Source organism: Tiliqua scincoides, chromosome 3 (assembly GCF_035046505.1).
Source record: "Tiliqua scincoides isolate rTilSci1 chromosome 3, rTilSci1.hap2, whole genome shotgun sequence".
Classification (NCBI taxonomy): Eukaryota; Metazoa; Chordata; class Lepidosauria; order Squamata; family Scincidae; genus Tiliqua; species Tiliqua scincoides.
This window is the reverse complement of record NC_089823.1, coordinates 140353654-140425119: the sequence shown is the minus strand read 5'-3', so window position 1 is coordinate 140425119 and position 71466 is coordinate 140353654. Positions and strand designations below refer to the sequence as shown.

At 44.5% G+C, this 71466-nt stretch overlaps 2 protein-coding genes and 1 pseudogene across 2 annotated transcripts; 2 read left to right on the top strand and 1 right to left on the bottom strand.

Moving 5' to 3' along the window:
- The first annotated feature begins 7135 nt into the window (after positions 1 to 7135).
- LOC136645140 (DPY30 domain-containing protein 1-like) lies at positions 7136 to 17307 on the top strand. The gene is made up of 6 exons (XM_066621385.1): positions 7136 to 7282; positions 7762 to 7884; positions 11065 to 11160; positions 14072 to 14192; positions 15429 to 15601; positions 17260 to 17307. Exons 1-6 carry the CDS (start codon positions 7136 to 7138, stop codon positions 17305 to 17307), a joined length of 708 nt encoding a protein of 235 aa, XP_066477482.1.
- A 16057-nt stretch (positions 17308 to 33364) lies between these two features.
- Positions 33365 to 65601, top strand: MAT1A (methionine adenosyltransferase 1A). Its single transcript, XM_066621169.1, has 9 exons — positions 33365 to 33583; positions 46957 to 47034; positions 48200 to 48322; positions 49268 to 49380; positions 50281 to 50424; positions 54557 to 54775; positions 56803 to 56985; positions 58637 to 58770; positions 60270 to 65601. Exons 1-9 carry the CDS (start codon positions 33490 to 33492, stop codon positions 60370 to 60372), a joined length of 1191 nt encoding a protein of 396 aa, XP_066477266.1. The 5' UTR covers positions 33365 to 33489; the 3' UTR covers positions 60373 to 65601.
- Positions 57221 to 57337, bottom strand: LOC136646253 (5S ribosomal RNA; annotated as a pseudogene).
- Positions 65602 to 71466: the final 5865 nt, after the last annotated feature.

Here is a 71466-nt window from a genome sequence, read left to right as displayed (position 1 = left end):
CTACTGCTATTGCGTCACAATAGGTGAGGAATGACCGAGGGAGGCGCGCGCTCCTCCGGCACTGTGATTGGCTCAAATGGTCTCGTTGCAGCCTCTTTTCATCCATCGGCTTTACAGACAGGCAGGTCCCTCTGCTCTAGCGAGCCTGTTCGTTTTTCAGACGTGACAGGAGGCGGTGTTATTTTCCTCCTATCAGCTAACAGCCCAGTCCTATCCACGCTTTCCTGGGAGTAAGCCTTGTCGACTCTAATGGGACTTACTGGCTGCAATCCTATCCATGCTTACCTAGGAGTAAGCCCCATTGATTATAATGGGTCTTACTTCTGAGTAGACATGCATAGGACTGGGCTCTGAGGCTGCAATCCTATCCACACTTACCTAGACATAAGCACCACTGATTATAATGGGATTTACTTCTGAGTAGTCATGCATAGGATTGGGCTGATGGATGTTCCTGTGCATATGATAATACACTATTGTAGTGTTTCCCAAACTTTTTTAGCCCTGGGACCTACTTTTTAAAATGACAATCATCATGACCCGCTAAATAAAAAGAACAACAAAAAAAGTATTTTTTTAAAAATAATTGATAATAATTGGGGACCTGTGCTTCCAAAGCTGCTAAACACCTTATGTATAGCATGTGTGTAGACATTTGCTAGACTACTTAGATATGGAGTTCACGGACTGTTCCCCCAAATCTTTACAGTTACTTCAGGGTACCCAGAAGGCCAAAGATGGATAGCCACTAAAACTGAGTGTTGGGAGAGTTAGGACAGACAAAAGAAAAGATTTCTTTACCCAGCATGTAATTAGGGTCCAATCTTGAACAGTGCTGTAAGGCATGTTTGCAGGCCCTAGTTCTGGGCAAGCCTAGTGCCTAGAGCCTGGCGCTGGGCTACCGCTGGGTGGCCACCAGAGCTCCGCCGCTCTGCGTTTGCACAAACCACCGAGCAGCGGAGAGGTAAGTGGAGGCATGGGGGGAAGGTGGGGAGGAGGTGTTCTGGGGAACGGGGAGGTGGGCTGAGGGTGGGGAGAGGGTAGGGATAAGTTGTTACAGGGAGGGGGGAAGCAGGGAGAGGGCGGGGAGGAGGTGTGCCAGGGGGAGGGAGCAGGGAGGGAGAGAGGTGGGACCAGTGGAGCAAAGCTCCACCAGATCCAGAGCCTTTGTGTTGGCAGTGAGCTCTTGATTCACCACCTGCCTTTGGGTTGGCGGTGAATTGAGTAGCCCCATTGCAGGGCTACTCGGCTTACAGGGGAAGGGATGAAAGTCCCCTTCTCCCGAGGAGCCACCGGCGGCTGTCTGGAGTGTACAGGATGTGGCAACAGCCATTTTCTGCGCCGCTGCAGCCCCGTGCCCCAGTCAGCTCAGGATTGGACTGTGTGTCTGTGGAACTCCTTGTCACAGGATGTGGTGATGGCATCTGACCTAAATGCCTTTAAAAGGGAATTGGACAAATTTCTGGAGGAAAATTTCATCACGGGTTACAAGCCATGATGGGTAAGTGCAACCTCCTGGTTTTAGAAGTAGGCTACTCCAGAATGGCAGATGCAAGGGAGGGCACCAGGATGCAGGTATGTTCCCTGAGGCCTCTGGTCAGCCACTGTGAGATACAGGAAGCTGGATTAGATGGGCCTTTGGCCTGATCCAGCAGAATTCTTCTTATGTTCTTATGATGTGGTTAGGGACTTCAGGCCAGATAAAAGGTTGCAACTGGGTCCACATGTGATCTATAACATACAAATTACTAAAGAAAATCGGAAAATGTGACATTTTAATTTTGGGTTATAAAGACTACCTCATACCACAGGTTAGCTTTCCAGCTAACAAATTTCTTCTGCAAATCGGGTAAGGGTGCTTGCAAATGATTTTTGTTTGTTTCAAAAACTTTTCACAACCCACCATAAATCAGCTTGCAACCCTCTGGTGGGTCCTGACCCACAGTTTGGGAAACACTGCATTGTTGGACTATACTGCTAAGTTATTATAAACTACTCAGCCTATTTTAGCCCCATCTCCAACCTACAATATCAGCATTACAGAGCTGTCACAAGTCACTCAGGGCCCAATCCTAAACAGTGCGCACCAGCTTAATGCCGGCGCACATTGTTGCAAACGTGCTGTAATGAGTGCCGGAGCTAGCCCAGCGCCAGTGGAACACTGGTGCTCCGCCGCTATGCGGTTGCCGGAACCATTGGGCTGCACAGAGGTAAGAGGGGGCGTGGGGGAGATGGCGTTCCAGGGCAGGGGGAGGTGGGGAGGGCAGGGAGAGGGCAGGAAGGAGATATGCCAGGGGGAGGGAGCGGGATGGGAGGGAGGTGGGACCAGTGGAGCTCAGCTCCACCAAATTTTGAGCTCCATTTTGGGCTCAGAGGCCCAACATAGAGGCTCTTGATTCTACGACAGCCCAAGGGCTGCTACAGAATCAAGTAGCCCCATTGCGGGGCCCCTTCCCCAGGGGAAAGGGACAAAAGTCCCCTTCTCCTGAGGAGCCACCAGCTCCTCAAGATGCACACAGGATGTCACGGCAGCCGTTTCAGCGCTGTGGCATTCCCAGCGGAATGGGCAGCTCAGGACTGGGCTGCCCGCCCCCTACCTCACAAACCTGTGATGTGCGGATATCAGCAAGTGTGGACTACACTGTATAGCTGTTGCAGTCTGTGCTGTCAGTCACAGCCTGCAACAAGGGATAATAGCACTATATATTATAATGCAGGGCTATCATAAAATACTTTGCTTCTGCCACGGTGAGCTTCTCCCAACTGACCACTCCATCTGCTTCCACTGCAACATACAGATTCTTTTGTGCATTTGCAGCACAATTTTTGAATGTCTAAAAATTTTTTGAAAAATATTTTAAAAAATATACAGAAGACTTTACTGTAGTTAGGAATGTAACCCCCCCTTGTCTTTCTTGAATGGGGGAGGGGGGGGAGAGAGAGACCAGCTAGGTAATTCCATCTCCAAACAAGAAAACTCTCAGTCTTTTTAAAGTTTAACCCATACAAGATAGAGATGCTGTCGGTTTGGTGTTCAGTTTGTCCTTGACAGGGTTGCACTCCTCTTTAAAGAGCAGGCTTGCAATCTGCAGGTCTGTAGCTTCTCCTGGAGGCCCAGGAACAGGTAGCCTTGGTGATGAGGAGCACCTTTTATCAGCGTCAGCTTATTTGCCAGCTGCAGTCTTTCCTGGAGAGGTCTGATATAGCGGCAGTTATCCATGCTCTGGTCACCTCTTGTTTGGACTCCTGTAATGCACTCCTGTGCATTTCATGTGGGCTGCCCATGAAAAGCATCCAGAAATTTCTGTTGGTACAAAATGTATCAGCCAGGTTGTTAACCAGGGCTGCTTGTTAGGGTGCACATCACCCTAATTCTTTATGAATTGCTTTGATTACCAATTGTTTCCAGGCTCAGGGTATTGGTTATGATCTTTAAAACCCTAAATGGTTTGGGACTTGAAGATCTTAAGGACCATCTTCTCTCATATGTGCTTTCCCATATTATATATCAACTAAGGGTTTGCTTTAAATCTGTGGTTCCCAACATTTAGGAGCAATCAGATCATAGGCAAAAATTGAAATTGTCATGGACCACATGCAACCCCCCCTCGCCCCCTGCACAAAAAAAAAATACAGTTAAATTTGGTAGCCCATGGGGGAGTACCTGGCAAGACCTAGAAGTGCTGGCTCTGGTGGTTGGTTCTTCACCCTATCTGGGGGTCCATTGAAGAGTGCTTGCTTGGCCAGACACTGGAAGTGATAGAAGGTGATCATTTTTTTTTTCCTGAGACCTTGCAGACCACTTCTCAGGGTCTTGTGAATCTTTGGTCCGCCTTGGTGATGAGGAGCACCACAGGTTGGGAACCACTGCTCTAAATGCTCTTGCCCTCAAAGGGTGAATGGGGGAATATCCCAAATAAGTATAAGGTATGTTAGAGTGCAGTTCTATACATGTCTAATCAGAAGCAAGCTCCACTTATTTCTGCCACTTGTGTCTCCTGGGAACCCTCCTCCAATGAAATGAACTAACACCCACTCCCTTCCCTCTATGACCCAGGCTTACTTTCTCCCTCCCATCTACCCACAGCCCTCCCACCTGCACTTGGGGCATTATCCTTATGCCCCTAGCCAATATCTTCAGCCAAACCCGGTGTTTCTTCTCAGCTCAGGTCCTTTGAAAAAAATGTCAAAGGCAGCACCTAAGTGTTCCTTCTGTAGAAAAAGTCACAATACTGTGCTCTACCCCCACAACTCCACAAGTTAAGAATGTGATTGAGGGCACAATCCTAAGCCCTTACATCAGTGCTTTCCAGCACTGGCATAACAATGCCAATGGGACATGCGCTGCACCCTGCAGTTGGGTGTCACTCACGAAGTCCTCCTCAAAGTAAGGGAACGTTTGTCCTCTTACCTCGGAACTTCATTGCCCTTATGTCAGTGCTGGAAAGCGCTGCTGATTGCACCCTGACTGTCTCACCCTGAAATTTTAGTAAATTTTTAGTAAATCTTACACTGGGATTTTAAAGTGCTTAGCTATATTGTTCTTCCCTTTAAAAAAAAATCTAGAAGTTGCTTTGCTAGCTCTATCAGTGCAAACAACAAACTAGAGTATAAATTAAAAATATGCTAAACATGTACTGGGCCCCATGGCTCTCCCCCCCCCCTGCACAATTCTGCATTATATGCTACTGCTATTGGTGCTGCTGAAAGTTAAGGGGTCAACCCAGCTGGGTGGGCCAGTACATGACTGGGCCAACCCTAGAGGTGCCAGGTATGAATGTGACAAGCCATACTGAATCATCTAATAATAATAATAATAATAATAATAATAATAATAATAATAATATTGATTGATTGATTGATTGATTGATTGATTGATTAATACAGGTATTTATATACTGCCTTTCTTGGTCTTTATTCAAGACTTTATTCAAGGCGGTTTACATAGGCAGGCTATTTAAATCCCTGTAGGGATTTTTACAATTGAAAGAAGGTTCTATCTTTCAAGAACCACAACATTCAGATGTTTCTTTCTCATCTGGTTTCACATTCTGGCCTCCATCCTCCCACGCTCAGAGCAGATGGAATAACTCGGCTCAGCTTGTCAGCTGTTTCAAAGTCGCACGGTCGAACTGGCAACCTTGTGGATGTTATCTTCAGGCAAATGGAGGCTCTACCCTCTAGACCAGACCTCCTGCCCAGATCTAGAGGTAAACGTCAATTTTTCACCTTACTCTTTATTTTCTTGTGAAAAAACAGTAGGAGGAAGTTGCTGTATTTGCTTATTAATAGGGGTGGAAGAAAACGGTGATAATGAAATAAAAACACATAACGCTACTTTCTGCACTTCTCATTTTTGTAAAAAACAAAAAATGTGAAAAAATAAACCATTTTAGTTGGTTTTTATTTATTTTTTAATGGGGATGCATGGGTGATGACTGTGGCTGCTGAATCTACTATACCGCCTACCTAGTACATTTTTAAAGCAATTATAATTTATAATTATAATGTAAATTTCAAATAAAAACACAGAACACCTCTTTCTGCACTTCTATGTTTGGAAAACACCAAAATCTGCAAAAGATTAAAAACTTTTCCTCCCATCTCTACTTATTAATGTATACCTTGACCTTCCCAGTATGTTCAGCAGCTAACAAAATCAAAACTGATTAAACAGTTCCTTTAAGGCTGCAATCTTGTGCACACCCATTTTGGAATTAGCCTCATTTAGCAAAATGGGATTTATGGGACTTACTTCTGAGTACATAGGACTGAGCTGCAAATCAAATTTGGAGCAAAAAAATGAGTCTTACAATGAAATATAATCATATGATAGAAAATCAAGGCTGACCCCTCTGACTGACTGAAAGCAACCTATGTCTATGAAAGCCTATGAAACCTATGAGAGCAACTTTGGTCACTCTTTCAGCTGCAGCAGTTTCCTGTACCAGCTGCAGAAACAGCAATGAGAGTCTGCTCACACTGGATGGATGCAAGTGGATTTTAAAGCCATCCTTTATTTCTGTTTGTGTAAGAGATATAGGAGAAAATGAAAAGGTTTTTTTCTCCCTTCCACACATGAACTTAAAGACACAACTAATAAAGGGTGAAATACCCAAGTATCTTATTTCTGAGTCAGAAATTTTCCCTCATTGCATGTGCTGACAAAACTGTTTTAGTGCAAAAATAGTAGGCTTTTAAAAAGGTTTTTAGCCTCTGTTCAGGATATAATAATGAATAGGTATTCATCAGTATTGAACTAGGAGCACAAACCTATACATGTCTATTCAGAAGTAAATCACATTATACTCAATGGAGCTTACTCCCAGGAAAGTGTGCATAGGTCAGTGGCCTAGGAATCAAAACTGGAAATGTCAGGCAAGGTTTTTACCCATAATAACATAGCTGCGACACAGCTTGTTAGATCATTGATACAGTATAAATATTTCAAGTTCTGGGGGATGTAGCTCTGAAGATCCCTCTTCTATTAACAAAACCAAAAAATTGTAGTAATAATATCTATCAAAAGAAGGAGAGAATTACAGCATCTTCAGGGAGATGGCTGCCTATAGAGGTGGTTGTTCAGGGATAGAACACCGGTCCGTTGCTAGGATACCAAAGAAAAGCATCCAAATGTAACTGTTTCTCTCTCTGGAAACCCAGAGAGCTTATGCCTGGAGACAAGACTTTACTGAAAAAATACCATTAAGGTTTTGTTCACCTGTGCATCAGAAATAATTTCTCCTTCCTGCATGAGCGTGAGTTGACTTTAGATAAGTAATGTACTATTTCCATATTCTTAAACAGATCTCATAGTTAAACAGCAGCTGCGTAGCTTCTAAGTTGAACAAGCTTCTCTAGATTCATCCATTTTCGACATGATAAAATTGCTATGGGCTCTATCCATTGGAAAAATCTCTGTGGAAACTCTTCCCCCACCACCACCCCTAAGTTTCAACTATTCATTTCTTGATTTAAATATTTATGCAGCTTTTTGACCAGCAATGGTCCTCAGAAAAGGTGAAAATAATTAAACAAGAACATATTTAATGAACGATTATTTCTCAACAGTTTCCCCCCCCCCATCTTAGATCCATAAGCAGTAATTTCTTCTGAGATACTTTGGGAGCAAGAAATGGAGACTGCGTATCTCAAGAAATGTCTTGGCAGATGTTTAGCAGAGGGCCTTGCGGAGGTCGCGGAGCGTCGGCCAACAGACCCAATACTGTACTTGGCATTCTGGATTTACAAATACAGGAAGAATATAGATGAAGAACTACAGGTGAGACCTCTGCCTTTAAGGTCAGTGTTGCTAGGATCTTCAGCAATTAAATGTTAGATTAATACTTTATAGGAATGATATTGTGCTGAGTCGATAAAAAGATTGCTATCACTGTAGTAGTCGGTTGTGTTACTTTGCTCAACGCATACTGCTAACCAGTCAAGCTGATATTGAAAGAGCCAAGAAGTAAGAAAGGAGGTGTCTTGATGGGCTCCAAGGGTATGTGGATGATTTGGGGGACTGATGTCGCTTTACAAAATATCTGGATATCTTCCAGATCCTTCCTCCTTATCTCAGCTTGTTTCTACATTTGAAAACAACCACATTACAGAAATATTCTATATGTCCAATACTCTATCCTAACAAGAGAGCTGACCCTGTAAAAGACTGCCCCTGCACTTCCGGCTACTCAGGAAAGTAAAGAACATGAAATGAAACTACTGTATATCCCCTCTCTTTCTTCCTTATCACAATACTAGAGGAAATTGGAAAGGGAGGAACTGGAGCGGGAACGTGAGGCGGCCCAAAGAGAAGTCGAAATGTTAGAGAGAATGAAGGAAGAAGAACTTCTGATCCAGCAGAAACTTGAAGAAGAGCTGCAGGTAGGACAAAGCAAAAACAAAAAACAAAAGGGGGTGGAAAGGGGATTATGTGTGCACGAACTTGCTCCCTGTCCTGAATGGAGGAGTCTTCAACTTTCAGTCCAAGTGATATCAAGGAGAATGTTCTTGTGTGTGAACTGTAGGCCCAATCCTACGCAGTAAGTGCCGGCTCACTGCTGGTGCGCACTGTCCAGGGGAGGAGGCGTTCTGTGGGAGGAGGCGCCAGTGGAGCATGTTCCGGGGGGAGGTGGAAGGAGAGCAAAGAGAGGGCAGGAAGGAAGCGTACCAGGAGGAAGGAGTGGGGCAGGACGGATCCTGAGTCCCCATGTCAGGCTGTCCACCTGACATGGAGGCTCTAAATTCTATGCCAACCCTTGCGTTGCTGTAGAATCAAGTAGCCTCATTGCGGGGCTACTTGCCTTACCCGGGGAAAGGGGATGAAAGTCCCCTTCTCCCAAGGAGGCAACAGCAGCTGCATGGGGTGTGCTGGATGCAGCGGCAGCCATTTTCAGTGTCGCTGTAGCCCTGCGCACGAGGCAGCTCAGGATTGGGCTGTCCATCACTACAGATAGCACATGTTTGAGTGTTTGAAGGCACCCCCCCCCCCATAAAATACCTTCATGCACAAACAGAACTAGGGAGGAACATTTTAGCTTAAACCACCACCCCCCCCCCGATAATTCTGAATGTGCAAGGAATATAGGGAAACATTCATCATAATCAGGGAAACTCATCCTGTCAGTGACAATTTTATGAATGCATTAATTCCAACAGAATTACATCTCATCCATAAGTACTTCAAAGTTGGGAAATAACAAGCAGAGGGTCTAGTTGAGATGCAAAGTATACGTCTCACAAATAAAATTAAAAGGTAGAATAGTTGCCCAACAACTACAAGAAGCACATTTGACACACGGTAGCCCTTGCCCCCAAACTTTAAAAGGCCAGAGTAGTCTCAAAAGCAAAGAATCATAGGCTGCTCTGCAGAGTGACAAGGGTGACAGGCCACCAAGCTAGAGTTAATAGCCTAATAGCTGTACTGCTAAAGCAGAGCAATACACTGCAGAGTAAAAGCTATTTGGCTTTAATAAAGAATCATTTTGTGAGTCTGACTAAAAGCTAGCTGAAGCTGGGCTTGAGGCCTCAGAGGTTGTGGATTAAAGCTCAAGAGATAGCAGGTGCCAGGCAGCTACTGAAGAGGAATGAGCTCACGCCTTGGCAAATGTTAAAAGACATTCACTGATTTATGCAGGTATCTACTAGGAAAACTCTGTAACTATACTTTTATACTTTTAGAGCAAAAAGTACACATATGCAATAGTGAGACAAGGTAGCCTGTAACCCACATATAAGAGGACATAATAATCATACAATAATCGTAGAAGCAGGCCATAGGAACCAAAGCTGCTTGATTTTAGTAAAAAGAAGCCTTTGCTTTGCAGAGGTTTGCAGAGGGCCCCACAGTGCTTTACTAACACATAGGAAAGAAATGCAGAAGAGATAAGCCGCTCTAGGCCACTCTAACGAGGGATGATTAAGTTTATAATATTCATGCCAAGAAATGGTTTAATGCAAAAGATAACAGGAGACCAGGCAGCAATATCAGGCCGCACTAACGAGGTGGGCCTGAAGTCCTGCCAAGAAATGTCTTGTCATGTCGGTCTTCACACCTGTCTTTAAGTATTTTGTGTTATATTGCTCTCTGCTGGGTTTTGGAAACTTGGTAATTTAATAGGTTTTAAGGTGAAACCCCACCTGTATGTAAATCATAACCAATCAATTACCTCTTGCCCACCTATTTCCCATCTCTAATGCAAATTGAACCTTATCTGAAACCTATTAGGTGTTTGCCCCATCTCTGATGTAAAATTGTAGCCAATGAAATATCTAGATTTTAAAACAAAGGACTGGGAAAATTGTATAAATGCCCAAATCTCCATTAGGGAGGGGCCCATGCTTTGAGACAAAAGTCCTGTGGGCCCATTGCTTGCAATGAAATAAAGAGCCTGCAAACTTCCACTCCTAGTACTGAGTCTTGCTTTCTTTCAACCTTGCAACACATTTGATATGTTTTCATTAACAAAAAAGCCCAAGTATTACATTACAATTGCTATATTAGAAGGAAAAACAATGAATATGGTTCAGTATTGTTTACATATTTGTCATTCCAGTACATTGGAAAAACTCCAATTTTTCTCAAAAGTATTCTCTAATTTGTGTCCTTCATCTGCTCTGACATGTGTCATTTTCTTATTAATGCCGTTTCTGCACTTTTTTTTTAGAACTACTGAGATATTTTAGGGGCACTTTTTCCCACTTGGAGGCTGCGCCAATTTAGCTGCAGAGGAAAGTCTCAAATTTAATTTTAAATCTGGATTTTGACTTGCTTCTTTATTCTAACAAGACAGCTTAGGGCTCATAAGCAAACAATACAGCATAAGGAAATTGATAGGTTCATGAACTAGTAGAATAGTAAGACTACTGTGACAAAATTCCCTGTGGATAAAAACTAGAACACCAAGGGGAACGTTCTATCCCTGTCTGTGCTAGTTTCCTACTTGCAGGGAATGTTCTGACGTAGGCGAGCATTCATCCTCAGCTCTTCATCCTCTGTCTATTATTTAGAATATTTATACTGTATACTGCTTTTCAACAAAGGAGTTCACAAAGCAGTTTACATAAGAAAGAAAGAAAGAAAGAAAGAAAGAAAGAAAGAAAGAAAGAAAGAAAGAAAGAAAGAACTCACAATCTTAAAATAAACACTGAAATAAAATACAGTAGGAAAACAGCAGCAAACAGCTGCAAAAAAGATGCTATGCTGGAATGAGTAGGGACACTGTTGTTTCTGCCTCCCAAGATTCACCACTTAAAGGGGCCTTTGTGCACATGGTAGAAATTGTAGACAGTCTGCCATCTCATTCCTTCCCCCCCCCCAAATTCTGCTGCATATTTGTGTAGAAAGCTTTAATAATCTTGTAACTTCATTTCAGTTGTCTTTTTTTTTTTTTTTTGCATTTTAGGAGTTCGCCTAATTTCAGTGGTTTGCTCTACTGCAAAACAGAGTAAATACATACACCAAACATCTGTTGCATGAACGCCTTAATTTTGTGTTGCTATGTTTGTGTTGCTCGAGAGTAATATGCTGTTTCACAAACAAATATTTGCATGCTTTCACCGCAGGCGCAAATGGAGCGTGAACGTGAGGAACGAGAGAGGCTCGAAAGAGAGAGAGCAGAAGAGCTCTTACTGGAGCAGAAGCAACAAATGGAGGCAGAGGTATGACAAATAACCTCCAGAGTAATTTGTATTGTTTGGGTCAATAATAATCAAGGAACCATTTCTTAACAGCTCACAGTTGCAATGTGGCAAATTTCAGAACCTCTGCTTTTCATTCTGTTCCACTCCTATTGTTTACATGCTATCTACGTATTGTATTCATACGCCATTCTGTGGAACTCAGGGCAGTGTTCTCTGGTTTATCTGAAAACAACCCTGTGAGGTACGTTAGGCTGGCCCAAACTTTGTGGCTGAAAACAGGTCTCCCTGGCTCAGCACTTGGTTTATTACATCACACTGGCTCCCGATATATTGTATTGAGAACTGGAAGCAATTTCTTTTAAAGTTGAAGCTTGACAACCCAATCCTATCCACACTTTCCTGGGAGTAAGCCCCATTGACCCTAATGGGACTTATTTCTGAGTAGGCATGCATAGGATTGGGCTGTTAATCTTTACAGTTCTAAATCTATGTATACCACAATTCAATCCAATGTTGAATACTATTGGTACATCGAGATGCTGCAGCAATAGCTTGAAGCGACTCACATGCCACCTCTCTGTTGGTTTTTTCCTCTGTGGTAACAATATTACAGGAACATTTTAACATGGTTATGACGAACACTTAAATCCTGACTATGTGTTAGTCATCAAGTAGCTCCACTGTCAGTTTTTCTATTTTGAAAAAGTCTTCATTGTGCATTTGCAACTGCATGTTCTATGACCACATATTGGCTCTCCCCATTTCAGGCAGGGAAAACTAACACCATATTTCCTGTCTCTTGTAACATATGCTTCAGGCTTCATTCTCAATGCTTTCCTGCAAAAGCACGCTTGATCTACTTGTCCAAGAACAGCTGACATCCTTGCTCGAATGCTTGTGGGCAAGGTTGGGTGACCATAACCCTGACTACAGCCTGTGAACAAGCAGGGCAATATTCATCCCAGTCTTGCCATCACTGCCTCCCCATCCCCCTTCCTGGGTGTCTTACAAGCACTTCTCAAATGATTGCATTCCTTGCTTGCAAAGCCTCAAGGATTTGCACGTATTTTCTGGACTGTGTGCAAATCCTTGAGCAGATTCAGGAAAAACAAAAGCAATGACACTATTCCAGAATATGAATTGTCAAACTAGACATGACACAAGCAGCCACATTTGTCATTTGTGCCTGCAATCCTGTACATACTTTCCTGGGCGTAAGCCTCCTACAGTGAAACTTACTTCTGAGTAGACATGTCTAGGATTGTGCTGCGTGTGTGTTTCTTCATGTATAAGCCCATTCACAGCAGATGGAAGAAGGGAGCTTGCCCCTGCCATACCTCCCTTGCTCCCTTCTTCCCTTGCTCCCTTCTTGCCACTGTGCTCCCTTGCTTCAAGCATTTTTCTCCCTCATTGCAAGTGACCAAGTGTGGGGAACAAATTCAGCTCTCCTCTCCCATGTATCTCCATTGATGTTAGAAGAAAGTACAAGCACACACCACTTTATAAGCAAATGGGAAGATATAAATAATCAAACATGGCTGTACTTGTCATATCTAGTCTCATCCCTAGGTCACTGCATTAAAATGCAACACTGGCCCTCTTGGTCAGTGGCCTCTGATTCTAGGAGCTCCTAGGATACTAGGAACAAATTTGTCCCATAACCACAGAACTAGACTGCAGAGGCCATGCTAAGCACTCCAGAATGTTGTATTTTGGGCAGCCCAATCCTAACATGCCCTGGGGTAGGCAGGCCAGCTGACCTGCACTGCATCCAGAGCAGGGTTGGAATGCAACTTGGAGTAAGGGGAATTCATTCCCCTTACCCCATGTCATACAGCAGCTGCCCCATGGGGCTACTCGGATCTTCACCACCTAAAGCGGTGGCGCAGATCTGAGTGGTCCGGTGTAAGACCAGGCTGCTCGGGAGGGGGTCTAAGTCTAGGATCTGGTCTAAGTGAAGGATTCTGTTACCATCCCCCTCCCGGGCCTGGTCCTCTGACTGGCCCATCTGCCCTCCCCATGCCCTGAAATGCCTTCATTCTGCCTTCCCCCTTCCCTCCCAAATCCCCAAGTCAGCTGCCCTCAGCTGGCGCAACTCACTGTCTGAAGTGGCGTGGGGAGGCTGGCACACGTCCAGCTAATTAGTAGGCTTGCCTATACTGTTCACTTTAGGTTCCTGTTTTGTGACCCAATACTAACAGGGCCTTACTAAGGTTCTGGAAGCATAAGGTCCTTTATGGCTGTTGCAAAGCACATAGCTATGTCTGCATGCCAGAGGATAGGGAAGGAGCCCCAGTGTGAGTAATTCAGTATGGGGAAGGGCAGGACGGAGGCAGGGGTGGGTGGAACACAGCAGGCAGGGGAAGGGACAGAAAATGGGGTGGGGAGGCCGGGAAAGGGGGTGGTATTAGTGGTGCCACTGATATCCTATCCCCCTTCCCAGCCTATATAGCTGGCGCAGATCCATTTAGATCCACCTGGGTGGTGAGGGCTTATCCCAGAGCAAGGGATGTTCCCTTACCCCAAGGAGGCTTTTGTGGCCCAAAAGTCCCCCGTGGGATGCAGCACATGCCCCGTTGTCCCAGCTGTATCACTGAGCGGGGAGTTACGTATCACTGCGCAAGATTGGGCTGTCCTTCACATTGGGCAGAATCTGGTACAAAATTCATTTAAGTTTGTGCAGCAAAAATGAAAAGGAACTGCACAAAAGGATTGCTATGCTCTTGCGCAGACCCCATTTATTTCAGCAGCAAGTTTAAATGGAATACTTTCCACTAGATTCTGCCCATCGAGCATGAAGGGATGAAAATAGTTGGGAAATGACGTGCACCTGGACCCAGCACACTCATGCCACTTGGGTTTTGTTCAGCTGATTGCTTGGTAAGCTGGATAATTCATCATGATCTTGAAAATGAACTTTGTATTGTAGGCGAAGACACCAGCTGAAAAGGAGCTCCCATCAAAGACCTTAGCAGAGCTAACTGATAAATATGGTGCTCCCCATCTGACTAGAGTTGATGAGATAGATGAAGTGGAGCAATCTGAGGCAAGTACAACAGATTCAGTTTATACACTAATATGCACATGTGCTGATTTTCCTATGTCCTTTTCAGCACTTCATTGGTACCTCCATTAGCAGTCTTGAACTCAGTGCAAGATCAGTTTCTGAAGCTGGTTTTATCCCGCCAAACCCATTCTTCATAACAGTAACAGGGATCAACAAAGACATAGGGTGCAATCCTAACCAACTTTCCAGCACTGGATAGTTGTGCCAGTGGGGCCTATGCTGCATCCGGCAGTTGGGGAGCAGTCATGGAGGCCTTCTCAAGATAAGGCAATGTTTGTTCCCTTACCTCAGAGTCGCATTGCCCTTATGTCAGGGCTGGAAAATTGGTTAGGATTGCAGCCATAGTGAGTCCCTGCAGTGAAATGAGATAAGGGAGGGTAACGTAAGAAGGTTGCAACAAGATAAACAAGGGAAAAAAAGAATCCCAAACTGTGCAGATCATATTTATAAGAAGCTTCCTTCCTTAGCTCTTCCTCGGGGGAATAGTTTAGAGAGAAGAAACTACATATTTCAACATATCATAAATTATCTTTCTTTGAACTTTTATGAATATGAATTGAGTGCTTATGAATATGAATTAGTACTAATGAGGCAACACCTTGTGCAACAGATACTGCCATTTAAATCAGCATGTGTGAAGAACTGTCTTTTCTTAGACCAGTATCTCTTAGATATTTATTGGTTGGTGCCACTTTGGGCTTCCCTCTTGCTGTCAAGGAGGTAGAGGCAATATAGTGGTGGGGAAGCATCATCAGGTTTTAACCCTGTTTTTCTCCCTCTCACAAAAAGGCACTTGACTCTCAGACATGGAATGTTTCTCCACAAGGAGCATGAATATGAAGTGGGGTTTCCAGGGCAATGGGTGGCACAGGCGATACCTAAATCTAGGCATGGAGGGGATGTTCTCCAGTCCAGAAAACCTGAGGCCAATTGGAGTAGGATATAGAGCTGAAGCTGGCAAAACTGGCAGCTGAATGGCAATGAGCAGATGATTCTGCTCTGTTGGAAGAGGCAAAGGCAGAAAACCAGGCTTCTAGTATTTACACTAGGTCTGGCCCATCCAACGGCTACTGCCTGTCAATCTCAGGGGCACATGCTGTTCATTGTACATTCTTCTATGCCTAGAGAGAATTCTGAGGCACAGTCTCAGGTAGCCTACATTCCCAGCCTCAAGCTATAAGGTTCCTGCTTCTCTGAGACATCCTTTCTGAAACTTTAGAACTCAAACCATATGCTTTAGAAAGTGACGTTGGTCCCTTAGCAACATTCCAGTCAGCAACGGACAGCATGTATGACGGTCTGTTGTTGATCCTACGCTTCCCCAACCCCACTCCACATGCATTCACCCATGGCCTCTACGGGGCTCAGAATGGCTCAAAAGTTACAAAAAAAGTAACTTTAGATTTCTGGAGGGAAACAGGAAGTGATGTTTTTATGCCTTTTAAAGCATTCCGAGGCTTCCCTGGGCCTCAGAATGCCTTATAAGGCATAAAAGGTCACTTCCAGTTTCCTTCTGGAAGCCTGGCAGTTTTTTGGTTGACACAGCCATTCTACAGAGGTTGTGGGGTGGGTGCGCGTGGCCTCTGGGGGCTCAGAAAAGCCTCTGTGCTCCCCTTTGCTCTGGAGCCTTCGAACAGGTAAGTTGCTTATCAACGAGGTCACTTAATGATGGAGATAGGAGAACGCATCACCTCTGTTAAGCAACACTCACCTGTACATAGTCATGCTGATTCAGTAAGCTTAATTCAGACCAATTTACCAAACAGTTGCAACACTCCTCACATCACCTCAGCATATCACCTGTCATAAATGTATATGTTTCTCCAAATAGTGCATAAGGGGTGGGAAACATAAAGAAGTATGTATACGTGCGACATAGTATAACGCATGGCACATTCTGTGCACTGAACTCATTAAATGAATGAATAGCTTGGTGCTACTGACAAGGGGATCACAGGTTCTTTGGTACCAGCAGAATGTTGATGGTTTCATACCCAAACTGAACGAGTAAATGTTGGGACCAAAAGGTATATACCAAAAGATACACAAACACATATCTACACACGCACACATACCAATGCCATATTATAAATACTGTAGTTCTTGAAACTTTCCTTGGTATTGACTCATAAGAACATGGAAGAGTCCTTCTGGATCAGTCCAATTTGCCTCTGAACCTAGAGGTATCATATAGCTACCATAGTTAATAGCTACCAGTAAAAGTAAAGGTTCCCCCCAGCGTTAAGCCTAGTTGTGTCCAACTCTAGTAGCTGTGCTCATCTCAGTTTCCAAGCCGAAGAGCCAGTGTTTGTTTGTAGACAGTTTCTGTGGTCATGTGGCATGTGGTCATGTGGTCTAGGCATGACTAGACACCTAAGCGCCACGTGCCTTAATAGGCATCAATAGATGTCCTGAATTAATGCATCTTATCCTCTTATAAAGCCATTTAAGCTAATGGCCATCACCTTGGGGTACTGAATTCCATAAGTTAATTATGCAATGTGTAAAGAAGTCACTTGCTGTGAAGAATTAAGGGGGTAGCAGGGTTACTGTTCAGAGTCAAAAAATCCAAAGCTACAATTCCTAGTATCCTTTTGAAGAATCCACAGCAGTTAATAAAACCAAAACAGGTGCAGAGATGTCATCAGTTAATATTAGAGGCCCATTTTTATTCTTTATCCATTGGGTATTCATGCCAAAGGCACAAATCCTTTTAATTCAAAGGAAGAAAAAAAAGGAAAGGGGGCCTGTTTATCTTCCACCGCTAACATTTTTATACCTCCTGGAATCAATAGCAAAGAAAAGCAACCACAGATGCTTTAAAATACATGGCTTTTGCAAAATTTAATTTGGTATGTATCCAAGTAAAGACCATTGGACGCTGCAAGATGTCACACACACTGCTCACTGAAATAGAACTCCAGTTTACTGATAAAAACCAAGCTGTTTGAAGGCAAGTCGGTCTCTCTTTTTTTGTTTGTGGTTCACTTAAGAAGTCCCAACAATCACAGCAATGAAATTCTTTCTCCTCTCTCTTTTCCTGGCTTTAGCATACACTAGCTGCTATACCTGAGGCAGAGGAAGAAGACACACAGTGAGAAATGTTTGATTTCTTTGACACAGCAAGAAATCAAGATGGTTCCCACCTGTTGCCATTAGTTCTACAAACTTCCAGGCGTATCAAATTGGTCCACCATCCACGTCAAGGAAACCTGGGGGGGGGGGGTACAGAGCTAAGTTATAGAGGAGAACTTTTTTCGTGAAAATAAAAGCAAATAAAATAAGGTACTTCCTGGTTACTTATTGGAAGTGGTGCTTTCATGAACAGTGTAGCCCAGATACTGAGGGGGATTAAATGGAGGTATGAAATAAAATGAAATGAAATGGAGGTATGAAATACCTCCAAAAGTAGTATAGTACCTGGACCAAGTGATAGTGGGCCTTCTGTTGCTAGCCCGGTACTGACAAGCACGTGTTGTTATGCACCCAGGCTCCTTCCACTGAATCACAAGGTGGAGGACCAAATTACGTGTTATTGTGTGTCATTGGCCCCTATGTGATTATTTTTTTCCTATGTAGAAGCATGGGGGAATCCCATCTAGATCAGGATCTCAGCATGGAGGGCTCTTAGCTTTTGCCCCACCATGGTTCCAATCTGGATCTCGCTCCTGCTGTTCCCTGGGAGGAAAGTGGACATTGATGCCAATGGCAGCTTCCTTTGGGGGACTTAGAGCAGCTCAGGCAATGCCATCTAGGGGAGATATAAACAATAACTCAACCTTGGAAACTTAGGCTCTCTTTTGATTTGATGCTCCATCAACTGTAACAGCTATTGTGGTGTTGTGGCGTTAAGTGTGCGCTTTTGCCATGTTTGAGATCATTAACTGCAATAGGCATTTTTAAATTTTAAACATGAGTCTATCTAGTCTCAGTCCCCTTTTAGTGAAAGGCGGGGGGGGGAACTGTGAGGGGCTTTGAAATGACACAGATCAATTGGCCCCTTTGGCAGTAAGAAAATAGATGGAGTACAAATAGCATAAGCATGAACACACCCCAGCACATTTTTTCCCACCCTTTGGGATTGTTATTGATCCTTAATCAGAGGGGTAAGACAAGGGTCATATGGTGAATTTTTTAAAAAAAGATGTTGGCATTGCTACTGAAAAAAAAATATTTACAGAGACATGCAAGTTTTCTCTCCTTTTCCTCAAATGGTTCATGCAGGTTTATTGAGTTGAACCTGTGACCCAGCATGCAGCCTCTGTGAAAAATGTGTTGATAGTAATATGTCCCTCACAGCTGTTGCCGTTCTACTAGCGCAGAAGGGGGTATAAGGATGAAAACAGATATGTGTTCCAGAATAAAGTTAAGCAATGTAACCAGACAGCCTCCGATCAAAGCCAGAAGCTCATCTATACCATCTAAAATTTATCTTCCAGGAAAATAGAATATTCCTTTTTTCACACAGCAAATCTTAATGACTTGCTGCTCTTTTGCTCAGCAATACACTTTCCAGTCAAGCTTGTATTTTTCATAGCTTAAAGAACACATTCTTTCTTCTCATTAGCAAGAGTAACCCTCACTGTCGATAGGAATTATGCCCATAAACGTCATCAGCTGCACAGTAGAAACTTATGTGGATTGAGCAAACATTTGCCATGACAGTTGTCACCTTCCTTCACTTTTCAGACTTTTGCTTCAGGCTTTTCTCAGCTTGACAGTGAGCTAATCACACACCCTATTCATACAGTGGGCAAAGTGGGTATAAATAATGCAAGAAAAAGCATTGAGGTTATTTCAAGGTCACCTCACTTGTGTGCATTGGAGGCCACATATAACTGATATCCAACATGCATAGGTTTAACAACGTGCAAGCTATCCCGGATCTCAGTTTGGGGCCTATGCACATTGGAGACTATATGCATATAAGTAAGTTTCATCTATGTCATAAAAGTGGGGTGGACAAGTTGAAAGACTTGGCAGGCTGGTAGGATTCTGCTGTACCACTGTGGATTAATTACTGTATATCCACTTTGCCAGAAGTGTACATAGACAGTATAACCACATTCAAGTGAAATTTCAGAGAACAAGCCAAAATATTTGGCTCGCCACAAGCAAGACAAGCACAAATTTCTAGGTGTGTTGAGCTAGTTGTTTCTAGTTTAAGAGTTATTGTCACCAGGAAATGGGACTATAAACCAAATTTATTTCTCAGTGACTGTTAATTTAATTCCCATGGCACATAGAATCACTTCACCTATTACAGGAAAAAAAGGACTTATCCATGCATTTACACAATAGTTCTGATGATATATTTTCTATAATGTTTGAAGGGGAACCTTGGATATCAATATTTGAATCCAGAAATGCTGGGCTGGGCTGGGATGGGGAATCAAAACAGGCAGAGCTGAATTCGAAGCTAGTTGGTCCTGGGAAAGAAGCTAGAAGAACCTGGCAGATCGGGACTAGACCCAGGATTGATTCTGGTGGAATACGGTTGGAGCCTGGCATAATTAGGCAAGTCCCACAGCAGAATCGTTAGTTAATTCATTTTCCAGGCTCCAATTTGAATTACTGGGCAGAACAATTATTGATGGGGTCAGAACCGTACATACTGGACAAAACCTTAGAAATGCACGTTTTTACAACCCATGCTTGCTTGAGGCTCCAGGTTGTGTTTCTCTTACATCTTGAAATACTGTACACATCTCTCCTTCAAATGCTGCAGGAAAACTGTGCTCCATATCCAGGGCAAATGCAAGAACCTGACTTTCCTTGTAATATGACATTCCTTTCAAAAGAAGCAGATTACAAATTACCATGTACCATGTTGGCAACCTTCAGTCTTGAAAGACTATGGTATCGCGCTCCGAAAGGTGGTTCTGGCGCAGCGTCTAGTGTGGCTGAAAAGGCCAATCCCTTCCACACTGGAAGGGAGTGACAATCCCTTCCACACTGGGAGCAAGTGCAGTCTGTCCCTGGTCTGTCTCCCTGGCTATGGGCCTTCCTTCTTTGCCTCTTTGCCTCAGATTGTTGGCCAAGTGTCTCTTCAAACTGGGAAAGGCCATGCTGCACATCATTCCCATATTTCAGATAGGGGTCTGAGGCACTCGTTTAAGGTAATCTTGTGCAACTATGAAGCAGTAGGTACTTGAAAGGAGGCTTTCCAAGCTGGGCAACCAACACTTGACAACTGGTCTAGTACAGTATAACATGAGAGCCACAATGTGTTTTATCATATGATGAATGTGATAGATAGATAGAGAGATAGAGAGTACAGCAGGCTGCTAGAATAGACCTTGGTCACATGAACCATCCCCCCTTGCTTGTAGACCTTTGTATCAAGAAATTAGCTCATATTCCTGACTCTCACATAATCTGCCCCTTGTTATGGTGGATAAACTGCTTGAGCATTGTTTCCAATCACTTTTAAATGTACAGCTTCCAGGGCACATTACACATTTTACACTTGGGGTCACAGCAAGTGAAGGCACACAAGTGCTCTTGCCTCCCAGAATGTATACTCTATATGCTGAGCTAGTCTGTGAACCAGCTCCTATGTGTGATGCTGTTATTGTGAATTTCTACAATATACTGAAGCCTTACCCCTCTGAGGAACAAAGTTATGCAGATCCGTGGTGCCTCATTAACAGACAACCCATGTTCAGTGCAGGAGCCTGAACTGAGAGAGGATCTACATGGGAAGAAACTGCAGGGTCGAAGTGAATCAAGTAGCAAAAGCAGACATGGATCACAGAAAATGAATCACATTCCAATGCCAAACAATTCCAGTTCCCTGCAGCACTGTCTTACAAGAGTCTCTGGGCGTGTGGCAAACAGTAATCCAATCATTTCTCTCTATTTTCATCCCACCTCCCAAGCACCTTCTCCTTCGCAGGCTATTGGCTGCATGACAACATACCTCTTTGATTCATTATTATCTCAAACAATGTTGTTTTTGCCATGAGTGGGTGAATCAGAGAGCGGCAGAGAAAAAAAAATTAGTGGGTGGATTTATTTGTTTAGCTGATAACGCTAAACCTGCAAAGAAACTTCTACTGGTGGTGACCGTTGCTGAGTGATCCTAGTCTGCTTAGCAGAATCTTCATTTGTGACACAAAACATACAAGCTAAGATGAAGGGAAGGATGCTACTGTTGCCCACAGCTAGTGCAGGTGCCTACCTATACATAAAGGAAAAAGCAAACTTTCCAGAACAACTGTGCTCCACTTTGATTCTGAAACTGGACATTTACCCTTCCTTTCCAAATAGGTGTTGGCAAACTTCAGTCTCGAAAGACTATGGTATTGCGCTCTGAAAGGTGGTTCTGGAACAGCGTCTAGTGTGGCTGAAAAGGCCGATTCGGGAGTGACAATCCCTTCCACACCGGGAGCAAGTGCATTCTGTCCCTGGTCTGTCTCCCTGGCTATGGGCCTTCCTTCTTTGCCTCTTTGCCTCGGTCTGTTGGCCAAGTGTTTCTTCAAACTGGGAAAAGCCATGCTGCACAGCCTGCCTCCAAGCAGGCCACTCAGAGGCCAGGGTTTCCCACTTGTTGAGGTCCACTCCTAAGGCCTTCAGATTCCTCTTGCAGATGTCCTTGTATCGCAGCTGTGGTCTACCTGTAGGGCGCTTTCCTTGCATGAGTTCTCCATAGAGGAGATCCTTTGGGATCCGGCCATCATCCATTCTCACGACATGACCGAGCCAACGCAGGCGTCTCTGTTTCAGCAGTGCATACATGCTAGGGATTCCAGCACGTTCCAGGACTGTGTTGTTTGGAACTTTGTTCTGCCAGGTGATGCCGAGAATGTGTCAGAGGCAGCGCATATGGAAAGCGTTCAGTTTCCTCTCCTGTTGTGAGCGAAGAGTCCATGACTCGCTGCAGTACTGAGTGTACTGAGGACGCAAGCTCTGTAGACCTGGATCTTGGTATGTTCCGTCAGCTTCTTGTTGGACCAGACTCTCTTTGTGAGTCTGGAAAACCAAGCAAAACCCACAAAGCATCATGATAAGGATAGGGTGGGAAGAAAGAGAAAAAGAGAGAGAAGGAGGTGCCTTATGTCCTCCTTCACCATGTTATTTCCCAGATACCTCCAAGGGGAGAAAATTAGGGACAGTAGGAGAAAATTACCTTGTTCCTTCCTTCCTGCTGTTGGGGGAATATGGGTGATGTGATATTGAAGAGGGATGCCTTCTGTATTGTGTTCAGAAGTGAAGAATATGGATTTGCCACTAGGGACTGGGGCAGATCATTTTAAAGAACATTAAAAGGTGCCTCTATCATATTATCTTTATCTCTCGGGAGAGGGGGCATAGTATCCAGTTAGGTATGTCAGTGAAATGTCACCAAAGGAGACTAAGGGCCCAATCCTATCCAACTTTCCAGCACCGGCGCAACCATGCCAATAGGGCATGTGCTGCATCCTCTGGTGGGGAGTCAGTTACAGAGGTCTCCTCAATGTTAGGGAGCATTTTTTCCCTTACCTCTGGGCTGCATTGTGGTTGCGCCGGTGCTGGAAAGTTGGATAGGATTGGGCCCATACATAGTGACTGGCCTATGGCCACAAGGGAGCTTCATGGCTGAAGTTCAAACTACACATTAAATGAAGCATCAACACAGTTTTATATTCTAATTTGTTAACAAACTATGGTTAGAATAAGCTGGGATTTACTGTTTTGGATGTCATGACAAATTCCATCTTGTAAACCAGACCTAGCCAACACATGACACTGCCCCAGTAAGCAACCCCACCTTTAAGTGCTGAATGGGTAATCAATGTGGTTCAAAAAAATGAACATCACATTCATTTTAGACTAAACAGAAAATGAACTAAATTATCCCCCCCCCCCCATAAATTTGTCCAGTCTTTTACCTTTTCATTAAAGCATCTAAGCTAGGGGCTGTTGCCATACCTTGTGGTAGTGAATTCCATTAGGGGCAGGAGGTCTGGTCTAGAGGGTAGAGCCTTTGTTAGCCTGAAGATGACATCTGAAGGTTGCCAGTTCGAGGCCACTGGCAAGACCTTGAAGCAGCTGATAAGTTGAGCTGAGTTATTCCAACTGCTCTTTGGTGTGAGCGAAGAAGCGTCTTGACTGCCCTTCAAGTGAGAGATGAAGGAGCTGCTTGTCAGCCAGCCAGCGTGGGAGGCAACTAGGGACCAGAAGTGAGACCAGCCCATGAAAGATCCATCTGAAATGTTGTGCAGTTCTTGAAAGATAGAACCTTTCTGTTATTGTAAAAATCCCAGTTTCATTGGGTAGAATTCAGAGTTATGAAAGACAAAAGAAAACCCTCTCTTGACACAATTCATAATTGTCTAGTCATTTTAAACAATATACATTAATGTCAATTTAGATACTCCACATCCAATAGGGACTGAACAATTCCTTAGAAATGGCTTGCTGACCATCTTTCCCAGCCAGGAAAGATTTGGCTAATAAGGTTGCATTTGGTCATTGTCATTGTGAATATGCTGACAATGCTATATACCCATTCCTGGGAGTCAGCCCCATTGAACTCTGGAGCTCAGTTCTGTGTAAACATGCATGAGATTGCTCTTTATTAAGCCTTCCTTAATTCTGATCTGCCCTAACGCTTTGGCTTTTCTCACAGTGAAAGTGCTCCATTCCATTGATCTATTTATGGAGAGCTATCCATATGATATACATGAAGAAATAGTATCTTCAGTCACGTGGCACTGAAACAAAGTGTTTGGTATAAGTCTTACTTATTTCCTATTGTTTTTAACACAATTTAAAAGGATATTTTCTTCAGATTGTACCCAAAAGATTGGTCTACAACTGTATCCTATCATGAAACGTTAGTTAAATTATGTAAAAACATTTGATTGCTGTTTCATTAATTCTCATAAAGTGTTAAATATACCCTTAAAGGAAATAAAGTGCTCTGAGGTTTTTTTTTTTCTGGAGAATGCTCAGTATTTTACAAGATTGCACTTAGAAAAAAAATCAGTTGACTTAGATGATGATGAAAGGGGTGAACATCACTACTACCATTATGGTGAAGTTAAAAGAAAAGTCACAAAAATTCCACTACCACCCCAACCAGCTTGATTCAGACTGAACATGCCCCGTGGTCCCCAGGAGCCATGGAATGTGAAAACTTCCATTGGAAAAAACAACAACAGCAGAATGCAGGGGAGGAGTGAGGAGGGAGAAGGAATTTGTCTGCTTAAGCCAACTGGGTGCTAGGGGTGGGGAGGTGCCACATTTTCTTGCATGTCGCGCTTGTATGTTTCAAATGTTTAACAAATTGAGGAATTGGGACTGAGAAGCCAAATGAAATATTTAGTAAGGAGCTCTTGATTCAGCAACTAATGTCTCCAAAATTAGCATGCCAAGAGATTCCATCATTAGAAAATAGGAACAGATAAACACAACTAGTGTACCTGTCTGCAAGGCTGCTGAACTTTGCCCTGCAAGGTTAATTTCACAAAACTGGTCAAAGAGTGCAGTGAGGTCAACGTGGCAGGCTGTCAGAGGCAAGGTTGTCTGTTCGAGAGTGGTCATGAAAAAGCATTGCATTCTAAAGTGACATGGGGAAGATATGAAGATTCTGTCTGTTGTACTATCCCTGATGATCCATTCATACATGCAAGCCATCACGGGATCAACACATATGAGTGAACCCAAGATCAGTTCACACGTATGTATTGATCCCCTGATGGCTTGTACTGATCCCCCTGATGACTTAGCATTTGCACCACACTGTTCTGTTTCTGTGAACACAGCCTGCACGTTAGGGACCTGAAGAAGAACTACTGTAGATGCTGCTCCACAATGAAGCATAGAGGGGCCTTGAGTTTAAGAAAACAGCTTGGCTGCATCACCTCGCTGACACAGCAGTATCACATCTAGCAGAGAGGGAACAGTGGGAATTATAGTTCTGTGATTGGCACTCAAGATTTTTTAAACAGAATCCTCTGTTGAATTTTAGCATCTTCAAACTAAAATTCCCAGGGTTCTTTAGGAGAAACCATGACAATTCTTGGGGTACAAAAATCAACATTTGTCAAACTTTCTGGAGATGTGCCCTTTCACAGTGTGTTCAGACACACTGCAAGGATCAAGCTGCAGAAAACTCTATTTTTTGGCATGATCCATGCTATCCTTTTCCTAATGTTGCAACTAGATCCCAGTCATGTCCTCTCCTCTGATTCCATTACTGGTTTAGCCTGACTACATTCCACAGCAGCGTACGTTTCACTCTAAAAATGATCTTTTGCTGTTGAAGAGAACGCGTCTCGGAAGAGTTGTAACATTTCCCAGATGCTTATCACAAAAAAAGAAGGGCTAGAGTCAACCCATGTCTAATTACGTACTTTGAAGTAAAATAAGGTACAAGAACCTGGGGATCTCCTAGCTTACATTAAAGAGAAGACAAACAAGAAAAGCAGAATGACAATTATCTATACAGTATATTTAATTACATTAATTTTGAGAGCATTCATATTTGATTTTAATGTAGGCCTATGGGCTGATTTGTACTTTCCACCAACAGTGTAGAAGGGACTTCTTTGTGGCTGCTTCCCATATTACTTCAGTAATGTAGAACGGACCCTTTCTAATAAGTTAAAACTGCCCCTTAGAGTACTGGTCCTCTTTATCCCAGGATAACATCCCTCTCTCCCAATGGCTGTTTGCTAGTATCTCCCTTGTGTGTCTTTTTAAGATTGTGAGCCCTTTTGAGACAAGGAATCTTCTTTCCTATTTATTTTGCTGCATAAACTACTGCACAAATGTGGGTTTTTTTTGTTTTTTTTTTGAAAAGCAGTATATAAGAATTCTAAATAAAAAAAAATGAATAGACCAACTGTGTCTCCATCTGGAAATGAGAGGGAGGTCCTTTAAGGAAAGGCATTACTTAATACACTGTGTGTTTTTCTTCCATTCTCATGTTTTTCTTTATGATTTTTACAGAGAGGTTGTCATTATGGTGGCTTTAACAAAATCTGGCACACTAAAGGTTATGTCATCACCATGGATTTTGTTGAAGTTTTGCTGAGTCATTGTACATGTTGAAATGTATGCACAGGCTATGAAAAAAAACAGAAAAAAACAAACCCATTACCAAGGGCAGAATGACACCTCTCCAAAAATGTCTTCAGGATTACACTCCCCATGAAACATGTGCTCATTTTTTTTGGTATTCATTTGTCATAGAATGAGATGGGTTCTACCTGCAACCATCATCAAGGGCCCATTTTGAAGTTCAGGATCTCTTTCAAACATACAGAGGGCTATGCACCAAAATAATGGCTTGAGAATGGCTCCCTCTCTTGAGACTTTTCGGCGAGGCCTGAAGACCCTTCTGTTTAAACAAACCTTCTGAGTTCATGGCCTTTTAAACAACTTTTCTACATCTTTTAGTATTTTTTACAGGCCTGATTCCTCTATGATCTGCTGCCTTATGCTCTTTTTATCTGACTACTGTTTTTATGGTATCTGTTAATGTGTTTTTAATATGTTTTTATCTGTTGGTTAAATTATGTTTTTAATGTTTTTAACATGTTGTAAGCCGCCCTGGGTCCCTTTTAGGGAGAAGGGCGGGATATAAATCAAGTTTATTATTATTATTATTATTATTATTATTATAAGGGAAACACAACAGTAACTGAGAATCTCAAATTTAGAATATTTCTGCCACTACAGAAGACTCGTGTCTTCACAGTGGTGTCTGCCCCAATCATGTCCAAAGCAGGGAGGGGCACAGTTTAAAGAAGTGCTTTTTAACCAGTGGTACTAGTACCAGCAGTTCTAGTGCCAAAGTTTTGCAGGTTGTACGTGGCACAGCCCCACCTGGCCTAAGCCTATCGGAAGTGGAGATGGTTGGGGTGGTGGTGCATCCGGTGGGCAAGATGTGGCTATGCAGATGCTTGGTCTTTCAAGAGAGGCATGGTGTGGGGAAGGAGGGTATAGACCGCAACCGCAACAGAGCCACCCACTCCTGTGCACAGCTTCCATTAAGAACATAAGAAGAACTGTTCTGATGGTAGTAGTGGTATCTGCAAAAGGCGGTTCTTGGAAAAGTGGTATTTGCTCACACCCAAAGATGGAAAAGCCATGATTTAAACAGTTTAAAATATCACTTGTGCAGGAAAGGAGCAGAAACCTCCCACTATTTAACTCTCTTAGGGCGCAATCCTAACCGGCAGTTGTGCTGGCATAGGAGGCCCTGGAGTGCCTCTGTGAGTGGGAGCTGCATCGGCGCATTCAGATACGCCGAAGCGCGGAGGCAGGCAGAAGCGCAGCCGCTTGTGTTGGCGCGCTCGCGCAGGCACAAGCGGCGAAGGTAGGCGTGAGGGGCAGGGAGGGGGCGGAAGGGGGCATTTCTGGGCAGGGGGAGGGTGGGCGATGGGCAGCCCCGGGGGTGGACGTGCAGGGAGCCGGGGTGGGGCTGGGCCCCAGCGGTTATGCCGGATTCCAAGCCCCGTCCCTGGAGAGAATGGAGCAGCTGGAAGCTGCTCTGCTCTCCTCTGACTTGCGCCACCTCCAGAGGTGGTGCAGGTCCGAGGAGACCCATTGGGGCATGCAGCCCTTACCCAGGGGTAAGGGGAAGAGCTTCCCCTTGCCTCTGGCTGAGCCGCTGCAGCCAACGAACCTGTGCTGGATATAACTCAAGCCTCCTGGCTTGCCTGCTCCAGCGCAGGTTTGGATTGCGCCCTTATTCATGTACTATGTCCAGGGATTATTCTCCCTAAGGGCCTGAACAGCAGAAGTGAACTCAGCTAGGAGAAAGGGCTATGGGGTGAGGGGAATAGCAAGGGGCAGCGCAGCATCCCTACCTACACACGCTTTATGTGTTTAAAATGTCACTTTGGCTTTAGACAGCATTGGGGTGACCCATGTTTGAAGTCACAGATCTGCCATGGTCACATGTAATTTGGGCTTTAGGTTGCAGGTATCACAGACAATGGAATTAATAAGATGCTGCAAAAGGTGCCATCCTGTCTGGTCTGGTGCCTTCATAAGCCTCCAGGCAAGCTGATATCTGGTTTTTTCATCTGCCATGTGAAAACAGACTTAATTATTCCACAATTTAAAGCAAAAATCACACCACTCATAACTCAAATTTGCTAGCTAGGCAAAGAGGCCCCTTTTAAAGTGGTATATTTAGCAGGGGGAGAGCAACTGACCCCCTTCACCCCAGCATGGTGTCTTTTCCAGTGTCTATTGCTGGTATTTCTTCTGCATCTCTTTAGATTTGAGCCCTTTGGGGGCACCATTTATTGGTGAACCATTTATTGATTTCTTTTGCTATGTAAACCGCTTTGTGAACTCTTATTGAAAATCGGTACATAAATATTCTTAATAATAATATCTGAGGTGTTTCTTAAAAAAATAAGGCAGCAATATATTACACGATACTCATTTTCAATCTTGTTCAAGTTGACCCAGAATCAGGTGCCCTTATTGCCCCATCATAGTTACATTGCTGGCAATACAGAGGTGCTCCAGGAGACATGTAGTGGTTGTGGCCTGGGCTGTCTTTATACAGCTTTGGTTGATATGCCAAGTATGACCCTTTCTGGAGATCTGATAGTCCAGCCATTTTCAACCACTGTGCCATGGCACACTGGTGTGCCGTGAGTGGTCCTCAGGTGTGCCACAGGAATTTGGGGGAAGGTCATTTATTAATAGGGCCAATGGGAGATGTGAGTCCCCACTGGCAGCATGGTGTGCCTTGTCAATTGTCAGAAACCTGGTGGTGTGCCTTGACCATTTTAGTGCCTTGTCAGTGTGCTGTGAGATGAAAAAGGTTGAAAGTCACTGAGATAGTCAGTGTCACTCACACCTTAGTTGCATCTTTGTTTGACTATTTCAACACATTCTGTGTGGGCCTTCCTTGGAAAAGCATCAGGAAGCTGCAACTGGCTCAGAATGCTATAGCCAGCTGTCAGGGAAGCACATCATCCCCTCCCCCATTTGGTTCACTTGCACTGACTGGGTGCAATTAGACTATTATTTTGAAAGCCATCAGTGGTTTGGGCCCAAGGTTTCTTACAAGCCTTCTGATCCCGTACAGAACTCCCCACTCCCCATCTATGGTGGTCCTTCTCTGTAGCCAATCCCTGGCTATGAAACCTTCCTTCTCTCAGGACATCTGTGTTTTTCCCTCTCCTGTTTTTCCAGTGGCTGGTGGGGGTTCTGCCATCAGGCTTTTGGGACAGGCTCGGAAGGGGAGTTTGGGGGCTAGGATTTCTTTCTTTGGGTTTGGGGAGAGTTTGGGTTGGGGTTTGGGGTCTCTTTCTTTGGGTATGGGGCAGTTTGGGGGCTGGGGTTTCTTTCTTTGGTCTCAATGCTATGGTTTTAACTGTACTTTTTATTATAAGCTGTTCACTTGCTGTATTGTTTTTATGGCACTTTAATGTATGCTGCTTTGGGGCTATATATATATATATATATATATAATATTATTTTATTTTAATTTTAAAAATAAAATAATAAAATTTGTTGTTGGCAACCTTCAGTCTCGAAAGACTATGGTATCGCGCTCTGAAAGGTGGTTCTGGAACAGCGTCTAGTGTGGCTGAAAAGGCTGATTTGGGAGTGACAGTCCCTTCTACACCGGGAGCAAGTGCAGTCTGTCCCTGGTTTGTCTCCCTGGCTATGGGCCTTCCTTCTTCGCCTCTTTGCCTCAGTCTGTTGGCCAAGTGTCTCTTCAAACTGGGAAAGGCCATGCTGCACAGGCTGCCTCCAAGCGGGCCACTCAGAGGCCAGGGTTTCCCACCTGTTGAGGTCCACTCCTAAGGCCTTCAGATCCCTCTTGCAGATGTCCTTGTATCGCAGCTGTGGTCTACCTGTAGGGTGCTTTCCTTGCACGAGTTCTCATCCTTTGGGATCCGGCCATCATCCATTCTCACAACATGACCGAGCCAACGCAGGCGTCTCTGTTTCAGCAGTGCATACATGCTAGGGATTCCAGCTCGTTCCAGGACTGTGTTGTTTGTAACTTTGTCCTGCCAGGTGATGCCGAGGATGCATCGGAGGCAGCACATGTGAAAAGCGTTCAGTTTCCTCTCCTGTTGTGAGCAAAGAGTCCATGACTCGGTGCAGTACAGAAGTGTACTCAGGACAAGAAAGCTCTATAGACCTGGATCTTGGTATGTTCTGTCAGCTTCTTGTTGGACCAGACTCTCTTTGTGAGTCTGGAAAATGTGGTAGCTGCTTTACCGATGCACTTGTTTAGCTCGGTATTGAGAGAAAGAGTGTCGGAGATCGTTGAGCCAAGGTACACAAAGTCATGGACAACCTCCAGTTCATGCTCAGAGATTGTAATGCAGGGAGGTGAGTCCACATCCTGAACCATGACCTGTGTTTTCTTCAGGCTGATTGTCAGTCCAAAATCTTGGCAGGCCTTGCTAAAATGATCCATGAGCTGCTGGAGATCTTTGGCAGAGTTGGTAGTGAGAGCTGCATCGTCGGCAAAGAGGAAGTCACGCAGACATTTCAGCTGGACTTTGGACTTTGCCCTCAGTCTGGAGAGGTTGAAGAGCTTTCCATCTGATCTGGTCCGGAGATAGATGCCTTCTGTTGCAGTTCCAAAGGCCTGCTTCAGCAGGACAGCGAAGAAAATCCCAAAAAAGGTTGGTGCAAGAACACAGCCCTGCTTCACTCCGCTTCGGATGTCAAAGGGGTCTGATGTGGAGCCATCGAAGACAACAGTGCCCTTCATGTCCTTGTGGAAAGATCTGATGATGCTGAGGAGCCTGGGTGGACATCCGATCTTGGGGAGAATCTTGAAGAGGCTGTCTCTGCTGACCAGGTCGAAAGCCTTCGTGAGATCTATGAAGGCTATAAAGAGTGGCTGTCGTTGTTCCCTGCATTTCTCCTGCAGTTGTCTAAGGGAGAATACCATATCAGTGGTAGACCTGTTGGCTCGGAATTCACACTACGATTCTGGACAGACGCTCTCTACAAGTACCTGGAGTCTCTTTAGTGCAACTCAGGCAAACAGCTTTCCTACAACACTAAGGAGAGAGATGCCGCGGTAGTTGTTGCAGTCACCCCTGTCACCTTTGTTCTTGTACAGCGTGATGATGTTTGCATCCCTCATGTCTTGAGGTACTCCACCTTCTCTCCAGCAAAGACAGAGGATTTCATGCAGCTCAGTGACGATGATCTCTTTGCAGCACTTTAGAACTTCAGCAGGGATGCTGTTTTTTCCAGGTGCCTTGCCAAAGGCAAGGGAGTCCAGGGCCATGTGAAGTTCTTCTAGGGTTGGTTCACTGTCAAGCTCCTCCAGCACAGGCAGGCACTCAATGTTGTTCAGCGCTTCTTCGGTGACTACATTTTCTCTGGAATATAGCTCAGAGTAGTGCTGCACCCAGTGTTCCATCTGCTGTGCCAGATCCTGGATGACCTCGCCTGCGGCAGACTTCAGAGGGGCAATTTTCTTCTGTGTTGGACCTAGGGCCTGCTTGATACCATCATACATCCCCTTGATGTTGCCTGTGTCAGCTGCTATCTGTATCTCGGAACAGAGCTGGAGCCAGTAGTCGTTAGCACATCTCCTGGCAGTTTGTTGGACTTTGCTGTGAGCAGCTCGGAGGACCTGCAGGTTGCGCTCACTGGGACAGGCCTTGTATGCTGCTTGAGCTCTCCTCTTTTCCTCAATGACTGGGGTCAACTCCTCAGAGTGGGCTTCAAACCAGTCTGCCGCCTTGTTGGTCTTCTTGCTAAATATGGACAAGGCGGTGTTGTAAACGGTATTCTTGAAATGTTCCCATCTGTTGGATGCATTTGCATCGGCTGGGCCTGGAAGAAATTCCTCAAGCGCTTGTGCAAATTCCTCCACTTTTCTCTGATCCCGGGTCTTGCTGGTATCAATGCGAGGTCTTCCTTCCTTTTTCGTGTGATACAGTCGCTTTGTTTGCAGTTTCACTCTGCTGCACACCAGGGAGTGGTCAGTGTCGCAGGCAGCACCCTGATAACTGCGTGTGATCTTGATGCTGGGAAGGTTGGAGTGTCTGGTGAGGATCAGGTTGAGCTGGTGCCAGTGCTTTGATCTTGGGTGTCTCCAAGAGACTCTATGTTGGGGCTTTGTGTTGAAAAACGTGTTGCTGACACAGAGACCGTGATGACAGCAAAACTCTAGCAGGCGTTGGCCATTTTCGTTCATCCTCCCAGTGCCGAACTGACCTAAGCAAGTGGGCCATGAACTGTTATCAGCACCAACTCTAGCGTTGAAATCGCCGAGGATGAACAATGGCTCTTTTACAGGGATCTTCTTGATAGTGGTGGCCAGGTCATCATAGAATTTGTCTTTGGCTTCTGCTGGAAGTCGGTACACAGAGTCGGTGCATAAGCACTGATGAGAGTGACAGGTCCTGCTGATGACTGGAGATGCAGGGACAAAATTCTTTCACTTCCCACAGTAGGTGGGTTTTTCCCACAGAAGGTGGGTAGATAATAAAATTATTATCTATATAATGAACTTTATATAAGTAAATATATAAAGTTTATAAAGATATAAAGTTTATATATAAAGTGTGTGTGTGTGTATCGACACATAAATATGTATCTGTACATATATATATATTTATATGTGTGTGTGTGTGTGTGTGTGTGTGTGTGTGTGTGTGTTTGAATAGACTGTATACAGTATAAGAATAAAGAAATGAATGAATGAATGAATGAATGAATGAGGCTGCAGTCCAACGCACACTTTCCTGGGAGTAAGCCCCAGTGAAGACCATGGGGCTTACTTCCGAGTAGACCAGCCTAGGCTTGCGCCCTGCACAAGCCCCCGCTGCCCAGACACAACTCCTTGGAGACCTGTTCCTGGGGAGAAGCGCCAGGTGGGTGGCGAGGGCTTTGGGGCCGGAGAGGCGAGCCGAGAGCGCGGAGTTGCATCACGCCTGCCTGCCTGCCTCCCGCCAAGGTTGCATCATCTCCGCGGCCAGGGAACCAGCCCGGCCATCGTCCCTCCTCCAGGGCTCTCCCGCGGCTCGCGAGGGCCTGCTGAGGTCCCCTCCGCGCCCTTTGCTCAGCGCCAGCCTCGCCACGGCCTGGCCCGCCCCTGCCGGCGCTTCTCCGCTCCCCCCGCTCCCCGCGAGGCGATAGGCTCTTCCGCCGCCCTCACATGATCGCCCAGGCAGGCACTTTCGCTTTTCCCTATATAGGAGGCGGGCGCAGTGACAGCTCCAGCCACAGCCCCCGCCGCAGGCTCGGGGAGCGGGAGAGGTACGACCCGCGGCCTCTGCGCCTTGCGCCGGCGAGATCGCAGGAGGACAGCCTGCAGCCAGCACGCCCTCGCCATGAACGGGACGCTGAACTGCCTGCGCGAGCACGCCCTGAACGACGAGGGCTCCTTCATGTTCACCTCGGAGTCTGTGGGAGAAGGGCATCCAGGTAAGCACCTGGCGCCTTGCACACGGGTGCGCTTCACCTCTGCTCTTCCCGCCCTTGGCTCGCTGGAGCCACCACTCCAGAAGGCTGCCGCACACGGTGTGGAGATTCATGCCCATGGCTGAACCCATGGCTGAACCTCCACGGCCACCAGCCACAGGACCTGCTCATGGCTTGCGCATGCTTCTTTCAGTGGAAATGTGCCATCACTTTCAGTAGCTTCACTGACACTCAAGTGCCGTGACCTGGCCAAAGTTGCGCACTTCTAAAGCACATGGATCTCAATGGTGCGCATCCCTGGCCATGATTGCCAGGAAGTGAGTTTACTGGGGGTTATTCCCAATTCACTTATTCCTGCTCAGCCCACAGGTGTACACATTTGATCCCTGTTGCGTATGTGCAACATTCCGCAGAAATGGGTTAAGCATGCACAAGGTTGCAGCCTTCAGCACATGCTTAAGTCTTCCACTGAAATCACTGGGCTTTAATAGGGCTGATATTACAGTGAGACAACCTTCCCTGAGACCTGGGGCCTAAGAACAACGCACCCCCCTCAAACAGACAAGCCCCCCACTCACAATCCCAAACAGGTTAAAATGATGTACAGAAGCTTTGCTACTTCAGAACTGTGTGTAAGTTCTTTTGTGCCACTGCATTGTACATAGGCAGTGGCAGCAAACATGCAAAATATGAGATTTACAGTACAGTACCCTATGGGCTCCATCCTAACCAACTTTCCAGCAGCAAGGTAAGGGCAATGCAACTCCGAGGTAAGGGTACAAACATTGCCTTACCTTGAGAAAGACTCCATGACTGCCCCCCAACTATAGGATGCAGCACATGCCCCCACTGGCACAGCTATGCCAGTGCTGGAAATTTAGTTAGGATTGTACCCTGTATTATGTATTCTTACCTTGAAAAGCAGTCTAACAGGGCTTGCTGGAGCTGGCTGGAATGAGATGGGGAATACTGGGAATGGGCACTAATGCCATTGATGGGCATATGGCCAAGGTACGTTTGTGTTTTGAAAGTTCTTAAATTGAATATTCTTAAGTGGGGGGGGGCTTATGTATTTCCTCAGGCCTGCTCCTGTTGGCATGAGAATAGTATACATGTTTTTGAATTATGCAGAACTCTGGCAAAGCACTTTCCCTGTAAGATAAAAAGTTCTGTGTAACTCCAAAACTTGCCTGATCATAGTCCTAGGAATGGGCTCATTGGCTCCTGTAGCTTCAGTGGGAGCTGCATTCATATCAGGTTGTAGCTCTTTGCCTTGTGGAATTCTCTTTCGTGCTTACTATATCATTAAACTGTAAATCATTGCCCATAGCAGCTGTGCATGATAGATGGTACGCTGGGGCCTCCCTTCTCCTGGGACAACGGTGGCAGTGGAAGAGAGACCAGGGGATTGGCTGTTCATTTCCTATTGCAAATTATTGTAAAAGCAAAACAAATTGTTACTTAAAAGGCATGAAACTTTCAGAAGCAGCCAGTGACAATTATTTGCAGACAAATTCTGATGCAGCTAAAGTGAACTTTTTTCTGGCGACTTGAGCACAAAGGCCACTCACTTGCAGCAGGTGACAGGCAAATGCCGCTTTGGACAAGGCCGGAGGGATATCAGAATTGTTTGATGTACGTAGATGTGACTTTAGCATCATAAGGTTTGCAGCGTGATCTAGAGTTTTCCTTCCAATTATGTAACTGTGAGCAGAACATTTTAAAAAAGAGGAGGAGGGGGATTGGCTTAATTATTAGAAATTGCAACCACATTCAGTTCTACGAAAAAGGTCATCCTGGAGTTTGCTTATGTTTTAACTTTTGCTCCCTCTCTTCAGTATATTAACTGGGAATTCTATGCCAGCTCCTCCTCTGGTGACAGCAGTGGAGTTCTGCCACTCTATAACATAGAAGAGCTTTTGTCCAGTGAATATTGTCAGGGGGACTGACGCCAGGGCACAACATTAGGCTAAAGGTGCTTTCATCTATCTTTCTTCAGTGGCCTTGATGATTGATCCCATTTCTTATTTTTTTTAATAGACCCTGAGAATTTCATTCGAGCCTTATAAAGTTCAATATTTATTTTAAATAACTGGGTAATGAATTCAGTTAAAGAAACCTTTCTCTTTCACTGTGGGGTTGCCACAGTGCCAAAAATGAATGCTGTGGTATCCTGTGCACACCAGGCAGCCACCGGTGGTTCCTCAGGGAAAGGGGACTTTTGTCCCCTTCTCCTGGGTAATGGAAGTAGACCCGCAACTGGGCTACCCAATTCTGCAGCGGCTCTTTAGCCAGCGCAGAATCAAGTCCCGTGTCAGACCACACGACTCGACATGGGGCTCCAGTTCTGCCAGAGCTGAATTCCACCTGCCCCCCACTCTCGTCACGCTCCCTCCTCCCGAAATGCCTTCCCCTGCCCTCCGCCTGCCCTGGAATCCCTCCTCCTTGCCTCTGCCTATACCCTATCTTACCTTTCCATTGCCAGGCACTTCGCAAGGACCGCCTAGTGGCCGATCGCCAGCCTCCTATCAGCACTGTCCCAGCACGGGCTAGTACTGGGCCAACTCTGGTGCTTGGCCTGTGCTAACCCCCACAAACATGCTTTATGACAGTGAGCGCTGGCAGTGAGCCAGCGCGCACCGCATAGGATTGGGCCCTTAGGCCTGTGTAACTTGTGCAGGATCTGTGGCATTCGATCCATTGTAGCCCATCCACTTTTCTGGCAAAAATGACAGGCAAATTTCTTTCTTCAACTGTACACAAGTGCACTGCTCTCCCCTCTGTTCTTCAAATCCAATCACTTCTCCAAGATCCAGTTCCCTTCCTGGAATCCCTGAGAGGACTCTTAATCTAACCCTTTCATGAGAGATGCTTCACGTTTTCCCCCAAGTAAATTCATGGCCATCACCCTGTTGAGCTGGCTGGATGCTACCTTATTCAGCAAGTTGCTGATGGCATATTCCTTTTTTAATCAGAAAACTTGGAACATTCCTTCTCATGAATCTGCTGGATCTTCTGTGTGGGGCTGGCTTTTGATTGAAAAGAGGTGCGGGGGTGGTGGGGTTGAATCCTGGCATTAAGTAAGATTGTAAATTTGGTCCTGGTTTAATATTCAGGATAGCACATTCCCCTTCTGAACAGTTTGTACTCATTGTAGACTTACTTAGGATTCTGAAAAATGTTTAACTTCCATGGCAGCTACTCAGAGTCTCAGGATCAGATGGCAAAATCAGAGGCACAGTTCAGCCTACATTAAGTTCCATGGTTTTTAACAGGAAAGTAAAGCCCATGCATAAGTGCCTCCCATTGCAAACAATTGAATTTAAGTGGATGTAGCTTTTGTCTGAATCATGCTATGTGTGTAAAAATGCTTGGAAGAAGAAATACCTCCTCTATCTAGGAGGACTAAGCAATTGCCACTGGCTATTCCAGCATCTGGAGATCAACTGAATTCATTGGCATATTGGCCCCAACCCCATGCCAGATTTCAACAAATGGGTATGTGATAGCTTGTAGAAATCAGACTGAAGAAGTCTTCAGAGAGCTGTTTAAGGCTGCAATCCTGTCCACATTTACCTGGGAGCAAGAGCCATTGACTATAATGGGACTTACTTCTGAGTAGACATGCATAGGATTGGTGTCATTCCTATGACATGACTTCTGGCATCTCATTTGGCATCATTCAGCTTTCTGTGCTTGTTGGACTAGGGGTGATTCTTACTTCGAGTGCAAGAAGTTCCACATTCAGTCATGAAGAAGCCCTGCTCAGGGGAAAGAGTGGCTAGACAAGAAAGGGGCCAAAGCTTAATGGCAGAACACATGCTTTACCTATAGAAGGCCCTAGATTCACTGTGAAATCCTGTGCATATCTACTTGGAAGTAAATCCCATTGTAGTCAGTGGGGCTTTCTCCCAGAAAAGTGTCTATAGGATTGCAGCCTCAATCCCTGATATCTCCAGGTAGGGCTGGGTAAGATTCTCTTCTGAAACCCTGGAGAGTTAAAGGCAACTTCTTATCTTTCTGAATTCTGGTCCTGCCTGATATCTCACACACAGCTGATTCATACATGTGTTCATATTTTATTTATACGAGGTAGCCTATATTCAGCTTTTATTGGAAAAGTGATCCAAAGTGGCTTATATAATATCAATACAACATATAGTAAGTTATACGTTTGTATGTTCAGCTTTGTATAATACCATGCAGGAGCAGATTATAAGATGTCAGTGAGACATACTTATCCTCACAAGTGCGGGCAAGATTTCAGGCACATTTGATGCACCAGTGACAGATCTGTGCTGAAATATGTTCTGTAATTGTCTCTTGTTGCCAGCATACACAGCTAATGGGAATTCATGCATGTCCCTGTTCAATAACTTGTCTGATAGGAGAGTCACTGTGAATGGAGGGTGATGGGCCAAGCCTCAACCCTACCCCACCGCAAACTGAACTGCCAGGAACATCTGTTGCCACAGCCACTCCACCTTCCACGCATTCCTTCTGCATCAGCTTGTACTCTTCCACTTCCTCCTCTGGTCCTGAGCCCTCCAGGCTCTATGTACATTGAAGTGCTATAATCATTATTGCTATTAATCAGAGAAAAGCGTTCAGTGTGCGGTGCTGTTGTCAACATTTTGCAGTGCCTCCCTGGCACATCCTGTCCGCTCCCAAAGACACATTACCACTGATACTGAGGTTTCAATTGTTAGCCTAGCTACATGGGCCCTTTTATAAACATGGGGCTTTGGCCAGTATCCCGTCTGACTGACTTCGGATGTCCCCCACGAATGCAATTTTCACTCCAACATTATTTTTTCCCTATGTGCCGGGAACACAGGGGAACATGCAAACATTTGTGTTTGTATGTACACATGCATAAGCACACCTCTGCCACCTGCAGCCTAAAGTGAAACATTCCAGGAAAAGCTTTTCTTCTTGATTCTGCTGGATATATAAATTGACCCAGGAAGGAAAGTTCATTGGAATGAAGATATACCTTTGCTGGGAGAGGAATACATTTAAGCTGCAATCCTGTACACACTTACTCAAGTCCAATTGAATTTAATAGAGTTTAGTTCTGATTAGAGACGTGTAGGCTCTAATCCCTATGCGTGTCTACTCAGAAGCAAGTTCCATTAGAATCAATGGGACTTACTCCCAGGAAAGCATGGATAGGATTGGACTGTCACGCTGTTAGGCAAACGTGACAGCTAGTACAAAAGCTGTTGAAGAATTGTCCTGTTGATTAAATCTGCATTAGGTTTTGGCCTAGCCCTAGATCAACACTTTCTATAATTCAAATAGTTTTACTTACACTTGGAACCAGGCTACAATTTCATTATACAGAATTTCTAGAACAGTACTGTGGCAAAGGAGATGAACTGGGTTTTTTTTTGAAGGTGGGGAGGTTATGTTCTCAGATTTGTTCAAAACATTAAACAACAAGCAGTCACATCCACATTGTGAACGTTTGTTGTAAAGTGCCGTGGAAAGGCTCTTCATAATTTTTGTGACAGATTTCTAACAAGTGCAGTGTCAACTTTCAAAAGTTCAGTATTGGAATGTGGCAAGAGCCTGACTTCCAGCACACATGCCCCACTCTGCTTTACGAGAAAGGCATGAGGAAAGATTGGGCAAACACCTTTGCCAGAACAAGTCAGTTCTTAGAAATGTTCCTGTGCAGTGCCATTCCTCTTTACTTTGGCAACATCACTTTGGTACATTTTCAAATGGGATGCTGGCACAGCTTCCGTTTAAATGCTACCTCTCTTTTCAAAGTTTCACTTCCTTTTGAATTTCATTGGAAATGCCAATCGTTTTCCTTTTCACAATATGGAATAAGATAATATCAGAAGTGTCCATCCGTTTAATGAAGCCTAGAAACACAATGCCACAATTTTTGAGAGTTGCTGTCTCCCCTATTCCAGTGCATCCTTCTTGCCTTCTCCTCCTGTGTCTTCTTTTCTACTCTTTGGGCCCAATACTGTCCAGCACAGGAGTGGTGGCTCCAAAAGCCCATTGTTGTATCCTTTGCTGGATCCAAGCAGACTGAAGGTTTCATGGGGGGGAAGGGGACATTCATCCTGCTCAATGGGGCTTCTTGAGTCTGTGCCAGCTCAATTGCTGGCATAGACTCAAGAAGCCCTGTATCCGGCTTGGAAGCCCAACACAGGGGATAGGATTTGGCGGAGGAGGCCTCTGCTAGCCCAATCTCCTCCTGTGCTAGTCCCCCCCATTCCACTCTCCCCTACCCAGAAATGCCTCCTCCTGCCACACCACCACCCTCCCCATGCCCCTGCACTGCTCGGCGCTTACCTCCTTGCCACCAGAGGCTGGGAGTTGTTCTGTGGTGTCCATGGAGCGGTGCAGTTCTCCATGCCGGTGTTGCTTCCTTCCAAGGTGATGGGAGACACATTTGCAACACCCACTGCTAGGGCTGCAGTGGATCGTGCTGCCCGTTTCCTGTTCTCCCCACTTCTAGTTAGCTGCTTTGGCCTTTCCTAGCACTTCCTTTCACTACTTAAAAGCCCCCCCTGGTTAAATTGTATCTCTTTTTCCTCAAGGCACTTTCTCAGCCATCTTCTCTCAGGCCTGCTTCTCACCTGAGAACTGGAATCTGGGCTCTGCCACTTCCAGTTGCAGGTGGGGGAATCATATGGCTTTGAAACTGTTTTGCACACACACAAAAATTCCTGCCCATAGAAAGCTATCATATCAGGTAGAAGGCTAGACAAGAACTTTCCTCAGTGACATCTAGTTTGTAATATAGATAATTTTTTTTTGTATGAATAAAGGAGCACTCAACCACCTGCAGTATGAAGTGGTACAGCAGACATGGATTTTTCTGTTCCACTGTGAAGTAGACCTTGGTTTACTTCATCTTTACCTTCATCATCACCTTCATCACTTCTTTCCTTCAGCAATCCCTATTCCGGTTTCCTCATTCATAAACTCTGTTCTGTTGCTCCAGGAAGACTGTGATGTCAAAGTTACTGAGTCATTCACTGCTTTGTACCCAACAAAATTCTTAAGCATGTTACAATAATGATGCTTTTTTTACAGTTTTGGCAAGTTTTGCTAATAGCTGAAACTATGCTGGTGATATTTTGCTTTTCAATTCCATAGCATTTGTTAATTCTCTAATTTGATTCTGTAGCTAACAACTGAAAAACCTATATTCCACCTTTTATTAACAAAAACAGTCCTCTTCACTATAAACACAACCACCCAAAGAAAATCTCCTTTATTTGGAAAATATTTACAAATAAATACAAAACAATACATTTCTATCATTGTTTGGAATTAATATCAGGATAGCATCAGATTACATCAAATACTAAAAATTCTGTAGACCCCAAATAACAGCCCCCCTCCATTTCTGATGAACCCAGAGGATGGAGAATTCAGTCTGATAATTTATTTACCATATTCAGCACTAGCTGATCACACCCTGTTAAACGGTATCACTTGCTAATTTGTTGCAGCTGAAAGTACTCCAGTTCAAAAACTGACAGCGCTTGGTGGACATGAGCCAGAGAAACTCAAGTCCAGATTTCACTGAGGTTCAGTCTAGAGGTTTGTGATTGGATTCCGAAGTGGGGGGTGGGGGTGGCAGCAAATAAGATATACTACTTTCTTTTTTTCTCGCTCTATGGCTAACCAAAATTTTGGGGGGGGGTGCACTTTAAAATTGGAGAAGTGTGGGAGAATGTAAGATCTAAATTAACATATGAACAGTCCCACTGGATCAGGCCATAGGCCCATCTAGTCCAGCTCCCTGTATCTCACAGTGGCCCACCAAATGCCCCAGGGAGCACACAAGACAACAAGAGACCTGCATCCTGGTGCCCTCCCTTGAATCTGGCATTCTGACACAGCCCATTTCTAAAATCAGGAGGTTGCACATACACATCATGGCTTATAACCCATGATGGATTTTTCTTCCAGAAATTTGTCCAATTCCCTTTTAAAGGCATCTAGGCCAGATGCCATCACTACATCCTGTGGCAAGGAGTTCCACAGACCAACTACACACTGAGTAAAGAAATATTTTCTTTTGTGTGTCCTAACTGTCCCAACACTCAATTTTAGTTGAGTTGAATTTTAACCAGAAGCCTTATTTCCATTACAAATGCCTTAACAAGTCAGGGCCAGACTACACATTACATTAAGCCTGGCCTTAAAGCTAACATGCTTTCCTTCTCCCATGTTAACCATTTCCACCCACCATAGTCTGAATCTGGAGCTGCTATTTACTCTGGAAGGAAAGCTCCCAGAGAAGCTTTCAGACTCTCATATGATATACAGGAGAGAAGCTCAAAGCCACTTTAATACTTGTTTATGAAAATGATCTAAGAAACAAAGGCAAAATATTTTAAACAGACATCATGTTAGGTTATACACATTATTATGTAATGGCTCTCCAGTGGGAAACAGCACGCTGGTACAGTGACTTGAGCTAGGGTATCATATGCTGGTGTTCACTGTTTCTGACTAGGGGGCCAGATTTCTGAGAAGTCACTGGTCAGCAAGTTAATCTTGGCCAACCAGCTCACATGACACCATCTACAAAATCTATCTAATATAATATCTGGTCTCAGGTCCAGGTCTGTCCAGGAAGGGGGGGACGGACACCTGAGCCTCTCCCTGACTTTGAAAGTGACTGCCACTTTAAGGAACTTAATCTCACCCAGAAAACTGAAGAGCCTGTCCTTATTTGTGAATGGAAAGAGGTCCAGAGAGCAAGGGATAGTGAAGTTAAATCTTTAAACCACAAGCAGCTTGGCTTCTGACAGTGGTCAAAAGAACAATAATGGCTCTCCCAGCTAGGCTCTATGTAAGAGGGAAGGTTTTTTCCCCCCCTTATATAGTCTGATGAAGCTGAGCAGAGGGGAAAGGGGCTGAGCAGCGGACTCTCAGCCGCTGCCTCTGTTTCCAAGATTCAAGGGGCAGATTTCCTCAAGTCAAGCTGCCTTCAGGTCCTTAGGGCTGCAGCACGTAAGTCTGCTATGGTGCCACCACAACCCTTTTAAGCAGAAGCAGAAACAATGCAGGGACAGAAACAAGCAACAAACCACAGCCAAATCAGCTCCTTCTACTGGTGGAGTCAATCATTAACACCTTTTACAACTATATGTAATCCCCGACTTCTGTCCTGGTTCTGTTCTGGATGTTTGTCCAGAAGCTGGAACTGATGCAAGTTGGAATAACCTTGTTGTGCATGAGCGAAAGCACAAGACCAGGCAGACTGCACCTGCATGAAAGTGCTGATGTGGTTGTCTGTACATTGGATTTCTGTAAGTCAGGGACTGCCTGTACTCTCTTGTATGTCTTTGCTTACGTGTAGCTCCCTTTCCAGCTAGATGATTGGTCTTCCCCATCAGCTTCCCAAGCCAATTGGTTTCTGGGCTCATGACTGAACTATCTGAAATTGCCTGAAGTTCTTCATCCAGCCAGCAGCACAGTGGTTACTGGCATTGCTAGCATGGTGTGGGGGGTGCAGGCCACACCTGGTGACTCACCTAGAGGGGGGTGACATGCCCTGGGGGGAGGGTGCGCTAACTTCACAACTTTCAGAGCTCCCCATTGTGCCATACACCGTTGGATGCCAAATGTCTGGCAGAGTGCAATGCAAAAAACAGAACTGAAATAGCTCCTTTCCTTCAAAAGTTATGGCCAAAAAACTGGAAGGAAAAAATGCATGGAGCCCTATGGAAAGTGAAAGTGATCTGTATATGTGTTTACTCATGAGCAGGTGTACTTGCCATAGTCCATTGGAAAGGGCAGGCTGAGAGGAATCCAACAACACCACCATAGTCCTGATCCAATGAATGCAGCCTCCAAAAACACGTAAAGGAGGTCCCTGTCTCCCTCCCAGCTGCATCTGTTGAGCTCGAAATGAAGCCACGTGGCTGTTTTTACTCACGTAGGTGAACTTGCCTTAGTCCAGGCAAGGGCTGAGAGGACTCCAAGGATGTCAGAATGGTCCTGATCCAATGAATGCAGCCCCCAAGAACACAAAAGGGAGAAGGGGCCCCCCTTGTGCAGCCCACAGAAGGGAGAAGGGCAGCCCTATGGAAAGCCAAGCAGCCTCATGGTTGTGTTTACTTGTGAGTAGGCAGACGAGCCTTGGCTGGTGGTCAGGCCAGGCAGAGGAGAATGTGAGGACACCAGAATAGTGGTCCAATGGAACTGAAGCTCAACATATGTTCCAGAAGGCAGCCTCTCCCGCCCCCCCAAATAAAAGGACAAAACAACAGGCTTGAATGGTAAGGGAAAGTTTTCTATTTTGCATTTGCAAAGCCAGGTGGGTCTTTATTCTGATGTGCCTGAAATAGAAGAACTTTAAACTGGGCACTGGGAGGGCTGGAAATCTCCCTGATTTTTTTTTTTTTTTTGGGGGGGGGGGTTGTTATTGCAGGCAGACTACAGAGTAAGCCCCATTGACCACTATGGGAGTTACTTCAGAGTACACATGCATAGGCTTGAGCTCACAGGCTGCAATCCTACCCACACTTTCCTGAGAGTAAGCCCCATTGACCACTATGGGACTTACTTCAGAGTAGACATGTATAGGATTGGGCTCAGGCTGCAATCCTACCCATACGTACTTTCCTGAGAGTAAGCCCCATTGACCACAATAGAACTTACTTCAGAGTAGATTCACTTGGTGGAACAGGACTAGCTCCCCCTTTCTTTTATTTTATTATTTCTTTTATTTTAATTTAATTATTTATTTTAATTTGCTTGATGATGTCAATTCAGGCCATGACCTCACTTCCAATGAGTCCTGGACAGATTGTCATTCTAAAAAGTGGGTCCCAGTGCTAAAAGTTTGAGAACTGCTACAATAAGGTATTAGTAAGTTGACACAGGTGTGTGTGTGTGACTCTACAAGTTTTCAAAATCACTAAAATCAGAGTCTGGAGGAATTACACCATCATGTTATATATCAATCAATATGTAATTTCATGCAGAATGCAATGAAACAAACCACATTGAAATATTTGTGTTAGAACAGATATTCTAACAGATCTGTGTTAGAACGGAACAAAAGGTACAGCCAAAAGACCAGTGAGGGTGGGGCGATGGTACATCACCATGCCCACCACCTGGGGTGTTGCCCCACCCACTGCATGGGGTGACGCGCAGGCCTCCCGCACTGGATGGCGCGAATCCTAGTGACACCACTGACAGTGGTGCAAATAGCAGGGAGCCAGCGTCCTTTTTGTAGGGCTCCCAGTTCTAGTCTGTCCACACGCAACAATAGCTGAGCAAGGAATTAACGAAAGATTTCTTTCCATGTGCATGTTGTTCCTTTGTAGAGCAGAGCAGCTTAATGCCGCTGCACAATCTGGGGCAGTTTCTTGCTTGGTAATTCAAGGGCTGCTTTGATTCACAGCTGTACAGCAGCAGCTGCTGTCGTGGTTGAGAGGCATGTTCCATTTGTGTTACACCCCCTCAGTGCGTGCATGCTCTTAGTATCAGTTGTTTCTGCACTCAGAGCCAGCTAGAACGCGTTGACTTACCAGTATTGATTTCCTGAGTGTTTGGGAAAGACATCTGTTAGCGTACCTGGAACTGTTGAAAATGTGGGGCAGAAACCAAACAGAGAAGCTAAAACAAGGGTGTTTCACACATTTATGTTTTTAATATCCCACTCTTCCCCCCCCCCCCCCCAATTATGTGGGCACCCAAGGTGGCTAACAAAAAATATACAAACATCCTGGCAGCACGCATGTTTGCTGTGGGCTTATGGTTTTTCCTACTGGGATTGCTCACCCAGTTGAGGAAAACACATGTGCAAATGGGTGCTGTGTCTGCATTTCTCAGGGTTGAAAAGGCCAGTCCAAGTTGTCTTCAGTAGCACCTGTCAGTGGGGTAGGGCTGAATCCAGGCTGAATCTCCTCCTTCCCCCAGTCCCACCCTACCGCTCTTGATGATCTGTGATCTTTAAGGCAACTCACATCGGACTTTTCAGCCCTGGGAAACAGCTGCACATTACTCACAAATATATCCTCTTGTTGGAATGGTGCCATAAAGAGTGAAGCCAGAACAGTAGACATGTGACAGTTATGAGCCATGCCCAGTTATGGCCTAGACGTCAACCACATACCAGTGAACGTTTGGAGACATGCATTCCCTCCTCATACTTCACCTGCAGGAAACACTGGTATAAACATAAACATGTTTGTAATCATTAACCCATATTTGTCCAGCCCATAGGTGTACATATTTGATCCCTGTTGCATATATGCAACGCTGGGCAGAAATGACTTTAAGTGTGAATTGGCCCAAATGGATGCATAAAATCTACCAGTCCATATATCTTCTGGTTGCAGTTACTGAGTTCTTTTGTTGTTTTATTAGAAGTTCAAAGGAGTTTGCCTGTTGTGCTTTCTGGAAGCGGGAGAGTTCAAATTCAGGATTGGTCCTGAAATGGTGTATTTTGTATCCGTTAACACGGATGAATGTAATAGAGTGTGTTAGAGCAATCTGAGGTCTTAGCAGAGTGCTAGACTCTGCATAAACAAAGATGAGGATGACTTCTAACTCCACAAAAATCTGAATGGGCTTTAGAGACCAGCAAATTGAGAAGGGAGGGTCACAAAATTTCATTTGAGGAGTCGTGTTGCTACTGAGGTGTTCATCTTGCTCATATAAAATCAGCCGTGTAAAAATATCTTACCATGTGACTCAGTCGTCCCTATTAGTTTGTAAACTGCAACTCAGAGTCTGACTATTCTTTATCCTGTTGGCTTTCTTCTATAAGAGGCCAAGCAGTGTGCACACAAATGATTAAGGGTCCAATCCTCTCTCTTCTTCCACCTGTTGATGCAGCGGCGCCAAAATGGTGACCGCTGCCTCCTATTGTGGTGGGGCAATCCAGGTAGGGCAGTCGTCTTCCTACGCAGTGTGGGTGGGTCAGTTATTTTGCTGGTTCAGGTCCATGTTGACCCGCACTGCAGGATCAGGTCCTCAGGATCAGGGAAGGGGGTTAGGGTATTGGCAATCCCCTCCCAGGACTCAATTTGCCCTCCCCTTGCCCTGTTTTTCCCCCTTCTCATTTTACCCTCCCGCTACTCCTCCTGCCTCTCCCAATGACTTACCTGCTCTGGTGAGCGGTGGGAGACGTGATGGTGCAGGAAAAAAGGTGCAGCCCTTCCCCCAGCACTGCTGACAGTATACCAAGTCATGTGCTGATGGAGCGCCTTTTGCGACAGGCTGTGACTGCTTTGTGGCAGTCAGCACCATTGCAAGGGGGAGATCCCTATGGTAAGTATAAGGTTGGTCTGTTAATCTCCTTTACTTTTTAGTTAAGTGGGACAAATGTGATACTCTCTGATGTTTTCAAATGCCAAACTGGTCTCTTTCAGACAAGATATGTGATCAGATCAGTGATGCTGTGCTTGATGCTCATCTCAGTCAAGATCCAGATGCCAAGGTTGCTTGTGGTAAGAAACCACTTCTTATCTTTTCATAAGATTGCTGTTCTACTAGCAAAATGCCCATCATTATGAGTAGTGGTGAGGGGAATGAAGGATCCATATATGCCAGCACAGGAGGAGTTTTGTCCCCCTGCTCCAAAATGTCTCCAATTGAATACACTTCATTTCTTTTGTCTTATTGTTCTCAATGGGAACTGCTAAGAACCAAGCTCATCTCATTCTGTCCTGGGTTCTGTTCCATGATTGTGCTTCAGATGGATGAAAAGATAGAGCTCAGAAACTGGCAATGATACATATATGGTACAACTTGCAATATCCAGCACCTGATGTTCTGGAAAGCTCTATTAACATGTTCAGTGACCTCACTGACTTCTGCTTTGCAACCTGATGAGGCCTACAGAAGCTACTCAAAAGCATTCAGAGCAGCTCTGCAGTGAAACTGAGAAGGTTTGGGAGAAACTGACATCTACAGCAAGGGAGTTGTTCTGATATCCAGATAATTACAGTGTCCTATAGTACAACTATAGTTACTATAGTCCTAAAGATGCTGCATATTGCAACTTTTACTGTACATGTAAAGAAATCGTGGGGGGTGGAAAAGAGGTAAAAGAGGTGATTTTCTTTTGCCTTCCATCTCCATCTCTGCACCATGATTTCTGTGTGGGTCTGCACTTAAAGAGAGTTACTATGTCCTGTATTCAGTGAAAGATTGAGCATGAACCCAAAGTTCTCTATCAAAGAAAGACAGAGAGAAAACTGAGTGTTGTACCACTGAGGCTATGGTTCAGATCCTTGCTCAACCATGAAGTCCGTTGGGTAATCTGGGTAGTCAGTGTTTTTCAGCTTGACCTTCCTACCAAGGCTGCTGTGAAGAAAGACTGAATGGGATGACTTGCTTATGATGACCTGGGCATTGGTGGCATAGATGATTGTAACACAGTTTGCAGGGGCTAGCTGTGAAGACTGTTCAGAAACCTCAGTTGGTACAGAGTACAGGAGACAGGTTCAGATGGCTGGAAGAAAAGAAGATAGGGGTGTGTGTATGCATGCATGTGTGTGCTGGGTTGGGTGGGTTCAAGATGCTTGGGTATGAACGATTAGATATAAGGCGTGTGCGTGTGAAACCAGGAACGGTTTCCCATTTTTCATTCTTGTCTTCTTTCCTCTTTAGAGACAGTGTGCAAGACAGGGATGGTGCTGCTCTGTGGGGAGATCACATCCAGAGCTGTGGTGGATTATCAGCAGATTGTCCGGGACACAATTATGAACATAGGTTATGATGACTCAGCTAAAGGTTGGTGGAAAGTGGAAGGACTCCTAATTCTGAGTGATGTGAACACTCTGGTCAACCAAAAGTTGTAAAACAAGTCCATCTCGGTTTGCTCAGCTAGGTCAAGGAAAAACTGGTGCAATTGTGCTTGAGGAACGCTCAAACACTCCCAGGAGAGAAGCTCCAGCTTCCTCCATGAGGAAAGGAAAAACTATTTACTGTGCAGTTAAAGGTTATCTCAAGGTTGGAGCTATTGAAGGACCTCCTGGGTGCTTTGTAGCATTCTTGCTATTCTTGCTAGATTTTATTTCTTCATCAGTGCTGGTAACTGGGCCCTATCAACTGACCTAGGATTTGTATGAATTACTGAGACATGTTTGTGTGTAGGTCAAATGCAAGGTACTACTCACAGGTAAATCTGCCAGCCAGTGACAAACAATTACGTGAAGTGGGGGGAGGGAAGTGAATAACACCATGATGAGAGGACTCTGATGTTATGGAGGGATGAGAAAAGTAAATTCATAGTTACCATTTTGGGTGGCAGCCACCCATTGAATATCACATGAGCATGAGATTTTTCCAGCATGTGCCTTATCTCTCCACGCTATTCTACATACTATGTAAATGATTCTTAAGGTTTTTGTCCAACTCAATTTTTTGCGGACCTCAAGGCATGGAGCTTTGTGGATTCTCTTTAGAAAACATTCCATACAATGGACAATCCTATATTTGGAATGAAGTTTTTTTTTTTTTCATTTTTCATTACCTGTACTAAAAAAATGGGATCTTCCTTTCTTGGATATTGACACCCACTTTAGAACTGGAACTTGTAAACCCTGCTGACACTCTATCTATATGATCTAGTAAAAATGCTCCATGCAGTCCTACAAAGCATGACTTTTTAAATGAAGAAAATAATTTTAAAAAACAAAAGAAAGGTAATTCATGGTTTGCAATTTTGCTCTACAGGCTTTGACTACAAGACTTGCAATGTTCTTGTGGCACTGGAACAGCAATCACCTGATATTGCCCAGGGTGTTCATCTGCATAGGAGTGAAGAAGAAGTTGGTGCTGGGGACCAGGTAATCAGTCCATCTATAAACCACATTATAAACCTGTTGTTGTAGATAATTAACATAAAGTGCTAACAAGCCTCATGTGCAATCATATTTCAGGATGCAGTCATTTGGAATTTGCATGCCATTATGCAAGAATCATTACAGTTCTGAACCCATGGATTTGACCCAATGAGGGTTCCAAACTCACATCTGGAGGGCCCGCAGAAGACCTCTGGATTGTGTCTGGAAGTGCCTTCCACTCATGTCCAGAGGTGTTCTGAGGTGTGGGGAGGCTGGATACTGTCTCCCTGCACATCAAAAAGCCTTGGAGAGGCACTTCCAGTTGGCTGAGAAACTAGAAATGCCTCTCAGAGGCCTTCTCAGATGTGGGGAGGCCACATCCCTCAGAAAACCTCCAGACGCAACTAAATAAACCCAAGGCTCATGTTGCTGAGGTAGCTTTTATTGGTTAATTTTGGATGCTGTTTTAGATTTTCTTGGGGTTTTTGTTGTTGTTCTTAAGAATATATTCTTTTTTTAAAGGACTCAATGGTAGACAAGTATCTTGTTTCCCTCTTGCACCTAGCACCCACCACAAAGATGACAGAGGGGAATTAATTCTCCCCTGCCCCATAGGACTATCTTTGGAAACTTGATGAAGCTGAGTCTCCGTGCTCAGAAGTGCAGGTAAAAGACAACTCACAGTGGTGGCAGCAGTTGTATGAAGAAGTAGTTTGTAGAGAAAAGGTCAGTGAGGTGCCCTACCTGGATCAGCCGCCCTGACAAGACAGACAGCAGCTGAGTTGGTCCCTTAGTTTCATTTTGCAACAATCTCATGAAGAGAATAAAGAAGCAGCTGATGAATACATTTTAAAAGCTCTCCTTTCTAGTTGCTGAAAAACAAGCATTTCTTTCACCCTTCAGGGCCTGATGTTTGGCTATGCAACAGACGAGACAGAAGAATGTATGCCATTGACCGTCATGCTTGCTCACAAACTGAATGCCAAAATGGCTGAGCTGAGACGCAATGGGGTTCTCCCTTGGCTTAGACCTGACTCCAAAACCCAGGTAAATTTAGGCTTTATACCAATGTTTTTCTTCTTGGTACTAGAACCATTTCATGTGATTTGTTTTTTGGTCGCCAGGAGGTAGATTAGAGAAATCCTGTTTCCCAGACAGGTGGAGATACAGATCGTTGACTGGTCAGATATTCAATGAAATCAGAAATGTGCGTTTTAACAGCAGCCTGCTGTCTTTATTGCCTCATGGGGTAATTTGAATTAATGTCAGGCATGAGGGACCATTGCTCCTCAGGAGAAGATCACACACCTCTCATTTAGTAACAGGCATCCCTGTTCTATAATTCTTTCCTGAGAGTTTGTTCTGCCTTTTCCTTTCCCAGTTCAGCCACATGGTCTAGTTTCTCCTACTGGTTATGTCCTGTAGCTACAGACATCCCCTCCCATATCCATGGATCCAATATCTGTAGATACACTTATTTACAGTTCTCCATGCCCCCCTCATTCCCCCCACACCCATTCATTTTTTTTTTATTAACAGTGGAAGCACACATTTTTTGCTTAACCAAGGAACAGTTTCTTGCTTAATTGAGGAATATGGCATGCAGGCAGACAGTCTGGCTGCTAGAGGGACGTAGCCAGAATATTAACAGGAAGCTTCCTGCTTCCTGTTAATGTATGGTTGGTCTCCTTCCTCTAGCATCCAAGCTACCTGCCTGCATGTCACGTTGCTTGGTTAAGCAAGAAACAGTTTCTTTTAAGCAAGAAAACGCATTCTTCCTCTGCTAATAAATAAAAATGTAGATAATGGGCAAGGGAGGGGGATGGGGGCACGTATTGTATTTTATATAGGGTTGCTCCATATTCATGGCTTCTGTATTGGGGGGGGGGGCAGAACTCCCGGAGATATGGTGGTACACCTGTATTTTGAACTGGAACTTAGGAAGTAAACACACAGTCATCATCGTGGCAACGACAAATATCCAGGTGGTCTACAAGGTCCACTGCACTGGCTGATCTAGGATTGCCCTGATTCCAACAGCTCAGATACTGAGATTCATAAAGGCAGGGTTTGGGGGTGTCACAGTGAATGGCAGTACCAGGCACTCTGCCAACAAGCATCAGGTCAACCCACGCCAACAATGCAGACTATAGGTTTGACACAAGCAGAAAAACCAGGGACTAGTAATGTTAAAGAGAGCAGATTAGCACAGATAACACAAGCAGCTGGTGAATGAATCCCATTCCCAGTTCTCTGTTTGGTGAACTCTGCTCATTCAACTACCTTGATTTTGGGAAAAATTGAAATATTTACTTGTTGAATCTAGTATTAAATTTAATATTTATAACCATAGAATGATCATTCAACTCAGTGAATGATCTAGGAATGTCTGACGTTGCAGCAATATTGAAGTGATTTGGGACAGACTTTTTTCAGTTCCTTGGATGGAAGACCAGAAAAAGCCCAATGTAAAGCAGGATTATATAGGCACAAGACAGCCTGTGTAGTTAAGGTGGACAAATCAAAACAGCATCTTGTCATTTATAAACCTGAACATTTTAAATGCTAATAAAAACTGGATCAGTTATCCAAACTGATTGAAGTTTCTACATGTGCATTGTCAGTATCTGGTTACATTTGAGACAGATCTGTTGAGAGATATAAATATTAATTAAGGGAAAGCACATGGAATGCGTAATGTAGCAGTTAGCACATAAAATATTGTTCTGTATATTCATGAATATAAATTCTTGAGTTTTATTTAAATGCTATTTACCCAATAAAGGGAAAGACAGGATATAATGTAACAATGAATATTATGATGGAAATGTGGTTTATACATATCTGAAATAAATGTTGCAAAAAAGGGTTGCACCCTTAGATTTTTCTTTTCTGTAGATTGACAATAGGAGAGAAAAGTAAAAGCAACACCAAATTATTAACATAGTGGTTAACAAAAAGGAACGCTATACTGTTTGGGCTTAAAACCAGAATACAGGTTAAAATATCATCATGCCAGCTTTCCAGAGGAAAAGTTTTTTAAATGTGCATTACTCTAACACACTTAACATAATGTCACTGATTCCTCTAAAAGCAGATATAGTACATAAGAGCCCCCCCAGTTGTCCCCCCCAATTTTCTATAATATTTTTATCCCTCCCTCCCCTGGTCTACACATCTGAGTACCATATTTACAATATTTATCTATATATGTCACAAACTAGTTTGAATTTTTTTCCCTAATGGATCAACACAGATACCTACTTTAGCTATAGCTGTTGTGTATACACAATGTACTCTAATAAATTAAAGGAGCAATAACTCCCTAGAAATGAGTTACTGTTTTCTTTGCGGAAGGCGCTAATCATTACACAGTTTCCTGACATTAGCTGAGAGCCACAGTAAAGGCCCAGTGAAAACAGTTGTCGTGTGTGAAATAAGGTTTAATGGTTCTAATTGATGCATTTTCTGTGGCACTAACTTCATGGTAGGATCTATTCCCAACAATTTCTACTGTTTTGTCAGTAGGTTTTTACAGGTCACCTTTGTGGATTCATTAAATTGCCTTATCTTTGCACAATTTGTTAGTAAAAAAAAAAACATCCTAAGATATCTTGAAGAAAACAGGAAGCAGTAATTTTATTTACATCTAGTTATCGTATCAGAACCACACCATAGGCCAAATGCTCTGAGCTGAAACTAATTGGTAAAATATTAACTTACATAAGAGCCAATAGGTATATTGTTGGACCAGGGAGGCATGGGTTTAGGTCTCTGTTTAGCCATGGAGCTCATAGGTAACCTTGGTTTAGTCATTAGAACTGGATTTAATTAAGGTAGAGGGGAAAAAAAATTCCAAGGATCTTTGTTTGATAATTTCTAGTTTAAAGAACAGAGATGGTCAAGAAAAGAAAAGACACGAACAATATTAATGAACAATCTCTTCCTAATGGCTCTAGTTCATCACCACTTACTGATGTACTCCATATTTTTTAAAATATCAAAGTTCTTTTTAAAAGAAACTATGTAATTGGTAACTTACTACTGAATAATGAAAAGCTATCAATCATCAGGAGAAGCTATCTTGAAAATTTTCTTATCTCCTGGTACTTTAACACTGAAGCAAAAAAGCTTTAAAAAATAAGTGTGTCAACTTTCAGTCCCACTGACTAAAATTTGTTCTCACTGTTAAAAGGTAGGTCCTAACTAATGAATCAATAACACAGCCCAATCCTATTCTCCCCTCTCCCACTGTTGCAGCGATTCCAAAATAGCTACCGCTGCATCCTGGGGAAGGCAGTTGTGAAGGTCTCCTGTGGGTAACGGAACATTTGTTCCCTTGCCCAAGGCTAAGCCTCTGCAGCATGGAGGGGTCTTTGCAGCGAATGGACCTGCGAATGGACACGCATGGACCTGCACTACAAGATTGGGTCTAGGAAGGGGGTTAGGATTTTGTGGCCATTGCTGCAGCTGAACCCCTTCCCATACCTGATCTGCTATCCCTCCACACCTGTTGCTGCCCCATTTCAGCCTCCCCCACCCTTTTGCTGCGTCATTCTACCCTCCCTCTGCCCCGTTCCACCCTCCCCCAATGTCCTCCTGTCCCAGTGCATCCGGGCAATACTCTGTTGGGCTCAGGAAGGCTCAAGTCTTCCTGATGGTGTGCTGGCAGTTCACAGCTCTTTGCACTGCCAGATGTATATTATGACTGCCGAAGGCAATCAGCCCTGGCGGAACATTACTGTGGGTTGGGACCCACCAGTGGGTCGCGACTCGATTTTTGGTGTATAGCGAAACTGACAAGCTGATAGCTGACAAGGAAAATGTTTTGAACCCCGTGGAAACTGAAATGGAGCAGCATGTGCGTGTTCACTCATGAGTAGGCAAATTTACCTTGGCTCCTATTGAAGACCAGACAAAGAGGAATGCGAGGTCACCAGAATGTTCCAGTGAACATGGAGCTCAACAAATGCTCCAGGAGGTATCCCCTACCATTGTAAATAGGATAAAAACAAAGGCTTGAATGGCCGGTAAAGTGAAACTTTTATTTTTAAGTCTTGTAAAGCTACATGGGTCCCAATAGAGTGTCATTTTAAAAACTGGGTCCTTGTGCTAAAAAGTTTGGGAACCACTGTTCTATTGTCTTGTGGTGAGTCATTGCTTCTTTATTTGCCTTCAGATCACAGTTCAATATATACAGAAAGATGGTGCTGTCATCCCAGTGCGCATCCACACTATTGTGATTTCTGTGCAGCATGATGAAACTGTCTCTCTGGAGGACATGCGTAACGCCTTGCAGGAGCACGTGATCAGGGTTGTGGTTCCAGCCAAGTACTTGGATGAGAAAACCGTTTACCACCTTCAGCCTAGTGGCCGGTTTGTCATCGGAGGACCACAGGTGTGTGTCTACTGAATCTTGGGAAAAGGCTATGCATATTCTTCATACACTGTTTTGAACCAGTGAAATCACATTTTCTAACATTTGTGTCATGACTGGTAGCTGTCATCTAATGGACCAGTGTTCTTGAAAGTTTTGATGGGTGTGGCTTTTCAGTTAAAGTGAAGGCACACTCTACTTACATCCCCCCAAATTTGTTCTTAGTGTGTAGAATATAATTTGCCATACAAGGAACACACACACACTCCCCAGTGTTTCCGCATGATGCCCTACCTGTGCCTCCTAACTGGGAGGTGGCAAGCCAAGCACTGGCATGATAAGCATCCTGAGGGCAGGTAGTTATGTTACGCCTCTGTGTCAGGGTGATTCAGAGCCCAATCCTGAGTTCAGTGCGCTGGCCCTCCACCAGTGCTGAGTGTCACAAACATGCCGTAAGGCAGGAGCGGGGCGGGACTGGCAGGTGGCTTTGGAAGGTGGCTGGAGATCCCCTGGTGTGGGCAAGAAGACTCCAACCTTCCTGCCAGCATGCAGCATACTGCTGGAGCAGCTTTATGGCAGTCAGCACCATTGGAACATCCTTTCCACTGCTGGTCAGCCCAGTTAGGCTTGGACCATTTGTCACCCTCACCTTTGTGTTTCTGCATGAGTCACTGATCTAGGCTTCACCTTCTTTTAGTAACATTTAGAATGGTTACTTATGCAGAAACAAAAGGGGGGTGGGTTCCTCTGAGGTCAGAAAATTCTTGCTTTTTCACACACGCAAAAAAACAAAACCCTTTTCAGCTCTAAGACTGCATGCCTCCAATTTGAATTCAGAAGAAAAGTAGTCCCATCTGTGAGAAAATATTTATTTAAACTAGTAATTACAATGGGTAACTGGGAAAAAATGCACCAAGATGTCATGGCTCTTCTGATTATATTTGATTAATTTGTACACCATTTGCTCTGCAAAACTCCTCTATTAATTAAAAAATAAAACCCAACCTTGTGCCAAGAAAATGCTCTAGTTCACTGATTTTCAAAGTTTCTAGCTTCAAGGGATCCTTTATACATCACCTTGTCTGCCGAGAAACCCTTGCACACCTACCACAGAATTCTGTGTTGCAGGGGATTTGGGGAAGAGTTCTAGGATGCAGATGATTCAAATCAGGTACTGACCCGATCATTCAGGCCTCAGTGTTGCTCTGCATGAAGTGAGAGTGCAGCTGTGTGTATACCCAAATCTCTGACCATTTTAGAGAACAACTGATTATGATCAGGAAACTTTGGGGATGCTCTTCCATCATTACTGATCACAGGGTCCCAGGGTCTCCCCAAACACTATTTTAGACCCACTGTTCTTGGGATATAACTAAGGAACAGCTCCAAGATGACCCCCCCCCCCAAGTTTACTAAGATAATCTCAGAAGACTCAGAAGACTTTCCTAAGAGTTGATAGAAGATACTTTTGTTGGTGTCCCACAGCTTGGACTTTGGAGTGGTGGCATCAAAGCCTCATGGAAGCTCATTATGCTGCATCCGTATGTAGCTTCAGGAACCTTGTCAACCACTGCTGTTCACTCAGGCTTCTCATGTTAAAATTTGTTGGCTCCTAAATTATAGAGGCCATGATAGGATGTTAGATCTGACTGTATTGATTTTCAGTTTTGTTTGCGTACCTGATAGATTTTAGTGTTGTTTATTGTGCATCTTTTGACAGAGAAGCATTTATAGATTTGAAATAAAAAACCGATTGCTGTATTTCAACCCTGCTAACTCAGAAATAAATTCCATTCATGTCAATATGACTTCCTTGAAGGTACATTTGTTTAGGATTGTACATGGATAACCTTCCTAAAATAACGGATATGACAAAAAAAAAAGAAAAGAAAAAAACACTCCAAAACAGGCCATAAAGTGAATTAAAGGAAACCTTTGTCACTGTTGCAGCTTTAATTTGAGGCACTGTAATAAATAGCTTTCATTTGGTAGCATCCCAAAAGCTTGTTTCCCATGAAAATGTGACATTTGTCCTGGCCTCCTTGCAGGGTGACGCTGGAGTGACTGGCCGGAAGATCATTGTTGATACTTATGGTGGATGGGGGGCTCATGGAGGCGGGGCCTTTTCAGGCAAAGACTACACCAAGGTGGATAGGTCGGCAGCATATGCAGCCCGCTGGGTTGCCAAGTCCTTGGTGAAGGCAGGGCTTTGTCGACGTGTTCTGGTCCAAGTAAGTTGCCTTTTGTTCACTTCCTTGTTTTTGGATCTTGCAGTAATAACTGGAACTGATATTACAACAGACCTGTTACTACTACCAAAACCAGCAGGTTCCGTCTTCTCCTCCTCTGTCTTTCCCACTGTGTCTAATGGTACTCAATGCATGACGTCATGGTGCTGCGAATTTTCCCACACCATTGACTGCAGCTTTTGGTTGGCAACCTTCAGTCTCGAAAGACTATGGTATAAGCCTACAGCACCCGGTATTCCCAGGTGGTCTCCCATCCAGGTACTAACCAGGCCTGACCCTGCTTAGCTTCTGAGATCAGACAAGATCAGGCATGTGCAGGGTAACAGGTAGTGGCTGGAAAACCCATGGTATGATGACATCATGCGTTTTGTGTAACAGACAGCACAATCCTAACTTGTGCTGGAACAGGCAGTCCAGGAGGCCTACGCTGTATCCAGCATAGGATGTGGCTGACTGTGGCTCAGCCCAAGGCAAGGCAAGGGGAAACTTTTCCTCTTATCCCAGATTGGCAACAGCAGCCCCAATGGGTCTACTTGGATCTGTGCCACCTGATGAGGTGGCACAGATCCGAGCATCAACCCGGAGTTACGTTGCGCATGCCAGGAATAGGACTAGGATCCTTATCAATAAAAACATGAAATAGACACTCCCTTATGTTAGCCTAATAATGTCCACTTGGAAAGGTAGCTGCTTTCCAGTTCTTCAGACAATTGGTGCCTGAGATAATTTTACTGTTGATAATAATATTTAGCATTTATGTAGCACTTTTTTGAATATTCAAAGTACTTAACATACATTATTTCAGCAATGTTTACAACAATCCTGTAAGGGAGCCCAGTATTGCATTCTGAAGATTCAGAGCCCATTCCTGAGCTCTTACCGCTGGTCCTGTGCTGGCACTGAGTGTCGCAAACGTGCCATAAGGCACATCTGCAGCCCTCAGTGCCAGTCCAGTGTTGGTGCTAGGTCAGCGCCAGCTGTTACTGGGCTAGTACCAGTGGACCTCCGCAGTCACCCGAACTGCCAGGTGGTGGAAAGGTAGGTGAGGGTGTGGGGGAGGCAAGGAGGAGGCATTCTGGGGTGGGCGGAGACGGGGAGGGTGGGGTGAGGGCAGGGAGGAGGCATGCCAGGGGAGGGAGGTGGGACTGGAGGAGCTCTGAGAGACTCCGTGTCAGGCCTGTGGGCCCAACACGGAGGCTCTGGATTCTACAGCAGCCCAAGGGCTGCCGCAGAATCGAGTAGCTCCATTGCGGGGCTACTTCCCTTACCAGGGGAAGAGGACAAAAGTCCCCTTCTCCCGAGGAACCAGCGGCGGCGGCTGTGCTGCACGCAGGATGCCGTGGCAGCCGTTTCGGCACTGCAGCAGCCCCGACACAACAGGCAGCTCAAGATTGGGCTGGCCATTCCCCTCAGCCATCTACCCTTTTTGCTTTAAAATCAGTCTATACCCCATGTTCCCCCCCCCCACTACTTCCAAGTGATTGGGGACAGTTTTGTGTTTAAATAAGCATTGATCACTATCAAGTCTAGTACGACTCTCTGCATGTATAAATGTTCACTGGTTGTTGCAATCGTCAAAGGATGTAGACGCATGCGTGAACCAAGCCTAAATAATTCTGCTTTTTGCTAAAAGGTTGCCTATGCCATTGGAGTGGCTGAGCCACTCTCCATCTCGCTGTTCACCTATGGTACATCCACAAAATCTGAACACGAGCTGCTGCATGTTGTACACCAGAATTTTGACCTTCGGCCAGGAGCCATTGTCCGGTAAGCAAGGACCTTTCAATTTCATAAGAACAAAGGGCTTGCAACAATCCTTCTGCTAAAACAATAAACACCAAAAGTGTCCATGATTGAATTTCAGATAAAGAGAAACTAAAATGGTGAATACATGTAGTGGTATGATATGTTTTCAAATGTATCTGTTTCCCCTGCTCTGCTTGCCTTTGAAAATTAAAGCTTCTTCCAGCCAGGGATAGCCAGATCCCAATGAGAAAGTCAGTATTTTTCCCCATGCCCCTTGTAGTGGTCGCCAGCATTTTTTGCCAAGTAGTTCGCTACCATGATTCAGATGATGTAGAGATCTTAGATGTAGAAGATGTAGAGATCTTCATATAGTTCACTAAAATGATTCAGAAGATGTAGAGATCTCCTTTTCACATTTAGGAAAAGTGTCAACAGGAAGCAACGCCTGATAATATGTGTGCAGCTTTTAAGTCCCCTGTTGCCTGTGGAAGTGAGATAGCCATGAGTTCTCTTGTCCATTCCTCCCATGGCATCTGTAATGAAGCAGACTTCTGGTGGGCTGCAGAGAAGGTTAGGAGGTTAGACAACCAGATCAAGGGAGGAACAGTCAGGTTGAAGCTATGACCGTCTTATCTCCTCCTGCTTCAGGGAATTTAAAGTGACACGTTTCCCAAGTCACAGACTGGGAACACTATCCAGGATCCTCTCTACCTCTTTTTGTGCAACTCTCCCTTTTGCCAACAAGGCAGTGATATGTTTTAGGGTATATATGCACCATGTCAGTCCCCTCCAGGAGACATTGGGACAAGGCATTCCCCCTTTCCTCTTCTCTTCTAAGAGGATCGTACTGCAGCTCTTTGTGGGTGCAGGGTTTGCATCTGCAAAGAGCTGTGGTGTGTGACTAACAGCCTGACTATGTCTTATCCTATCCTATTACAAGGGAGATGTTCCAGGATCCAGGTCTCTTGTTGCCTTGTGAGCTCCCTGAGGCATCTGATGGACCACTGTGAGATACAGGAAGCTGGACTAGATGGACCTTTGGCCTGATCCAGCGGGGCTCTTCTTATGTTCTTTCCCCTCTGCTAGTGCAGCTGCACCAAAAGTAGGTGTGCTGTATTCAGTCAGAGGAGGTGCATTGGAAGGCTTCAGAGGTGAAAGGGGATTAGGATCTGGCATGCACCATCCCTCCACATCCCCCTGTCCCCTGTTACACCTCCAGCTAAGTTTCAGCTCCCTTTCTCTGGGTCCATCTCCATGCCCAAGGCAGCTGTTTTCTCTTCAATACACCTGTGCCCAGTGGCAGCTCACCAAGTAGACTCCAAGGCCATTTTTAATGCCATTTCTTGAAGCTAGTGACATTTTTAAAAATTCCAGACAGCCTCTATTCCATGAAGGGCTTTGTCACACTTAATGTTTCAGCCATCTAGCAAAGTGCAGGTTAATGTGCCACGATTTAAACTCCAGAATAATGATTTTTTTTCTCTCCATTTTTTTTGTTTTTGTTTTGGTCACACAATTAGAGATCTGAATTTAAAGAAGCCAGTCTATCAGAAGACTGCCTGCTATGGTCACTTTGGGAGAAGTGAATTCACTTGGGAGATTCCAAAGAAACTGGCCTTTTAACGATTGTGGGGCCAACCTTCACACGCAAGGGAAAAGGATTCCACTACAAAGGGTGCTGCTGTTGACCATCCTCTAAGCTGAGAAAATGAACTTGAGAAAGATACTTCCACGGAGACCACCATTGTTTGTATTCTCAGCATTTTACCCACACCCCTAGTACAGATAAAACTGCAGATTGATGCCATTTTTATTTTTCCTATTGCTGCTACTTTCGGGTTCCACTTATGAGGAGAACATATGACGGATACACAATCAGACAATGGAATGTTTGCCTTCCACCCAGCTCCAATAAGTTCTTCTGTTCAAAGGGAACAAAAGATTCCCTCAGGTTCAATAAGCTTACTCAGTGCAACTGGACAATTAGAAGTTGTGGGAACCAGTTTCCTTACTGGAGCTGGTAATGCAAACAGGGCTCTTGATGTGGAGAAGGATTATTGGCCTGTACCTGGATCTTCTCCACACGATTTTGTCAGGTTTTAAAGCCTCTTTTGCAGGCATCTGATATCCCTCAAACCTTTTTCTTCTGTAACGGCCTCATGGCAAAATATTTCAGACGGGTGAGTGAGTGTCTTTTATCCTTATGCTTACAGATTAGTCAGGTTGCCAGATCCCACTCTAGACAGGGCTATCTAATGTATAAAAGGTAACTTTCGCTTTCAGACCCAGTGGCTCAGCTATTGTGACATCATGGAATGTTCATGACATTCCAACAGGTTAGAGGGAAACAGTCATCGCATTACTGAACTAGTGACTCTACCATGAGGGAAGTGAGAGAGGGAGAAGCTCACACAGAACCTGGGGGCAGGAGGAGCTGTGTGGAGTCAGCAAGAAGAAGCAGTAAAGAGAATGGCGGTAGGAGGCAAGAAAATTGAGTGGTAGGAAATTCCAAAGCAAGACAGTCAAAGGAAGTGACAGCACAGTCTTCCCCTTGTTTACTCAGAAGTAAGTGCCATTTTGTTTTGCAGAGTTTACCCCTGGTAAGCCTGTTTAGGATTGCAGCCTGAGACAGGTTAGGTCACAAGCCAGAACAAGAACAGAGAGCCCTGTGGGAAAAGGGACAAGGCATTGACAGTATATGGTGATGATCAGAAAGAGAAGCTAGGAGAAAACCTCATATCAGACCTAGGGACAGGAAGCCCTCTAGACAGGCAAGACTGCTTTGAATGTGGGATGAATGAGTCAGGGGGCCAAGAGGGCAGAGAGGCAACACACACCCTTGAAAATTCATAGGGGTTTGGAATTCCACATTGATTTAAACCAGCGGTCACCAACAGGAGACAGCTGCGCCTCAGGAATGCCTTCCCCAGCGTGACCTGTGCTTAGCATTCTGGAGCTCCACGAGACTTCATGTCCCCAGATTGGGACGATGCAATGCTCTGGCAAGTCGCATCTATGGTGCAGTACCCCACTGCCTGGAGCTTTGCATTGTTAGGGACATAAAGTCCCGCAGCGTGGTGGAACTGTAAGTGCCAGTCACGGGAGGATTCGCTCAAAGCCTGGATCCAGCCCCCAGCCTGATTTAAATGAAGCAGCCAAATCCTTGCTTGCAGCTTCTTGGTTTTGCCTTTAATAGTTCCACTACAAAGAAAGGCTTAGCTATTGCCGTTTTTCCCATTGCAGTAGCTCATTTCAGAGAGACACTGCCCTGCTATGCCTCAACTCTGAAAGGAACAGAAACCTTGTCTGGCATGGGATTTGGCAACCCTGTGACTCAGCATTTCAGAACGGTCTCTCAGTGTTTTATTATGTAAAGCACCTTGGGCACTGATGGTGCTATACAAAGGATGAATCATAATTTGTGGCTTACGTGTGCCATCACCAAAATGTGTACTCTCAGTATCATGAACGCAGTTTGCTAGCAGTGCTGCTTTTTTTTAACCTTGGACAATTGAAATATCCTATTAGTGCCTTTGTAGATGCATCTCTTTGCAACAGATCTCAATGGTTAGTTTCACACTTGCGCTCCCCCTTCCTTCCGCCATGTGATTATAGTAACTGTTTGCATGTCAAAAGAAATGTATTTACTTAAATTATGCCCCTGCTTGTAGGTTTGAAAACCATTTAAATTGAATTTTATGTTAGACCTGGAAAGGAACATGATCCTTTGGATACAAGTAGGCATGTAATGCAAACCTGACATTTTAAAAAAAAAATACTGTCTTTGAGATCTAGTTGATGACTATTTGCAATGTTTGTGAAAAAGCAATGGTTGGACCATCCACTAGATGGCAGTACAGCCCATACCAGCTTTACAAGGGTCTGTAGAAAATACTAAGTCAAAAGATCAGTTGTCTACTAATACTCACTATATCCAGTATTAAAAAATGCCAGCAACTTGAAAACAAATACAGACTGCTGAGGTTACAAGTAGCCCACCCCTAATCAACTTTCTGGCTCCAATGCAGCCCTGAGGTAAGGTAGCAAGCACTCCCTTACCTCAAGGAGGCCTCCATGTCTGCCTCCCACTTTAGGAAGCGCATATCCTGTTGACACCTGTGTCAGTGCTGGAAAGTTGGATAGGATTGGGCTGTCGGAAAACAAATGCTTTTTTCTTATGGTCGTACTGAGGAATGAGCCCTACAGACTGTGTTGCTCATAAAGTGGGAAATGGTGAAAGCAAAGGGAGTAAAAGCCATATGCAGGTTTGCTGTCTGACAGCCAAATCCTAAATCCAGTGGCTCCGCCAGGTGCAGCAGTGTCAAAACGGCTATCGCTGCATCCGGCGGCACCACCAAGGCCACTGGAGGTCTCCTCAGGGAAGGAAACTTTTGTCCCTTTCCCCTAGGGAAAGCCACAAGCCCTGCAATGGGGCTTCTCAGGTCTGCACCAGCTATTTTGCCTCAGAGCAGCACTGAGGGTCAGTGCTGACTAACAGCCTAATCCTATGCATATCAGAAGTAAGTCCTATTACAGTCAATGGAACTTACTCCCAGGAAAGTGTGGATAGGATTGGGCTGTAGCCACTCTTCTCCAGGTGCCGCAGATGGCACGTTTGCAGCACATAGCAACATCTCTGGAGCCTGGCGCCATCGCTGCGACGGTATAGGTTTGGGCCCTGAGATGATTTTATGAGATATCACACCATTTCCCAGCTGCTGAAAAACTGCCACCCTCCTAGAAGAAGGGAATGTTTTAGTTTTCATATCTGGCAGTAAAAGTTTAAAAGTTGATTACTGTGAGGCCTCGCAGACTACCTTCTCATATGCAGGTCAGGAGAGGAAGAGGATCCAGTTATCCTGTTCATGCTATGGTCCTAAATTGGCTTGTCATTCCTTTTCCTTGGGGAAATGGCATTCAGATTGTTAAGGATTTTAACAGATAATATTTTGCAGCATTTCAGCACCTTTCCTTTGTTGTATAACTGCAGGGCCATGTCAACTCTACAGATGTTTGTTTTACACTACTATTGTCCCCCCACCCCCCCCCCCAAAAGACTGGGAATTGCAGCTTAGCTTCTCCATTAGAAGATATACCTCCCCATCACAGTTCTCGGGGTTCTTTGAAAAGTCTAAATCTGCATGTGCTATTCTCTCTTTCTTTCTCTTTCATCCTGCCATCACCCAGAAACCAAGCCAGTGTGCCTCCACCACTCACTCTTCCTCCACAGTGCCACAGCACAGTCGTAGCATTGCTCGGTGCTACTCCTGCAAGGGGTTGAGAGTACTTTTTGTGCCCCTGCCCTTCATTCATGTACCAGTGTCTGACAAAACACATGTATTCTTCACACTAGTTGTTGGACATTTTGGTTTTCATCTGTCTCAGTAACACAGAGTCGTGCAGTTAATGAACACTGCCAGCCAAGGTGACAGTTTCAAACCTGCTGAGGGTGTGGGAATTTTGGCAGAGCAGCACCTGTAAGAAAAATTAAACAGATTGAGCATACAGTATTATCTTCAAGGTTGAGGTTATGGGGTGTTAGATTGTCAGCCCTCTTGGGACAGGGATCCATTCCATTATTTGATTTTGTCTGTGTAACTGTTTTTTGTTGAAAAGTGGGTATACAAATACTCTTAATAATAATAATAATAATAGACAATGTGGAAGTTCTCTCCTGTAACATCTTTGGATTAGATCAGTGTTCCTCAACTATTGCCCTCCACTTACCAATTCATATGGTCCACCTGTTTGAAGTACTACTGGAAGTGACTGGTAATGATATCATTGCCAGTTACTTCTGGGTTGGGAGGTCAGATGCAATGCAATGAACACCACTAAGAGGCTTGAATGGGAGGGCTTTTTTGAGCATGGAAAAGCATGCTTTGGACTTCTGCCCACCCAACCTAGCCTCCTACTGCTCTTTGTTGCATTGCGTTGCATTCCTGGTCTTGCTGGCAGGGGTCTAGGGGTCCTGCAGGTACCACTAGACACCACCTCAAGAACCACTGGTGGTACCTGTACCACTGGTCGAGAAACACTGAATTAGATGGTTTCTTTGTAAGGTAGCTGGAATCAGAATTAAAGAATTGTGCAACAGGTTATTCAAATACATAGACAATATATATACTTGTGTGATTATACATCTGTGCTGTGGTACTACCCAGGAGAGACTAGTGGTGGCAGGCTGGCTTGCCAATAGAGTATAGACGGTACATTTTAAATTCTGCATTTCTGTTCTCTTGCTTGGAGACAGAGATGGGAGAGCAGGGGCTTTAGCATCGGGCTACCTATACCCGAGAAGGCTGAGGGGGATAGCTCCTCCTTAACTGAAGAAGGGACAGTATCTGCACTTAATAAGAAGCTTAAACTTGCAATAGGAATTGTTGCTACAACAGGATTCTTGAGCAGGAGAAAGCAGCATTGGTGCTGGTCAGGTACAATAGTATAGCCCCGTTCAGGAGCAAGCTGTGCTGGTTGCATTCAGAAATGGGAGGAAAGGGCCTAGACTTTGATGCTGTAGGGGCCATGTTCTGTCACGAAAAGATTATCTTTTCCTAGGCTTGTGTATGGCTTTGTATCTGAAGGTTCCTACTTAATGGTGCTTGATGGCTGGTTGCTAATCCAAATTATGTCAAAGCCCTTCTGCTTGGATGGGAGCCAAAGCCAAGAGTTTTGCAGTTAATATGGCTAAAACTTGAGAACTCTCCCACCATTGCAATTTCAAATGTACATACAAACATGTGACAAATTTACCTCTTTTTCTGGAATGTTCTCACCATGTCAAACTGGCACAAATCACCGACAGCAAGTCTGGAAAAAACCTCTCTTTTGAAATAAATTCTATATCATTTATTTGCGGTAGTTGTGTTCTTTCCTTTGAGAGCCACAGAGCATGTCAAAAACTAAACACACTGTGTTGACTAGACCAGGAGCATGAGCAAGACCTGCTGTGTATTGTGGCTTGATTTGCCTTCCTTTTTGCTTACATTAGCAGTGGGCAGAAAATGATTAGATGGATTGTGTCACTGTGCTCCTTTGTCCGTATTGGCAGAAAGCAGCTCTTACGCTTTCTGAGGAAGAGGTTGCATAAATGTTGTGATCTTGCATAGTGACAAACCTACTCTAATTTATACAACATTCTAGAGTTGACATGCCTGCTTTCTTAACTGTCCTGTGAACAGGTCCCTAGACAATCACATGGAGAGTCCAGGGACTTGTACCCAGGTCTCCCAGATTCTACAGTTAATCCTAACTCCGTAAACATGGTTGCTTCATGGCTTCTTTTCTGGATTCCCAGTGCTCTTCAGTGCTAAGAGCCTGATGCCTAATATTTCAACTCAGGTAGGAGCAAGCTGAGTCTGGGTACCTAGCCACAAAATACTAGCTCAGTTTAAAAAAATGCCCCTGTTCAAACCTGTATTTTATACCTATATTTACAGGTGTAGTTGCTGATTGTGTCTATATAGTAAAAACAAAAAATCTCAATAACATTCAAGTTGGTGTAATTTATCTAACATGACTTTAGTTATCTAACTGTAGAGTCTTCCATTAACCAATTTTCCAAACTCCGTTAAACCATGCTAGAATGTTTTATTTTTTAACAAAGAACATTGGTGTCCTATCTTATATTACAGAGGACTGAAGTTCATGGTTATAGAACATAAATTGGAAACTGACAAGTCCTGAAGAAATCAAGGGCCCAATCCTATTCAACTTTCCAGCACTGATGCAGCCGAGCCCATAGGGTGTGCGCTGTATCCTGCGGCGGGAGGGCAGTCATAGAGGCCTCCTCAAGGTAAGGGAATGTTTGTGCCCTTACTTTGGGGCTGCATTGCGGCTGCATCGGTGCTGGAAAGTTGGATAGGACTGGGCCCTAAAGAATCTCCAAAGACCTTCACTGAATTTTCAGGAGCCCTATTCCAAATGCATGTTTTTATAATGAGGATACAAAAAGAGTCATGCATTTGGGTTTAGTAGGTCATCATTAATAAGTTACATGTATCTGGTATTGCATTTGCTTTAATTCTTTTTTCTTAATACTGGTTGCAAATGAATGTTGATGCTAGTCAACAAGGCACAATGAGACAAGTTAAAAAGGAACCACATTTCTTTTTGACTTGCTTCTCTTTGGTATCTTTTCACTCAATAGTCTTTGTAAACAGAAAATGTAGCACTGAGGATACCAGTATCAAATGTCTCAAGACAGCTAATGCTGTTTTGTATCCAGGATCTTGACCATCAGGCATCTGTTGTTTCTCATGCATCAGATAAGAGAAAGCCTCAGCATCTCAAATGAAACCTCCGAGAAGCCACGGGAATCATCTGGGCGGAGGCCGGCTACACAGCTCCCTCCAACGAGATCTGTGACGATGTCTTCATTCTCCAGATCAGTACCACAGCAGGAGGGAGGAACATGAGAAAGCTCATTATCAGCACTGCAGCTAAGATAACTAAGGCAATAGTCCACGGTGCCAGAATTGTTTCCACCATAGTTGCGTAGTTCCACCACTCCGTCAAAATGGATCTGTGAAAAGAAAAACAAACTTGCTGTTGTAAGGCTAAAGATACCACCAGCAGTAATATCAACCAATACAGTTTTGTCAGATCAGGATTTGATATTGTGAATGAGCACAGCATTTGAGCCAGGCCTTGAGACAATCCTGAGCCAGTTGCCTGGAACAGACAAAAGAAAGTTAACTAATGGCAATATTGGGTCCAAGAAACTCCCTGAATGGAAGGTTCCAGCAGGGACCCTCAGGACCCTCAAATACATCTACCTGAGAGGAGGGGCTAAGGGCTATGATGATTCTTCTCCAATTTATTAAGCAAGACAAAGGGGCAGCATGAGCACAGAGATGTCGAGGAAGGCAAAGAGAGAATTGGGATTTGATCTGGCAGAGACAGCAACAGCGTGGGGAGGGGGGAGGGCAGAGGGCTAGGGGGGGTGGATCTCAGCAGCGACGGTGCATGCTGGATCACAACCCTGATATTTTCAACCCACCCACCCTTTTCCTTTGTTTGGACCTGTGTCAGCAAAATAGCTGATGTGGGTCTGAGGCGACCTACAGCTGATCAGACAACCTACTAGGAAGTACCTGTCACTGGCCATCTGATTTCCCCCATCACAGCATATAGCTGTTGGCATGGCTGCATGCTATGGGCTGGCGGGGTGGGGGGGATAGGATTAGGCTTTCATAGGTTAGTTGATTTCATATGTTAGTTGATTAAAATGTTAGTTGATTAATTCCAATTAACTGGAAGCCAGTTACGGCTTCCAACCTTAGCATAACTATGACATGTCATTTTGGGGGCACCTCTGACAACCAAAGAACAAGAGAACTCGGATGGAAGAAACCTGGACTTAATAATTCAACTGGAGATAAAAAGGAGGGCTCAGCTTCCAAAGGCTGGCATGATGTGGCTCGAGAAGGAAAAAAATGAGAAGGAAAGAGCTAAACAAAATGCGGACCTGAAATCATTTGTCAGGAAGCATTTGCTATGAGTTTTCAGAAATTCCTGGTTACCTAAGGAATATGGACAAGATTCTGGTAGAGTTCCAAGTGGGTATTCCAATGTAGTCTCAGATTTTTATAGCCATAATACCAAAAGGGAAGAATGGTTTCCTAGGGGACACACTATCAATCCATCTCCATTTTTACGGACATGGCATTATCCTTTCCATCTTGTTCATGCAGTACTGAGTTTGGGCAGTAGCACTGCAGTCCATGCAAACAGATCCTGTGTAGCAGATCCTCAGAGAGGTCCACTTACAGATCTGCTTCTTGGCACACACTGTCCTTGGAAACCTCCTTCCCCGCTTAGGGTTTCACCTTCTGAACTTTCCCCATGGGCCAATTGTGCAAGGCAGGTTCTTGAGAAGGAACACGTCCTTTTCACAGGCGATCAGCTTACACCCAGGGACGTAAATGCAAAGTGATACCTTGACAAGTTTGTAAGCACCTATTTACTTGCTTTGGTATGTGGCCCAGCAAGCTGTTAGCACTTTTTTGGTCCCACACCACCAATTGTATAACTGTTTTCTCTCATGAGATGTTTTTACTGTGCTCATTGACAGATTTTCAGCAAGTTTAATTCTGAACACTCGGGATGGAATATAGTACACACATTCCTGCCTTTATAGCTCCATCCGTTATGGAGCCACTGGGACCATTTAGCTTAAGGTCTGCAAATGCACAAAACACTGGAGCTGTGCCAAATGCTCACTCATTTAATTTTTCAGGGCAAAATAGCATGGAGGGGAAATATTTCCCAGAACTCTCCCTGGTGCCAAGAATGTTCTCTTTTGCAGCTGTTTTGCTGCCATGGTTTCCCCTAACTTGCTGCTGCATTGGCACCAGATTGGACCAGACTCTTCTTCAGAACAGTAACATGGATGATCCAAGCCAGCTGGTTACCATGTAGTGAATGGGATGATGCAACAATGTTTTATAACCAATGAGAGTTGACTATGCGGCAATTATATAACCAATTAGAGTTGACTATTTGCCAATGTCACTCTTGTCAAGAGTAAGAAGAGCCTTCAGATAACATTGTCTTCTGACTGAGAGGGAGCACACCCTCTTTCAATGCAATCCCCCTTCCTCTCATGCCGAAGTGGGGCACTTTTGATGCTGCCAATGTAGTGAAGTGGGAGAAGCAACTCTTTCCAGCTTAGTCTGCCTCAAATAATTATTGACTACAGCCCTGTAATGGCCTCTTCATTTTATCGACACAACAGAACATCCAACTTGCACAGCAAGAACGGGATGAATCACCTTCTGCCTTAGTCCCTCCTCTCAGGTAGACATAACAGAGGGAAACTATTATCTGGCCTCTGACTTTTTAATCATAAGCCATTTTGTTTGCCATTTGAATGCCTATTCATCTTAGTATGGAAATGAAATCTTTTCTAGTTTTGCCCTGTTAAAGCAACAAGATAAAACAGTACAGAGAAAGCCAGACAAACAGAAATAGAGGCTGAATACACAAGCTGACAAGCTGACTTTTCTAGCTATTCATCAGTAATTATTTCTTACTTATACCTCAGCTAGTCTCTGATGAATCCATCCCACTGTGGTGCTTAGAGGGCATTTGTATCTGGTTGTCTGTCTTTTCTGTGAATTTGTCCAACTGCAACTCTCACCCCTCGTAGTAAAGGAAGTTTGTTGTGGGAATGGACAATAGAAAAAAGGCACACCTTGCCCAGAAGCAGTCACCGCTGCTAGCCAGTGTGTAGAATTTCTGATCATCAGCACTTATGTACGAGTAGCAATCTGAGGCAGTGAAATGATCCTTCAAACCAAAGCAACATTCAGCACAATAACCCAGATGGAGAAGTGCCTGCATAAGAACCGACTTGCTGAATCAGATCCCTGTCGATCTAGTCTAGCTCTTAGATTACCAACAGCAGCCAAGCAGATGCCTCCAAAACAAGCTCCTATATGCCAACAGTTGTGCAGAAGAGGAAATTTTAGCAGGTGTATCTGTTCTTATCCCTGCATGCCAAACTATGCCTGTCAAAAACCTTGTAATTGGTAATTTAGCTCAGCAAAAATTATACATAATCATAATCTTTTTTTCTCTTTCCTTCTCGCCCTCTCTCAGGGATGGACAGCTTCTGTGATCTGGGAGTCTACTCCATTGTCCAGACAGTGGTTCAGGAGACAGGACAGCATTCTGCTGCATAAACTAGCCGCTCCCTATCAAAATTTTAAGTAAATATTAGCCAGGGTTTGACATACAAAATCCAGAGACATAGTCATGAACACAGTTGAGAAAAAGATGGCCTATTCCCTTCAAGTGAGGTTGAGAGCAAATACCTTGCCCTTTTATTGCCTGCCAATGGCTATATAGTATCATATTCCTGTTAAAAATGCATCCGCAGTGGCTGGCAGAACATTTGGCAAACCTACTGAGAGAAGCTGAACTTGCTCAACTCCCTTTTTCTACATAACTGATAAACATTCTCGAGTGACACTTTCTAGGGTAGCCTTATAAAGTATGCACCTGAAGAAGTACTGCTTTCTACTTCCAAGGCCAGCCCATCAGTGAGGCAAACTGAAACTGCTGCCTCAGGCTGCAGGTTGATGGGGGTGCCCATCTCTGTCTGCCTACTTGCTTCCACCGCTCCCCCATCTCCTTTCTGGATTGGAAATAAGAGGGAGGCAAAGAGGAGGAGGAAATGTGGAAGGGAGGAGCATACAGGGGAAGAATGAACTTCAGCTTCCCCATGCAAACCCCCCCTCCCCCCCACTACAGTTAAGGAAACAAAAGAGATGTTTTCATTTGGAAGTGCACCTTGGCAGCATGCTTTTGTATGTAGCTTGACTCTTAGGATTAAATGGCTGCTTTGAAGTGGTGACTTTCTGCAAGAAAAATAGCATGGAGGTAAAGGGGTTAAATAAATACCCTTACAGCTGTGCTGTGGTCCCAATCCAAAGCCTGCCCCTGCCTGGCAGCTGCCTAAGATTAAGCATAAGCCTGCAACCACATACAGATGCATTTAGCGTGATGTGTAGTTTGGCACCATCACAGCTACTCTTCTGGAAGTTGTTCTTTCTGATGAGTATATTTGCAAAAGCAAATAAGTGAGAAAATGCATTTGTGTAAACAGGTGTGCCTGCGATAAAAGCACCCTCCTGCGCAGGTTATACTCTTCATGATGGTCTCAGGTTCAGCCTCTGGCAACTCCAGGCCAGGCTGGGAAAGACCCATGAG

What these genes read in the sequence shown, in the direction of transcription:
- MAT1A (XM_066621169.1), top strand. Translation starts at nt 33,490, where the DNA reads ATGAACGGGACGCTGAACTGCCTGCGCGAGCACGCCCTGAACGACGAG. An exon ending in GACCTGACTCCAAAACCCAG is followed by an intron (nt 50,425 to 54,556) that starts GTAAATTTAGGC and finishes ATTTGCCTTCAG; the next exon opens with ATCACAGTTCAATATATACA. An exon ending in GTCGACGTGTTCTGGTCCAA is followed by an intron (nt 56,986 to 58,636) that starts GTAAGTTGCCTT and finishes TTTTGCTAAAAG; the next exon opens with GTTGCCTATGCCATTGGAGT.
- LOC136645140 (XM_066621385.1), top strand. Translation starts at nt 7,136, where the DNA reads ATGGAGACTGCGTATCTCAAGAAATGTCTTGGCAGATGTTTAGCAGAG. An exon ending in AACTTGAAGAAGAGCTGCAG is followed by an intron (nt 7,885 to 11,064) that starts GTAGGACAAAGC and finishes CTTTCACCGCAG; the next exon opens with GCGCAAATGGAGCGTGAACG. An exon ending in GCTCAAAAGTTACAAAAAAA is followed by an intron (nt 15,602 to 17,259) that starts GTAACTTTAGAT and finishes TCCTGGCTTTAG; the next exon opens with CATACACTAGCTGCTATACC.